The sequence below is a fragment of the Acomys russatus genome, chromosome 12 (assembly GCF_903995435.1).
Source record: "Acomys russatus chromosome 12, mAcoRus1.1, whole genome shotgun sequence".
Classification (NCBI taxonomy): domain Eukaryota; kingdom Metazoa; phylum Chordata; class Mammalia; order Rodentia; family Muridae; genus Acomys; species Acomys russatus.
The window spans coordinates 27,001,263-27,072,390 of NC_067148.1; the positions used below are offsets into that span (position 1 = coordinate 27,001,263).

At 45.4% G+C, this 71,128-nt stretch overlaps 2 protein-coding genes and 1 pseudogene across 2 annotated transcripts; 1 reads left to right on the forward strand and 2 right to left on the reverse strand.

The window, feature by feature from the left end:
• Positions 1 to 11,089: 11,089 nt before the first annotated feature.
• Positions 11,090 to 20,428, forward strand: Prkag3 (protein kinase AMP-activated non-catalytic subunit gamma 3). The gene is made up of 14 exons (XM_051154076.1): positions 11,090 to 11,162; positions 11,503 to 11,542; positions 12,261 to 12,413; positions 12,729 to 13,135; positions 14,484 to 14,565; positions 14,664 to 14,722; positions 14,811 to 14,856; positions 15,016 to 15,070; positions 15,751 to 15,877; positions 16,041 to 16,206; positions 18,802 to 18,839; positions 18,995 to 19,141; positions 19,475 to 19,721; positions 20,254 to 20,428. Exons 1-13 carry the CDS (start codon positions 11,130 to 11,132, stop codon positions 19,589 to 19,591), a joined length of 1,470 nt encoding a protein of 489 aa, XP_051010033.1. The 5' UTR covers positions 11,090 to 11,129; the 3' UTR covers positions 19,592 to 19,721; positions 20,254 to 20,428.
• A 2,251-nt stretch (positions 20,429 to 22,679) lies between these two features.
• LOC127196410 (sterol 26-hydroxylase, mitochondrial) lies at positions 22,680 to 54,419 on the reverse strand. The gene is made up of 9 exons (XM_051154077.1): positions 54,072 to 54,419; positions 28,770 to 28,960; positions 25,279 to 25,478; positions 24,932 to 25,129; positions 24,654 to 24,826; positions 23,726 to 23,892; positions 23,466 to 23,547; positions 23,172 to 23,384; positions 22,680 to 23,021 (listed from the first exon to the last, which is right to left on the reverse strand). The coding sequence occupies exons 1-9, from the start codon at positions 54,336 to 54,338 to the stop codon at positions 22,902 to 22,904; spliced, it is 1,611 nt and encodes a 536-aa protein (XP_051010034.1). The 5' UTR covers positions 54,339 to 54,419; the 3' UTR covers positions 22,680 to 22,901.
• On the reverse strand, positions 47,662 to 49,019 carry LOC127196648 (40S ribosomal protein S6-like; annotated as a pseudogene).
• Positions 54,420 to 71,128: the final 16,709 nt, after the last annotated feature.

Sequence of the window (71,128 nt, forward strand, 5' to 3'; positions counted from 1 at the left end):
CAAGGACAGTCATAGTCAGAGACCTGCAGAATTTTTCCAAGTGTCTCTCCCTTAGCACAGGCCTGGCCCAGAGCATGCGTTTCATCAATGTCTGCGAAGCCACAAGGTGAACATAACCCAGGCTCTGATGCACCTGCCGCCTTTTCCCTTGCCGTTCTTCTCTGCTCTGCAGCCCGAGGCCTTCAGTTATTCATTCTGACTGTACAAGGGCCCCACCAGGCAGGAAGACTGTCACAGAACCCCACAGACCAACCTTCTGCTCCCCTCTGTCAGTGCCTCCGGTCCAATTGGACCTCGAATGACCAGAGAGCGGTCCCCAGTGTGCTAGGTAAGTCTTACCTTTTGGATTCATATCCAGAGTCACTGAGCACAAAATGACTCCTTGGCTCTTGCATCTTAGGCGTGTAAAATGGGTCCATAACAGGACAGGTTCTCTAGAGTAAACGTTAAGTACAAGCGGTTTGCTTAGAGCAACACCTGTAAAAAATGGGAAGGAATAGTGTTTGGGCATACAAAGCCTCAGCCAGTCCCCAACCCAGGAATACCAGAGTACCAGAGGGAGTTCGTACTGCAGGGTGTCCCTTGCCAAGTTGAAACAGCCATGCCTTTGCCGTCTTTGTCATTGGCTATGTGAGTAGCCCCAGCAAGGGTAAAAGAGATGTTTTCTGTCACTGAGGCTTTGAGCCCTGGGGTGAGAGGTCCTTTGTCTGCTGGCTGCACTCCTGGTAGCCAGAAGCCCCTTCCTTGAAAAGGAGGCTGGTTCTACATGGCTTTCTGTTTACCTGGTGTTTGCCAGAAGAGGAAAGTAGAGCCTCGATCATCGTCAAGAATGAGACGACTCTTTGAGTTCCCTCCCTGCCCAGGCTGTCTTTTCCCTCACCAGGTAGACAAGCCACCCAATCCAAACCAGGTTTCCATGGAGACACCATTACGGATAGCCTTCCCGTGACCAAAGTGAACCGCAAGATACCCAGCAGGCTCAGGATGCAGAATGAATGTCCCTCCTCCTGACTGTTCATCTCTAGGATTTCTGGCCTTCCTCCCAGAGCTCCCTGTATGTCCGCATCCCACACTTGCCCCTGCCTTTGTCACAAAAAGACCCAACTGCTGTCTCCACACAGCCACTGTCTGCTTCTCTGGCGTGCCAAGCATTTCTATTGCTACCCCGACTATTACAGCTTACCTACCACATTTCCGAAGGCGAGCAAGAGCTTAGCAGTTGAATTTGCAGATAGCCAGAGTATGATCAAATTCAGGAAAAAAGTGCTTATGGGCTATGGAAATCTCAGCAGAGAGCTAGCTGGTCTGCGCCTCTCGTGAGGATTTTAAAGTTCAAAGCCAACTTCCCAGAGCTGTGTAAGGATTAGAGAGCATCTCAAAGACTTGGAGAAAGGCCAATAACAAGAGATACCAAGTTCAGGCATGGTGGCGCATGCCTTTAATCCCAGCATTCAGGAATCAGATGTAGGTGGATCTTTGTGAGTTCAAGGCCAACTTGCTCTATATAGTGAGTTCCAGGACAGCCAGAGCTATAGAAAGAGAGACCCTATCTCAACAACAACAAAAATACTATGTGTCCACCCCAAAATCATATGTTTATTTTATTTTATTTTTGAGGAAGGTCTCATATAACCAAGTCTTGCCTCAAAGTTTCTATGTAGCTGAGGCTAGCTTTAAACTGCTTGTTTGTTTGTTTGTTTGTTTGTTTGTTTGAGACAGGATTTCTCTGTGTAGCCTTGGCTGTCCTGGACTTGTTTTGTAGACAGGCTGGCCTTGACCTCAGTAATTGGCCTGCCTCTGCCTCCTCAGTGCTGGCATTAAAGGTGTGCGGCACCACACCCAGCTAGCCTTAAACTCTTGATCCTCCTTCCTCCACCTCCCAATGCAGGGCCAGGATTACAGGTTGCTAGAATCCAAGCCTGGGGCCTCTGGAAAAGCAGCAAGCACTCCTAACTGCTCAGACATCTCTCTAGACCCATGTTTTTTCAAGTGAAGAATTTAGGATGAGAATCAAATATTCCTGCCCCAGATGAGGGTGCTTCCTAAGGAACCATTTAAGTTCATTTAGGCTCAATGGTCCTAAAGAGCTGTTCCTATGCCTCCATTGCCTTGGAACTTTAAGGTAAAATGAGACAATTTAAGGCATAAATGCTTTACATTGAACTCAGACATGGCAAAATAGAGGAAGAGCCAAATGCTGATGGTATCTGGGGTGGGGGAGGGGCGGAATGTAACCTCTTCCAGGATATTAAACTCATCCATGAAAAGGGAGGCAGGCGCTCCAGGGGAGTCAACAGGACTCAGGGTTTCTGAGCACCCCAAAGGATAACCCAAGATGGACTCTCACACTGTATGACAGTCTCCTGTGTGACTGGCGTTCCTGAGAGGCTGGAGGACCCATCTGGCTATTTGTATGTCTTTGGCATTTTTTTCCAACAGTGGTGTGCTCCAAGAAGCCAAAGTTCTGGTCTTGGGAGCTGAGAGCTAATTTCATCTGGCCCTTTCCCTACATGACAGCGAGTGGTAGACCTGAGTCCTAACTAAGGATAGATCCCACAATCACCAGCAGAGGGCACGATATCACAAAGAACAGATTTGAAGCATCCTAAGGCGATCCACACAGAGGCCTGGAGGCAGGAAAGCTGTTTGTTTGCATTCTGTGAGATCTTTGACCACAGCTGCTGAGGTCAAAGCCCTGAGAAAGGACAGGGTGAACCAGTGGAGTCCAGGGCTGTTCTTGGAAAAGTTGTTTCTCTCTCTAAATTAATAACTAGAGCCTACCCTCAGCCTTGAAGAATAGCATTCCATTCTAGCAGCGCCTTCCCTGGGGGACCACCCTTTCTCCACCTTACAACCTACAAAGCATTTTTCAAAAAATGCTCTTTGGGGAAAAGAAACACATCATTAGAACCTGCTGAGTTCTACGGAAGAATCAAAGGCATCTTTTTTTCCCCCCCTCCAAGTTTGAAGTGAATTTGTGATTTCAAGATGATATGAGACAATTAGTTGACAAATAGCATTTGTGATGGCTTTTTTTTTAAAGCAAAAAAAAAAAAAAAAGCAAAATGCTCTTAAGTAGGAAGATTTTTCTTCTTCTTCTTCTTCTTCTTCTTCTTCTTCTTCTTCTTCTTCTTCTTCTTCCAGCAACTGTTACAAACGTGGGCACTATGTGAACCAACAAAGCCAAGACAGTCTGTGAGGAAGATAAACAGCAACATGTCCAGGAGCAATCCCAGGAAGTGATGCATTTCTGGAAGCATGCCTTGAGAACAAGGGGATGCTCCTCTTCTTCCATTTCCTCCCTCAACCCCTTCTTTCTTTCTTTCTTTCTTTCTTTCTTTCTTTCTTTCTTTCTTTCTTTCTTTCTTTCCCCCCTGCAGACCAGGCTGGCCGTGAACTCAGAGGTCCACCCCTGCTTCCCAAGTGTCGGGATTAAAGGCTTGTACACTACCAGGCCCAGCTGGAGTACTCTTTTCAAAAACTTTGTTTGGTTTAAGATAGGCGGCCCCCTGGACATTACATAGCTAGTGATGACTTTGGGCTTCTGACTCTCCTGCCTCCATCTGTGTGTGTGTGTGTGTGTGTGTGTGTGTGTGTGTGTGTGTGTGCGCGCGCGCGCGCACACGCTGGGCATCAAACCCCTGGCCTTCCGGGCTTTTTCTCATGCTAGGTAAACACTCTACATCCCCGGCCTCTCTCTTCCATTTTTATGGCTGTCTACGTTCTTTGGAGTTTTCCAGTGCTGTGCATGTTTTACTTTTGAAACATAAACTCTGCAAGAAAGATATTACTAATTCCCATGTTAGGAACGTGGGGATCAAGGCTCAGGAGGAAACGTCTGCTGTGATCTGCTGAGAGTCACAGTGCAGGCATGTCCAAGGCCAGGCAAAGCACGGACTCTGTTGAGACCCTAAAGCTAGGCTACACTCTGCTTAGCCTTTTTTTTTCCCCCTTCCGTTTTTGGTACTAGGAACTGAACCTAGAGCCTGGTACATGGTAAACCAGTGACTGAGCTGTAACTTTAGCCTTACCCAAGAGCTTATTGGTTCTAGATGAACTATACAACTCTTAGGACAGCTGAGAAGCAGCTCTCTGGGCAGAAACTTGAACTTGACTAGAGGTGGCTTTTGGGGTTTTTTTTGTTTTGTTTTGTTTTGTTTTTTTAAGATTTATTTATTTGGTGCTGGAGAGATGGCTCAGAGGTTAAGAGCACTGTCTGTCCTTCCAAAGGTCCTGAGTTCAATTTCTAGCAACCATATGTTGGCTCACAACCATCTACAATGAGACCTGGTACCCTCTTCTGGCCTGCAGACACATTTGGGCAGAATATTGTGTAAATAGTAACTAAGTCTTTTTATTTTTTTAAAGATTTATTTATTTATTATGTATACAGTGCTCTGCCTGCATGTATGCTGCAGGCCAGAAGAGGGCACCAGATCCCGCTACAGCCGGCTGTGAGCCACCATGTGGTTGCTAGGAATTGAATTCAGGACCTCTGAAAGAGCAGCCAGTGCTCTTAACCTCTGAGCCATCTCTCCAGCCCAGCATTTGTTTATTTTTTATAACTTTATTTTATCTCTCCTTTTGCAGAACTGAGAGTTGAGCCTTGGGCCTCACATATTAGGTGACCATTGTCCCAATGAACTACCCACCCTAAACCTTAAAATTGACACCTAAGCCTGTGTAGCTATTGGACAAGGATTCCTGAAGGAGGTCACGGAGAAGAGATCGGAAAGAAAAAGACAGAGAAGAAACAACAGTGAGAATGATGGGCCCTTAGGCAAAGTCACTCCACATGAAAGAAACGTGGGGCCCGGCATGGTGGCACATGCCTTTAATCCTAGCATTCAGGAGGCAGAGGCAGGGAGATCGCTGTGAGTTCATGACCAGCCTGGTCTACAAAGTGAGTCCAGGGCAGCCAAGACAATACAGAGAAACCATGTCTTGGTGGGGGGAGGGGGAGAAAGTAACATGGTAAAGGAGAGGCTATACTGAACAAAAAAGCTGAGCTAGTTGCTCTAAAAAAAAAAAAAAAAGTCACAAGACCTGAGCTTAGGGGTGAGGATGGTTTCTTCAATAGTTAAAATTGCTAGGTGAACGTTTAAAGAGCAAGGGGCAGGAGAAGGTTCAGTCAGTAAATCACTTGCTGTGCAAACACAAAGACCTGAGTTCAGTGGCTCACGCCTTTAATCCCAGCACTCTGGAGGCAGAGGCAGATGGATAGCTGTGAGTTCGAGGCCAGCCTGGTCTACAAAGTGAGTCCAGGACAGCCAAGGCTACACAGAGAAACCCTGTCTTGAAAAACAAAACAAAAACAAAAGCTGGTGTTCAGACCACCAACACCCAGGTATATTTGCCTGTGACATAGCACTGGGGTAGGGTTAGGGAACAGGTAGATTCCTGACACTCATGTGCCAGCCAGTTTAGCCAAATGGGTGAGCTCCATGTTTGGCGAGATGTCCTGTCCCCAAAAGTAAGATGGATTGCTAGAGAAATAGTTCAGTGTTCATCCAGCACTTGGTGCTCTTCCAGAGGCCCAGAGTTCAACTGGGCAGCGCACATACCTGTGCAACGCCAGCTTTGGGGCATCTGATGCCATCTTCTGACCTCCACAGGCACCTGCACTTACTCTCATATACCCACACACAGTAACACAGATACATATATTAAAACAAACAAAAATAAACATTTTTAAAATTTAGGAGATAGAAATTTTTTTATGGTCTAATCTTTTTTTTTTTTAATTTTTATTTATTATTATATATGCAGTGCTCTGGCTAGAAGAGAGCATCAGATCACATTACAGATGGTTGTGAGCCACCATGTGGATGCTGGGCATTGAACTCAGGACCTCAGGAGGAACAGTCAGTGCCCTTAACCTCTGAGCCACCTCCCCATCCCCGAGATAGAAGTTTTTTAAAAAGATGGAGAACAATTGAGAAAGAAATTGACATCAACCTCTGCCTCTGCCTCTGCACACACACATACACACACATACACACACACACACACACACACACACACACACACTATGTAGAGAAAGAATATTCTCTAAAGCACTAGAGGTAGACCTGAAAGTTTCCAAAAAAGAGATTCTGGGTACCAGCAGCACCTGCCCAACACCGTCCCCAATATCCCTCCAGAGAACAGTCCAGAGGGGGCCCATGAGGCCATCTGGATTGTATTAACAAGGTACTGGTTCTGTCCAGGTCCCTGGGACTCTAGCATCCATGCTGTTCTCCAGCTGTAGACAGAGCTTCCAAGGGCTGTATCTGGTAATACAGCAGAGGCCACTTTCTCAGTGTCTGGACCACTCGGGCCCAGGCTACCCCACTTGCAACTTTTCAGTGGTAGGTTTCATCTTCAAGGTGTTTTTATCCCTTTGATATAAAAACAACAACAACACACACACACACACACACACACTTCAACAGGATCTATCTCCAGTCTCATGCACCAGACAAAACTGCTCTGCAGTGACAGCAGCCAAATCCACCCGAGGGTCAAGGTGCACAGCCCTGATTATGTATCTAGTGTTCAAGAGAGCCAAGAAGTAGGGTTACAGGAAACATAACTCCATGGCCAGAGGTGAAAACCAAGCACCAAAGAAGTCTACATTACCCAGCTGAAGCCAGTGCCTTCTGCTGATTTGCCTTGCCCAAGGGGATAAGTGGGGGGTGGGGCTGGCAGCAAGAGCAGGTGTGGGAACAGTGGTCAGGAAGCAGGTGCAGGGGCGGAGGGCAGGGTTAGGGCAGGACTGAGCAGGGTAGGGGCAGGGCAAGGGCAGGGTAGAGGCAGGGCAAGGGCAGGGCAGCACAGGTCAGAGTAGAACACTCTTGTAAACGGGTAGGGGCAGGGCAGGACAGGACAGAGTTGAATACTCTTGTAATCGGAAAACCACGTGGTTTCAGTGTTGTACAGCTCTGCCCCTGCTGGAGTCCACCTCACTTTTGATGGCTGTGAGGAGAAAATCAGAGCTATCCCACATAGTCTACCTTCGTAGTCTTGAGACTGGAAGTCTGGGGAGGTGAGTGACAATAGTAACAACTTACTGAGCACCTAGTACCTGCCAAGCCTGAGCTTTTCATGAGTCGTCTCACATGTCAGTTGTGGCTGATGGACTCCAGAAACGGGCAGTCTGTCTTGTCTTCATCACTTGATATTTTTTTATCAAGTTACTTAATCTATTTTTTGCCTCTGTTTCCTCCTCATCTGCAAAACAGAAATAATAAAGCTGCTTGTCTCACAGGGCTGCAAGGGGCCACATGCTCTGCGCTGCCTTAGGATGCATTCTGCACGGTGTCTGGGAGACGCTGAACACTGCACAAGCATTACATTGACACATGGGAACTGCTAAGCCTGACCCACTCCCACAGGGTACATGTGCTATCTGGAGAAAAGCTTGGCTCTTTTAACAAAGGTTCAACTTCTCAGTGGCTTAAACACAGCGATTTGTTTCTACCATAACTATCCATAGGTAAGAAGGCGAGATGAGGGATGGGGGTGAAGATATGGGGGACTGTGTCCCCCAAAGTTCATATGTTGGAAAGTTCTCACCTATAGGGAAATACTGAGATGGGGACTTTTGAGGGTGATGAGGTCACAGTCTTTCCTTGGGAATGGACGAGGGCTGTGATCATGACAGTAGACACATAATCTTGAGAGTGGGCTTTCTATTTGAGTGAGTTCATCTTTATCTTGCACTCGAGCATGCCTTTTGTCTTCTGTCTTCTGCCATAAAGTCCCCGATAGCTAAAGGTTCTTGATCTCAGATTTCTTCACTCTTCAGATCCCTGAGAAATAAATTTCATTGCAAAGTAGCCAGTCTGAGATACCCTGCTAGGGCAACACACAATAGATATAGACAGGCAGATCTAGATGAGGGGAGAGGAGGTTCTGCCATCTTCAGCCTACATCTCCCACCATGGTGATCTAAAGGTTGTTCCAGTGCTGGCTAACATAATCCCTATTAGGAGCCTAGGGGATGCTTCCCCCTGTCATGGGCACCCCTATGTTGTTGCTTGAGATATTGCTGCTGAAATCTCATTGGCTAGATTTAGTCACATGGCCACACTATCTGCAAAAGAAGCTGTGAGGTTTTACTGATAGAAGAGGGAACTGAATCCATGGGCCTGCCTGTCCCCAACAGGAAGAAACATTCATATCCTCTGAAGAGTTCAAGGAGGCAGTTCCACCTGGGCATCAGTTCTCTGTGGTATCGGTTTCCCATTTCCAGGCGGCTCTGTTCTGATGCACTGTAGCCTAACTGGCAGAGAACCCTTCCATACTAACCATTAATGACATTGGGAGAGAAACAGGATAAATGCAATGAAAACATACCGAAATAGGAAAAGATGGCCAACACGCAGGGACCACTGGATATTAACAGTCCCTACGTCCAGGCAGCACACTTGACTATTACTGGGACTGTTTTCTAGGATCTTGGCTTCCCGTGTGGGCAGCTTTGCCCATGAGAACTTGTTCCTAACCTGGTACTTACTACAGCTGTGTGTGGGGGGGAGGGGGTGTCACCACAACGTGAGGAACTGTATTAAAGGGTCACAGAATTAGGAAGGTTGAGGACCACTAGACTGAAAGGAACTCTCCTTTCCTTTTGCACATCTGTTTGTGGGTTTTGGTCTGTTTGTCGTGTGTGCGTGTGTGTGTGTGTGTGTGTGTGTGTGTGTGTGTGTGTGTGTGTGTGTGTTTGACAGGGTCTCATATATCCCAGGCTGTCTTGAACCCCCTATGTAGCTGAGGATGACCTTCAACTTCTGACCCTCCTGCGTCCATCCCTGAGTACTGAGGGTCACTGTACACACTACCATGCTGACTTTATGAGGCGCTGGGGATCAAACTCAGGCCTCATGCAACCCAGGCAAGCACTCCACCCACTGGGGTACCTCCCCAGCCCAGTCTTCTTTTTCCTTCATTTCCCATTTCTGCTCCTGTTCCCATTCATTTTCTTTCTTTTTAGTGCCGTGTCCTTTGCGTCCACCTCAGTGCAGAGCTGCCCCTCCGTGTGCAAATATCTTTCAGCTCATTTGATTGCTGGCCCCTGGGTGGCCAAATTATGTTGGCTAGTTGTGATGAAAAGTCCCTTTGGGGACCGTGCAGACCCAATTAAAGTCTACTGTGGTTGTTTGCTTGCCAGATGACCTTGGAAAGCATTGCCTGGTTTCTCTGAGTTCCTTTCCATGCCTGGATGGTGCAGTGAAAACATTATGTAACGGAGACAGCCAAACGGACCTGCTGTCTAGTTGTCTTTTCTTTCAGTGGTAGCATTGAATGAATTTCAACCAGAATGGCTGCCCACAGAAACTTCTGAGATTTCCCCCCAACTCCCTGCCCCTTGAAGCCTTTTGCGGCTAAGTTTGGCCAATTCGACCTGAGTGGAAGTTAAGGTTTAGGTCTTAGAAGGTGTGTGAATTCTTTTCTTTGTCCCTTTCCCTTCTTCTGACGGGAAAGTTAGTGAAAGAGTAGATGTGAGGAGGAAGATGCTTTGAACGGTTTCACAACCACTCTGCCAGCTCTAGCCTCTCTATAGACTATAATTGTTTGAAGTGTCTTTCACCCCATGTGCGTGTGTGCGTGTGCGTGTGTGTGTGTGTATGTGTGTGTCTATGAGAGAGAGAGAGGGGAGGTGGAAAGAGGGAAGTTGCATGTACATGTATTCCCAGAAGCCAGAGGAAGTTGTTGGGTGTCCCAGGGTATCAGTCCCCACCTTAATACTTCTTGAGGCAGAGTCTCTCGCTAAACCTGAAACTAGTCTGGAGACCCAGTGAGCCTCCTGTTTCCACACTTCCACAGAAAGTGACCACATCCAACATTTTATGTGGGTGCTGGGAACTTCAGCTAAGCTCCTCAGCAAGTGCTCTTACCTACACTGAGCCAACACTCAAGCTCCCAAGGTGCTCTTAAATTGGGTCTTTGTTACGGCAACCAAATATCTATCTTAACTAATTTTGTTTGGAAATGACGCTACTTAGAAACCTAAAACAAATACTGGTTTGGAGACTGACTAGCAGCTAGCAAGGAAAATAGCACACACTGTGGACCATGGGCACATTTCAGCAAAACACAAAGTACGACTGTCCTCTGTAATACCTAGGCAGTAGAGCACGGGCTGATCGCCTCCTTTTCTCTGAGGTGGCCCATTTTCTGTGCCTCAGAAGTTTCTGTGCCTCTGGCAGCAGATCCAGGCCCCAGGGACACACATGAAAAGTGAAAGCTTCTCCTGGCACAGTTCTCTGCCACTCTCCTTGGAGGCCATTGCAGGTGCTTTGAGGGAGGAAAGGAAATGCGTTCACCAAATCCAACAGGAAATTCAACATTCCGTTCCTGGTGTCCAGGACCAGGGGGTCGCAGTGAAAGAGACGGGAATGACAAGGGGAAGGGAGGGACAGGGAGAGACAGGGAGAGGGAAGCCAGAACAGCTGGGTCAGCGTCCCACATTTGGACTCTGACTCAGGCCCTAGGAATGCCAAGGAAGGGGGTGAGCCGCACCAGAGACAGGCTGGGCTCCCCTCTGGCACAGAGAGATGCAGAGTCAGTACCTCATGATGAGTTAGGGGCTGGGCCCCCTGCACATCCACTCATCTCACAACTACAGGTTGGCTCGTGTGCTGCACGCAGGTATGAGCCCAAGCTCTCAATCCCATCTCTCACCTTCGTGATGACCAGCAGAGTGGTGGTCACCTGCCTGACCCACCTTCTCCGTCTTTTCATCTTTCACTTAAGAACGGGAGAGGTTGGCAGAACCCAAAATGGAATGTCTAGGACATATCCTGACTGCTCTCTCAGGACCACCCACAACCCCCTCCCCTACCTCCAGCCTCAGGCATATCCTTCCTAACTCATCCCACCCTCGCTCGGGAAGTTTGTGTGGAGGATGAAAGAAAAGGCGGCCAATTTTCCTCCTTTGAACTCTCAATTCGAAAATGAGAATTCTGCCTCCGCAGCGCCCCCAAGCTGCAGTGCTGGAACAGCTGCAGTTTGAGCGCTCCCTCCCAAGACCTGACAATCAAAGTGAACCCGATCCCCCGAGGGCCCACTGCCAGGGACTGGCCCAGAATAGTGCTACCCGTCGCCTCCTGTCGCGCACTTGCTAGCAGACTTGAGCTGGCCGCATGGAGCCCGAGCTGGAGCACACACTGCCTGGGGTACCGGGGTCCCAGGGGGCCGGCGCTGGGATGGAGAAGGACAGCAAGCTTGTGGCCGTGTGTGTGTGTGTGTGTGTGTGTGTGTGTGTGTGTGTGTGTGTGTGGCCCGCATGCTTGTTGTACATTACTCTGTGGGTGTGAGCAGGCCGGTGCTGTATAGTATGTATTTTGTATGTACGTGCCTGTATGAAGTTTCGTGTGTGCCAGGGGGTGCGCAACTGTGTATGTTGTGTGTCTATATACACGTGGTGTTTGTGTGGGTGTGCTTTTTAAAGGGGACAACCCAGGGACTTTAAAACAGAAAGCATTTTCACAACATTTCAGACATTCTCTCCTATAGACCCTGACCTGGAGCCACCGTGGGGGTCCAGAGAGTCAAGGTGGGTGGAATGTTGCTCCCTGAGGGTCTAGCCTTTTCTCTTTAGCCCCCTTGTTGCCCACCTTTCTGAACCTCGATCCTTAACCCTTAGCTTGGCTTGTGTTGGGAGAGGCTTTTCCTCTTCTCTTCCATCTTCTCCCCCCTCCTTTCCCCCGTGTGTGTCCCCCACCTTTCCTTTCCTCTTTGCTGAAGATCTGAACCCCAATGCTGATCTTACTGCTTTCCAGTTCCGCGATTTGTGACAAATTTTTTGTTTTGTTCTGTTTTGGTTTTTGTTTTTCGAGACAAGGTTTCTCTGTGTAGCCTTGGCTATCCTGGACTAACTTTGTAGACCAGGCTAGCCTTGAACTTACAATGATCCGCCTGCCTCTGCCTCCCGAGTGCTGGGATTAAAGGCGTGCGCCACCACCGCCCGGCTTGTGACAAATTTCTTAACCTCTCTGAGTTTCTGGTCCCTTGCTGCTAAAAAGGGATGCTTCTCCTATTTATAATATGTGCCTTGGAAGATTCCTATGAATGAAAAATGAAAAGTATGTCTGAGAGTGTGTGCGTGCATGTGTGTGTGTGTGTGTGTGTGTGTGTGTGTGTGTGTTTGTGTGTGTGTGTGTGTGTGCACGCGCATGCATTTTGATAACTTCCAATATTCTCACTAATGACATTGTACTTGGCTTTATTGTATCACTCCCTATTAATCAAACAGGTTCCTTTCCTCCTACTAGAGATGAACTTTCTAGAACAAGGAGAAAGCTCATGGCCACCATCTGCTGTGGCCACCAGCTCAGAAAGAGCTCATGTCATACGGGATGTCAAGGTTTCCAGATGGACGAGGCAGGAGGCTGTAGAGGAAGCAGAGCCACCAGGTTTGGAACAAGGTGAGGCCAAGGTCAGTTATGGTGACAGGGGACAGCAGACAACACGAATTCTAGAGTGGGGCTTGACCTCAGATCTCCTCACCATGTGGAGTTAGGTCCAGTCTCATCTTGCGGCCCCAGTCTCACTACTGGGCAGCAACTGTGCTACCAACCCAGGCCCAGCACAGCCACCTTGGAAAGATGGAAGAGTGTCTTTCTGCTAGGACTCTGAGGCTACACTATCCCGGTGCCCCCAATGTTGCCAAACAGTGAAAGCACAGAGAACGTGCTTTGGAAGATGAAGTTACTGTCCTCCATGCCTTCTTCCCCCAACAGGTGCCCAGTCCGGACCAGCTGCTGAGTCTGACAGGCAGGAGGCCACATTCCCAAAGGCCACACCCTTGGCTCAAGCTGTTCCCTTGGCTGGAGTAGAGATCTCCCCCACTGGGTGGAACCTCCTCTTACCCGACTGTGCAGCCTCAGCAGTGGGCTCCAGCACAGGTGGCCTGGAGGTGGACATCGAGTTTCCAGCCTCAGAGGCCTGGGACTGTGAACTTGAAGGTCTGGGGGAGGACAGGCCTCGGCCTTGCCCATCCCCACAGGCCCCACTTCTGAGCCTGAGCTGGGATGATGAGTTGCAGAAGCCTGGAGCCCAGGTCTATATGCACTTCATGCAGGAACACAGCTGCTACGATGCCATGGCCACCAGCTCCAAACTGGTCATCTTTGACACCACTCTGGAGGTAAGATCCTGGCTTGGCCCACACTTGAGCTCAAAGTGCAACTGCTCACCTCTGTAGCTACCCCTGATACTCTCCCAGATGCTCTGTCAAGTCATAGTGCCTGAAAGCCTCTTCTTTGGGACTCCTTCTTAGCATCGCACAGTAGGGAGAGGGCATGCTTTGTGGGGACGCCCTAATTGCTATCACAACTCTGTCACCTTGAATCTGCCAAACATGGAGTTGGTCACTGTAGCTCCATCATCTATAAAATGGGGACCAGAAGCTTTCTCCACCCCCCACCCCCCGCCCTCCATTTCAAAGGAGTCTTAGGACAACTCAGGACAAAGTAAGAAGAACTTGTAAACTTGAAAGACATTACAGACGACAGACAATAGAACAATGCTAAGTGCTCTGGAACCTGCTCTTCCATTAGGCTAAACGGACCCCACTCTTAGCCCTGTTACTGCAGAGCAGATGGTGCACATGTGTTCAAGGCATGGTATGTGTGCTGTCCACAGAACACAATCTGGCTCTGGTGTTTTGCAAAGAAATACATTATTTTAATGGCTTTGCTTAACTTTGGTGTATGTTAAAGAGTTGGGTACAGTAGCCCATGCCTGTAATCCCAGTACTGAGGGAGCTGAGGTAGGAGAGTCTCAAGTTCCAGGCCAGCCTGGAAACCAAACAACAACATATAAAACGAAAAACAAAAACAAACAAACAACAACAACAAAAACCCAGCCAGGTGGTAGTGGCGCACACCTTTAATCCCAGCACTTGGGAAGCAGAGGTAGGCAGATCGCTGTGAGTTCGAGGCCCAGCCTGGTTACAAAGTGAGTCCAGGACGGCCAAGGCTACATTGAGAAACTCTGTCCCAAAAAAAAACAAAACAAAACAAAACCACAAACACAAACATAGAAAGGGAGGACAGGAGAGAAGAGGGAAGAGTTGAGGAAAGGGAAGAAGAGATGGGAAGGAAGGAAGGAAAGAAAAGATGAAAACCAAGTACCAGCCAACACATACAGGTAGTTTTGCTTAGCATAAGGATCAAAGTAAGTTAGTTTCGATTTTAGTGAGGAAACTGACGTAGCTATGCAAGTGTTTTGTGGATAATTATTACCTCTAGTACTTAGATGAGCAAAACTACACCATTGTCTGTATGCCCGTGACCTCCATGTCAAAACCCTGCCGTGTCTAATGGCTGTCTCTGTGAACACAAACAGCCTTATCTATGTGGCAGACGAGATCTTGTTTTGGGAGAGAGGCAGGCTCTTGTGGAGAAGAACCAGGGAGAAGATTCCATGGGAGGACCCTGGTGGGGACAGCACGAGGGGAGGATGAGCAGCTGTCGTTCCTTCCTGCCCTTCAGATCAAGAAGGCTTTCTTTGCTATGGTGGAAAACGGTGTGAGGGCAGCCCCTCTGTGGGACAGCAAGAAGCAGTGTTTTGTCGGTAAGGAGAGGCGGTTGGACCTGATATGGTGCAAGAAGGCTGGCGGGACGGGGTCCTCGATGAGCCTTGCACTTAGGCCTAACCCATCAACCCTGCAGGGATGCTCACCATCACAGACTTCATCCTGGTGTTGCACCGTTACTACAGATCCCCCCTGGTGAGTTCTGAGGTGTCAGGTGGGCTGAGATAGGGGCCTGATGTGCCAGGGCCCATGTCTGACCCCCAAATCTCACCAATGCCTTTAGGTTCAGATCTATGAGATTGAAGAACATAAGATTGAGACCTGGAGGGGTAAGTTGGAGAGGCTTCCAGGTTAAGTTTGGGGCCTAGGACAGAAGGTGGGATTTCCTGGAGAGCACAAGGCTGTGAGGAAGCCTCAAGTGCCTGCAGGAAGGGAAGCAGTCAAGAGACTGCGTGAGGCCACTGGGGACTCCTGTGGTTTTTCTGCAGAGATCTACCTACAAGGCTGCTTTAAGCCTCTAGTCTCCATCTCTCCCAATGACAGGTAAACATTCTCTGTGTTCACCTGAGCACCTCTCTGTGTGCCTGTCTCCTCTGTCTGTCTGTCTGTCTGTCTGTCAGTCTGTCTGTCTGTAAGGTTGTGTGTGTGTGTGTGTGTGTGTGTGTGTGTGTGCACATGAATAGGGCAGAACACATTTTGCAGGAGTTGGTTCTTTTCTTTCACCATCAGGGGTGCAGGGATTGAGCTCAGGTCATCAGGCTTGGCAACAAGGGCTTTTTTGTGTGTTTGGCTGGTTTAAGGTGTGTGTGTGTGTGTGTGTGTGTGTGTGTGTGTGTGTGTGTGTGTGTGTGTGTGTTTTATTATTGTTTGTTGTTTGAGACCAGGCTTCTCTATGTAACAGCACTGGCTGTTCTGAACTCGTTTTGTAGACCAGGCTGGCCTTGAACTCACAGAGATCCGCCTGCTTCTGCCTCCCAAGTACTGGGGTTAAAGGCATGTGCCACCACACCCAGCTCAGCAACAAGGGCTTTTACATGCTGAGCCATCTTGCCATCTTGCTTAAGATTCTTGAATCATGCCCTGTGCTATCCCACTCAATCCTGCATTCATTCACTCCTTCTGGGATGCTGAGGGGAGAGGGGGCTTTGGTGCCCTGTTTGGGGGTCCCAGATGGAGGGTCTCTACCACGTTGCTCCTAGTCTCAGTGCTTCCACTCTCTAAAGTCTGTTTGAAGCTGTCTACGCCCTCATCAAGAACCGAATCCACCGCCTGCCGGTCCTGGACCCAGTCTCCGGAACCGTGCTGTACATACTCACGCACAAGCGGCTACTTAAGTTCCTGCACATATTTGTAAGCCTGGCATGGTGGGAGCAAGGCGGGGGTGGTGGTGGTGGGGAGAGCCACGGGAGACACTATAGATCAAGTGTGGCAGCCCAGGCAAAGGGAGGGAGGAGCTGGAGGCCCCAGGAGCTACTTGATCTAATGAGATCACCACTGTGTCCCATCCCAACAGGGTGCCCTGTTGCCCCGGCCTTCCTTCCTCTGCCGCACTATCCAAGATTTGGGCATCGGCACATTCCGAGATTTGGCTGTAGTTCTGGAAACAGCTCCTATCCTGACCGCGCTGGACATCTTTGTGGATCGACGTGTGTCGGCACTGCCTGTGGTCAATGAATCTGGTAGTATCTCTGGGACGAAAGGGTGGGCAAAGACCTGACTGAGAGAATGTAGGCGGGGCGTGGGGCCAACGTCTTCCGGCCCAAAATGAGTGGAATTAGAAGTCACTGCTTGCTTTGAACTTTGGACCAGTTATTTAGCCTTTCCGAGACTCAGCTTCCCCAACTGTGAAAAGGATTTTTTTTCCCCCCTGGCCAGGGGTGTTGCTTGGAGACAAGGTCTCACTATGTAGCCCACATTGGCCTCAAACCCACGGCAGTTCTGCCTCCCTCCTAATGATGGATTGTGGGAAGGTACCACCACGCCCCATTTGTGGAGGAGACTCTTTCTGACTTTGAGGGAGGATTGGTAAGACTGTCTGCAATAAGATGAGTAAGATAGCAGAAAACAGCAAATCCTTCTGTGTTCGCCTTAAAATGGACCGTGGGTACTGCACCTCAAGCAATACCTCACTGTCCTGTTCTAGAAAGGGTCAAACAGACAGCAAGAGTATTTCTTAATTAGACTAGACCACCAGGTATTTCAAAGTCGGGGCCAGGAAAAATGTTTCGGTGCATAAAGTGATTCGTATTTAGAGTTTGGGTTCTTCAGCACTTATAAAGGTGGGAGTATCGTGGAAGCTTGCCTGTAATCCCAGGGCTCTGGAGGTGGCAGCAGAGGACCCCTGGGACAATAAGTTGATTTGCTAGACTAGCTGAACCTTACAGTACCAGGTTCCATGAGAGATCTTGCCTGAATAAACCAAGTGGAAAGTAATAGACACCAGGCACCAACCTATGCCCTCCACACATGCAGGAGCCTCCACACACACAAGCCCACACATATGAGAACACACACACATCCACACACATGCAGGAGAACATGCATATGCCCACACACGTGAGAATACACACAAACACACACACATACACACGATCACACACACAAATGCCTACACATACACAGACACTATATATACTGTATTTTTTAAAAAGAGGTAATTCAAAGTTATATTCACCAGAATGAAGCTGGATATTATGAAGGACTTTTAACTTATACTTAAATATGAAATGCTTCAAAGGACCAGCTCACCATTTTTCTGAGGTAACCAGGTAAATTAAAGACATTGGCTCAGCCAGGCGTGGTGGCGCACGCCTTTAATCTCAGCATTCGGGAGGCGGAGGCAGGCAAATCACTGTGAGTTCCAGGCTAGCCTGGTCTACAAAGGGAGTCTAGGACAGCGAAGGCTACATAAAGAAACCCTGTCTTGAAACAAAACAAAACAAAAAAAGACATTGGCTCACATCACCCCTATACAATTCAGTCTATACCTCTTTTTTTTTTTTCCCAGTCTATACCTCTTACAATAAGCACATTTTATACTACCCAACCCAACTGTGAATAACTGGGCAGGTGAGATACTTAGCCAGTAAAGGCACTTACCAATCAAGCTTGTTGACCTGCGTTCAATCCCCAGAACACACACAAAGATGGAAAGAGAGAACCAGCTCCTGAAATTTGTTCTCCTCCGACCTCTACAGGCACACCGTGGCACATGCACACACAATAGTAATAAATAGAGTGTAAAGTTTTATTTATTTACTTATTTATTTATTTGGGTGTCTATGTGCCCCCATGCATATGAGGAAATCAGGGAACAGCATTTAGGACTTGTTTCTTTCCTTCTACTGTGTGAGTTCCAGGGATCAAATTCAGGCTGTCAGGACTGGAAGCAAGGGCCTTTACAAACTTAGCCATCTCACTGGCCCTTAAAGTAATTTTTAAAAGAGAGAAGTTATTTTTAAAACTGTGAATAATTTATTGTGACCTACTTTCCCATCCTTATTCTCATTTTCCCATTTCTCACTTGTCCCTGAAGTCTGTTTAAATCCAAGACTGTTCTCTTTCCTCTCATTTTCATAGCACAAGACAGTTGGAACATCTGAATTAGTTTTTCTATGTTCTACCTTCAAGGATATGGAGATGGCTCAGCAGGTAGAGACACTTGCAGCCTTCAATCACTGGGACCCACACAGAATAGAAGGAGAGAATTGACCTGAAGATTGTCCTCTGACTTTCACATATGTATGCTATGGCACTCAATGCACATGTACACGTGTACATGCATGCATGCACGCACGCACACACACAATGTAATTTAAAAGGTTAAAAAAATTACTGAGCTAGAGATATGGTTCAGCAGTTAAGAGCTGGCTGCTCTTCCAGAAGACCTGGGTTCAATTCCCAGCACCCACATGGCAATTCACAACTGTCTGTAACTCTAGTTCCAGGGTGTCCAATCCCCTGCCTTCACACAGACGTACATGCAGGCAAAACATCAAAGCACATAAATAATAATGATCAGCATTTTTAAAAAATCCTATCTCCAGATTTGTCCATTTGCTTCCTGGAGATGACCGTGCCTTGTTCCTCTGGTTCCTGTTTCATGTGAACGAGAAACTGAAGCTTAAAGGCATAATGTCTGTGCACGGTGAGGCTGCATTATCTCACAGGCAATGCCATGTTCTCAGTGCAGCTCACAGAAGGACTCAAGTCAGGTGCCTCAGTGGTCCTCAACCTATCTTCTTCCCTGTCTTTCTTCTCCATCCCCACTGCAGGTCAGGTCGTGGGCCTCTACTCCCGCTTTGATGTCATTGTAAGTGTCTGTGGAGACCAGGGCTGCTGCAGGGAGGTTGCAGTATAAGGCTCAATGGGACGGATCTGTGCTGCCCTTTGCATGTGTGTCAGAGTGCAGTCTCCAGGCTGCAGCCTGGGTGATGAGGCAATTCATGACTCTTCTCTCTGCCCCAGCACCTGGCTGCCCAGCAAACCTACAACCATCTGGACATGAGTGTGGGAGAAGCTTTGAGGCAGAGGACACTGTGTCTGGAGGGAGTTCTCTCCTGCCAGCCCCATGAGAGCCTGGGTGAAGTCATTGACAGGATTGCGCGGGAACAGGTACCTTGCACCCCCCGCCAGGCACGCCCTCGGCACAGATGGCCTAATTATTCTTTGCATAGCTCTTGCCATGCCTGTATCCTGGGCACTTGGCCTACCTTCCCTTTCATGACCAACTTTTGGCATCTGCATTGGTAGGTGTCTAGTCCTGTTCATGGGGGCCCTTGTGCCAAGATCCACAGCCAGCTGAGTGGTCAAAGCCATGGCCAGCTGTTCCCAGGACATGTCCTTTGCTCCTTGAGCTGTGTTAAGCTCCCCTGTTCCTTGGGACCGGCTCTATTTGCTGCCACAGCCAAAAGCTCTACCCCCTCCCTGAACACTGTGGACCCACAGGTGCACAGGCTGGTATTGGTGGATGAGACCCAGCATCTTCTGGGCGTGGTCTCCCTCTCTGATATACTCCAAGCGCTGGTACTCAGCCCAGCTGGCATCGATGCCCTCAGTGCCTGAGAGTTCCTGAGTCCTCACTTCCAAGCCTTCTTCCTCCACCGGGAATCCACTGAAAGGATGTTGGAACTTGAAGGGGGAACTTGGCCCTCATCTTCGCCCACTTCCTTTTGTTGGTTCTGTTTTGGTACAGGTAAGCCTTGCCATGGGCTGGAGAGCTAGTCCTTCAAGCTTCCCAAGCTCCTAGATCTCAAGTAAGGGTACCCCAAGGATGTCCACTCATATCTGAGCAGCTCTGTAGTAGCTGGCAACATAAGGCTTTACAGACCACTTTTTTTTTGTCCCATTTCCAGCTGATGTCGTGGATGTCCCGCTGGAAGGGATGGATGGTGGTGGGGCATTCCTAGCTCTAAGGTGTATTTGCCTTCTCTCCATTCGATTCCCACTTGCTGGGAACTTCTTGAGAATAAAGCAAGCTAACAAACTTTCCTTGAATGCATCTCCATCACCAACACAAACTAACACAGGAGGGAGGGGCCACCTACCGCTCATTTCAGTGAATTTGTCAGACTGCAGACTATCCCGGTACCATGCTTGGTTGCGGGGGAGGGCATTGCCAAAGGATAGGGCAGAAATCCCACCCAGTTGGCGGTAGATGGTGAGATTCCTTCTGGCATGGCACCTCCACAAATCCTTCACTGTTTCCTCTTTTTTTTTTTCCACAGGCTCTCTGGCCTTCTGTAATTGTCCTCGCTATATTTATACTCCCAGAAGCCTTTGGGCATGCCCAGTGCACCAGGATGATGAGATTAAGAATGATGGAGTCAAGCCTGAAAGTCCCTGAACCAGAGACACCACAATCAGTCTTGGATCATCTGTGTGCCCAGTGTCTCCTTATGCCTTTCCCTCACCTGGGTCAGGGCCAGGCTCACTGTGGCAATGAGCATGTGGCCTATGGATTTAGCTGGGGGCCTGGAATGCTTGGTTTCTGGACCATGTACACTCATATCTCTAGTTCCTAGGAGCCCTGGCTGTTCTTTCCCTGTGGGAGCCACCATTGCACCACAACCAGTCACCATCCTACTCTCCTGGCACTATCTGAGCTGCTGGAAGCTAACACTGAGCAGCTGTCTGCTAGCCTGAGTGCTCCTGACACTGTTGCACAGGGACCTCCTTAACTCTCACCAGTGAGCAGTGTTCTGTCCCCTCAGCGTCCCCTCCCCCTAGACAAATGATCTTGTACTCAGATCCTTGAGAATGAGCAATCGAGAAAAAGAAACAAGGGGGCTGGAGAGATGGCTCAGTGGTTAAGAGCACTGCTTGCTCTTCCAAAGGACCCAGGTTCGATTCCCAGCACCCACGTGGCAGCTCACAACTGTCTGTAACTCAAGGTCTGACACCCTCACACCAACACACATAAATTAGAATTAAATAAAATATTTAAAGGAAAAAGAAAAAGAAACAAAAGAGCAAGCCATGACCTTGGATGCTACCGGCTTACTCAAATGCTACAATCACTGAAATGAACTTCTGGTGAACTCCTTGTGTCTCCCGAATTCAAAGACTTGAAGGAAAACCTGCAATTGACACAAGCTGCAAGTGGCCTTTATTTTGTGCATAGAATGTTATTCTGCCAACAGTTTTTTTTTTAACCTTTGATTTGTAACAAAATGATAAGGAAACTTAATTAATTACTCACATAGTCGGTGAAACCCAGTCCACACACAAATGGGAGTCTCCAGGAAACATAACTGATCCTGTAACACTGGATGTAATTTCTACCATGACGTCGGCTCACCAGGTACAAAGAAATTAGATATTAATCTCGTTCAGTTCTGGGTCTCTTTATCTGCTGTTACCCTCCCCTGCGATGACATGGGCTCTTGGATTCAGTGGTCCAATGCAGAAAGAGTGGATTCGTGTTTCTATGGTCTTTTAAAAATCCTTTTCATTTACTTATTTTATTGTGTACGCATGCAGGCATAAGCGTGCCACGATGGAGTGTGGAGTGTGATTGTGTGTGTGCATGTAGGTGTGAGGGGCCCACAGTGCAGATCAGTGGACAACCTCAGGCACAGGTCCTCCCCTTCTACATTTTTTTTTTTTTTTTTTTTTTTTTTTTGGTATTTCAAGACAGGATTTCTCTGTGTAGCCTTGGCTGTCCTGGACTCCCTTTGTAGACCAGACTGGCCTGGAACTCACAGTGATCCACCAGCCTCTGCCTCCTGAGTGCTGGACTAAAGGCGTGCCCCACCACACCCGGCATCCCTTCCACCTTTTGAGACAGGGTCTCTTTGTTGTGTTGCAGGTGCTAAGTAACCTCTTGGGGGTTCTATGTCTGCCTCTTATCTCAGGACTACAGATTCCACTATTCCTGCCTTGTTGAACTTAAGTTCTGGGAACTTGAACTCAGGTCTTCACGTTTGTGTGCCATACGTTTTAGCCACTGAGCCACTGAGCCATCTCACCAGCTTGCTTTTCTTCCTCCCCCGTCCCCCATTTCCTTCCCTTTCCTCCTCCTTCTCTTTCTCCTCCTCCTCTTTCTTCATCTTTTAAACTTTTTCTTGGGACAGGGTTTCACTACATATCCCCAGCTGGCCTAGAACTCACTATGTAGGCCATGCTGGCATCTAACTCACAGAGACTCACATGCCTCTGCCTCCCAAGTGGTGTGGGGTTTAAAGCCATGTGCCACCATGCCCAGTTGGGTAGTCCCATTTTTAAATTTTTTGGGCAAGGGGAAATCTTCATACTGTTGACCATATGGCTGTGACTTTTCTCCCTGAGCTACAGACTGTGAACACTGACTTTCAAACCCCAAACTCCCAGTCTCATCACACAGACACCCGACTCAGGCTCCTTGCTTCAGCCTCCAGGGTAGCTGGGGCTATAGACATTCACTGTGGTGCCTACTAGGTAGCTTTTCCTATCTACAGCTGAAGGGGGACTGTCACGGTGACCTTTTTGGGTGTCCATAACTGCTCTACTATTGAAATCTAAGAAGGCATGTGGTGCTTTCAGGCTCCAAGAAGTGGGCCCATCAGGGCCACCCACCATGATTCTAAGGTGCAAAACAGCAAAGGAGGAGTCAGGTGCTAGGTGACCAAAAAGGAGAACAGATACCCTCCCCTCAATTTTGAATTTTAAATTTTATTTTAAATTGTACCCAAGGACTGCCATGTGATCCAAGGTGCTCTATTGTCTTAAGTGAGTGCTGCTCAGTAGAGGTTGTGCTGGACATTCAGGGCCCTTCTATAGGAAAGTCATAGAGCTCCCCTGTTGAATCTGTCTTCCTGACTTGTGACACGATACTGGTCAGGGATCACTGTGCCAAGGTTTCTGGACATGCCCCCAATGGAGGCAGGAGCCCAGCTCATGGTTGTCTCTGCAGAAAGCGCAGGCTCACCTTCTTGTTAGGAACCAGGACGATGCGGGCCACAGACTTCACTTCTCCCATCCCAGGAGCCAGGACCACTTCATACTGTTGTATCAGCTGGCCGAGAGAAAGGGCAGGACCACTGGAATCTTGACCTCCAATTCCTGATCCCTCTGTTGGCTTCTACCCTGGACCTCCCTGCCTCCCCTCTCCCTGAATTCCTCCATTTTATCTGACCCACACAACCCTCCCCACATCCCTGCTCACCCTTGACAGCAGCAGTTTCATCTCCAGCTCAGCAATCCTGCGGCCCAGGCAAGACCGAACCCCATAGCCGAAGGGCACAGAGCCGAATGGGTGTTGGACCCCGGAGTTATCAGTCTCTTTCTGCCTCAGCCATCGGTGAGGCTGGAAGCTCTCAGGCTCAGGAAAGACACTGGGATCCCTGGACACCACATAGTGGCATAACACAAATTGGGTCTACAGAGGGAGAGTGGCAGTGTGACCATTAGCAAAGGCTGCAGGCCCTCCTGGGCACCTGGGTACCCGAGCTCCACTCACGTTCTTGGGGAAGAGGAAGCCACCAACTTCAGTTTCCTTTTCCGTGATGATCCGGGAGTTTGTGGGGACCACGGGGTAGAGGCTGCAGAGAAAACAAAGTCTACACTCTGCTTCCAGATTGGGCAGAGGGGAGTCCCACTCATTCTTGACTTCTGGTGATTAGATTTTCTTCCCATAGCTCTCTTGTCCCTAACCTCCCTACCCAAGGGTAGTCTCCTCTTTCTGATTATAACCCCTATGCATGTAGAATTATAGCCTACCGCAGAGTCTCCTTAATCACAGCTTTGAGCAGGGGCATGTGGGCAAAGTCCTTATTCTGGGGCACCTTCCCAAAGGGCACCACACCAGTCACTTCCTTGTGCAAGGCCTCCTGGATCTCCTTGTTCTTTGAAAGGTGATACAGGGCCCAGGTCATTGTGTTGGATGTCTAGGAGATAGGATGGGAGATGAAGATGAAGTAAGGGCAGGGGGTGGGGTGGGGTGGAATTTCTAAAAGGCTAGCTAAGTGGTGAGAGGGTCTGTGAGTGGGTGTGGTTCCAATGTACAGGAAAGCTGGCTTGCCACCAGGATGACAGAAAAAAGAGATGAGGGTTCCTGGAGACCTCTATGTAAACATGAACCTGCCTGTGATCCTAGCACTCGGGGAGGCAGAGGCGGGTGGATCTCTGTGAGTTCAAGGCCAGACTGGTCTAAAAAGTGAGTCCAGGACAGCCAAGGCTACACAGAAAAACCCTGTCTCAAAAAAAATTAAAAATTAAAAAAAGGAAAGAAAGAAAGAAAAATAGAGAAAGGTTGCATTTCAATCATATAGGGGACTATAAAAAAAGAGCATGCCACAGAAATCTTGGAAATTGGTCCCCTGGGTACAGAAGGAGCCACATGCTTTTAATCCCAGCACTCTGGAGGCAGAGGCTGGTGGATCTCTGTGAGTTCAAGGCTACGCCTGGTTTACAAAGTGAGTCAGGACAGTCAGGGCTATTACACAGAAAACCCTGTCCCAAAAAAAATCAAAAGAAAACAAAACAAACAACCTGTTCAGCTCAATTGGGCAATCAACCACAGTGATACAGAAGAAGCTAGTTTGAGAGACAAAGGTCAGGATAGGGGAATAGGGCTTGGGGGGTCATGGGAACAATCCCGGATAAAATCAGGTAGTCCTTGGTCTCCCTGCTAGCCTGTCTGATGTACCGTGTCCACCCCAGCCAAGAGCAGCTCAGGAAAGGTGCCAATGGCCTCCTCAGGACTGAGCAATTCATTGGCCAGCAAGAAGTGCAGGTAGCCGGATATCTGGACCCCATCTGGCCCAGCTGCCTGTAGCTGGGATTCAATCTCCTTGACTTTTTGATCAATCAGCTTCTTCCCTTTGGGAGAAAACAGAGGACGGTGAATTTAAACCATGCTAAAAGCAGAGGGGAGTTATGGGAGTGGCCAGCTTCCTTCCTTGGCCCCTGATTGGGGCATCTCACCAAAGGAGAAAATGTTATCCCAGCCATTCAGGTATCGGTTCCAAAAGGGCAGCAGAGGACGAGTCCACTTGGGAAGGAAAGTAACATAGAGCAAGTTCTGGAACATAAGCCCAACAGATCTGATGAAGGTGGAAGTGTCCTCAGGGATGGAGGGCTCCAGGCAGCCAATCCTTTTCTCAAAGAGGATATAGCAGATGGCTACAAAGTACAGAGGCCGTCACAGTGTCACAGAAGGCAGAGCCAGAGGACTCATTCCTGCCCTTCCTCCCAAGCCCCCTCTGGCCCCTCCCGCCTCCCTCCACCCAGCCCCACCCCCACCCCATGCCAGCCTCTCCCAGCAAGGGTACCTTCCAAGGCAAGGTAATAGAAATGTTGAGCCACATCTGGCACCAGGTCCCCTGACGCACTCTCAGCAAGCACCTGGTCCAGCCGAGTCATAAAGTCACTGATCACCTCATTGAGGGCATCTGTGTAGAGTGCTGCCTCAGCGGGCTTCAGCAGCCTCTGGTTCAAAGCCTTACGCAGCTGGAACCACTGCTGTCCTTGTCTGGAGAATGTCAAGAATAGCACAAAGATGGGATTCAAATAAATGGTATTTCCCATTTGCCCCCAAGGTCTCCCAGAGAGTCAAGGTAATTTCAGACTCCTGGAATTTAGAACCAGGCAATCCTCAAATATAATTGATATGCTCTAAGAAGCACAAAACTGCCAAGTGTGGCTGCATACGCCTGTGATCCCAGCATTTGGAGGGCTGCCTAGACGTCATGAGACCCTGACTGTGGTGAGTGGATTTTAAAAAAAAGGGGGGGGTGGTGGATTAAGACCAGGTAGTGGCGGCATATGCCTCTAATCCTAGCACTCCAGAGGCAGAGGCAGACAGATCTCTGAGTTTCAGGCCAGCCTGGTCTACAGAGTGAGTTCCAGGACTGTCAAGGCGACACAAAGAAACCCTGTCTCAGGGGGAAAAAAATAAAAGAAAGAATGATCTACAAAACCTCAGAGTCCCACCACAGCACTGTGTGAACGGGTAAGGCAGTCTTCTAGAATCAGCAGAGCAGCAAATACAAGGTGGTCTTGTGCTAGAAGGAAGAGAGGAAACCCCCACCACTGTGTATGTTTGCACACTTCTGTGTAAAGTGAGAACGAAGTCTCAACTAACAGTACCGATGGCTTAGGAGAACAAAATGGGACTGAGGTGGATACTTAGCAGGTCACTGATAAAAAAAAAATTGGGAATTTCATTGTATAATGATTACTATTAACCAGATGTAGTGGTACATACTTGTGGAGGCTGAGGCAAGAGAATCAAGATGTCTGAGGTCAGTCTGGGCTAAATAATGAATTTAAAACTAGTCTGGACTATATGAGGTCCTGTCTCAAAACAAATAAGCAAACAAACAAACAAATAAACAAAACCCAACATTACTATCAAAAATTTGAAAAAAAAAAAAAAAAACAGCTGGGTGTGTGATCTTGCACTCCTGTAATCCCAGCTCTCGGGGAGGTAGAGGCAGGCAGATTGCTATGAGTTCAAGGCCAACATGGTCTACAAAGTGAGTCCAGGACAGCCAAGGCTACACAGAAAAATCCTGCCTCAAAAAAAACCAAAAATAAATAAATAAATAAAACAATTAAGTTTTAAAAAAGAAAAAATAATAATAATGGGCTGAAGAGATGGCTCAGAGGTTAAGATGGCTGCTCCTCCAGAGGTTCAATTCCCAGCACCCACATGGTGGCTCACATCTGTAACTGCCATTTCCAGGAGATCCATTAGCCAATGCAAGCACCGAAAGAACATGATAAGCAGGTGTACAAATACCCATACACATAAAAAATATTTTTTTTAATCTTTAAAAACAAAACTTAAAACTTTGAAATCAACCTCAACCATTCCTCTCAAGAGCTTTGTGTTTGAGGAAGGAAATGACAAGCAGAACAGCTGCAATAGGTGGTTAAGCTTTCTCAAGGAGCTAACCATGCAGACCTTTAATGACAGCCCAGGCAGAAGCTACTCCTCGGGGGACAGCTACTGTGTAAAATAAAACTCCAAGGCAGATGTGTTAAAACACAGCCACACAAGAACAAGCAGCATAGTTTTACAAAAGTAGCCTTTACTTATTGGTTAGTTGGGGTTTGTTTGTCTGTCTGTTTGTTTGTTTGAGACAGGGTCTCCTGTAGCCCAGGCTGCCCTTGAATTCATGATCCTCCCGCTTCCACCTCCGGAGTCCTGGGATTGGAGGCATGTGCCACCACACCTAGCACAAAGTGGCACTTTAGGCTTTAGACCTAATTAGACCCCCAAAGGGGGGGCTCAAGTCAGATCCAGGTGGCCTCCCTGTAGCCCACAGGATCAGTGAGATTGAAGAGGTCTAAACTGTATTCTCTAGTCTCATAATTTGGAACAAAGGTCCTAAGGATTATTATCTTACTTATGACACTGTCCACCTGTGAAGGAGACAGGAACAAGAAAGGAAACCTGAGAGACTGCATCTATGATGCAAATCTGCCATGAGCCTGTGGCCGGATGTTTGAGTTCCAGAATCAGGAAGATTTACATCATCACTGGCTAGGTAGGTGTGTCACCTCTGGCATGCCCATGGTTCCTACAGGTGTGTCTTCAGCTGTAACATGGCGATAATGATACCATCCACTCAAGGGCTTATTGTAAGGGTAAGAGGAAGTCACAGCATACAGAGGTGAGCCTGGTATGTGGCATCATCGAAATACAGCTATGATCAATGTGGCATATACACTAAAGCATGATGGGAACGCCACTTCCTGTTTTGGGGGTTCTATTGACTCAGCTAAGAGATGTCTGAACGCAGCCAGTAACAACCAGTGGCACTGGGAATTGCTTATCTCCAATAATTCCACTGCCTACTTCAGTGGTCTGATAAGTAAATAACAGTCCATCCTTCAGACATCGCTGCCAGAATAATAATCCCTTTCTAGGCACAACCGACATCTCTATCTATCTACATGTGTGTGGAGGGCATCCGTGAAGCTGATAGCCCATGATTTGTGTGCCATACAACACGCTCTGAGATATAACTTGATGAAATTAAATGGAGCCCTCTCAACTAAATGGTAATGGTGCTTTGTCCACTATGAATTGACCTATTTTCAACCACAATTCAGAAAAACAAGTCAGAAGCCAGGCCTAATGGTTCAGGCCTGGAGTCTCAAGATATCCGTAGTGATAGAGACCCTTCAGAACCTATAAATCACACAGGGGCTGGGAATGTAGCTCAGTGGTTGAGTAAGTTCTTAGTGTGCATGGGGGCCTCAGGCTCACGACCGCCTACCACACACAAATCTGAAAAGGCCTTGCAGACATTTCAGTCTGAACACCCTAGAGTATAGATCTGAAACACAAAGACAAGGAAAAGGAAATTATTTGCTTGTCCAAAATGACATAATGTGCCAGGCAGTGGTGGCACACGCCTTGAATCCCAGAACTTGGGAGGCAGAGGCAGGTGGATCTCTGTGAGTTTGAGGCCAGTCTGGATCACAGAGCTAGTTCCAGGACAGCCAGAGCTGTTACACAGAGAAACCCTGTCTCGAAAAACAAAATGAAACAAAACAAAAAACAAACAAACAAAAAACCCCAACAACAAAAACAAACAAACAAAAAGTGACATAATGTATTGGTAGAAAAGACAGTGGCTGGTCCCTGGGTCTCAGTCTACCTCAATGACTGCTCTCTAGACAAGCGGCAGGCTCAGGGACAGTGGGAGGTCCCACTCTGCCGTGCGTTTGAGTGCCTGCCTGTGCCTACTACTCTCTTTCCACCTGGTCCTCTATGGCCATGCTCCCGTCCCTTTGAGACCCAGCTCACGTGGTGAAGATCCCATAGGTGAAGCCCTTGTAGTCTCGGTGATCTCTCCACTGCTCCATGCGGTCTCTCGTGGGGTGCTTGTCCTCCTGTCGCATCAACTGCTCCAAGAGTGAGGCACTGGCCAGATTCACTAGGCTGTGAGTCCCGAGAGAGGATGTCCATATTGGACCATACCTGACCTTGTTCAGCGCCTGTGGGTGTTAACCAAAGCAGAATAACTGGGGTCCGGTTGAGACTGACATTTCTAGAAGGAAAGATGGTGTGGGAGAGGGTTTGATGGCCACACCAGGACCAGCGGGCAGTACAAAAGTGCCTTGTGTAAGAGGAAGGCATGTGGTGGTCAGGGGTTCTACAGACAGAGACAGAAAAAGCAACCTTACAAAGAGCAAGACTACTGAGACCAGTATGACCGGTACCGGGGTGGGAGGATCTAAGGCCTGCGGAGGAACATGGGTATATGGGAGCCTGGGGTTGAGGTCTATCGCAGATTAAGTGCACATGTTTGTTTTAAGGAATCTGAGCTCTTTACTAAGTCTAAAGTTCCTTCTTAACACTTAAATCTACTGTAGCAAAAAGGCACAATGATATATTATTATGAAAATGCCATAGTAAAACTCATCACTTTGCATGCCAGCTTAGACTAAATAAATAAATAAATAAATAAATAAATAAATAAATAAATAAATAAATTAGGACCAGTGAGATGGCTCAATGGGCAAGGTGCTTACAATCAAGCCATGACCTAAGTATGATGCCCAGGACCTACATGGTAGAAAGAACCAACTCCTACAAGTTGTCCTCTGACCTACACACACACACACACACACACACACACACACACACACACACACACACGTATACACATGAGCACCACACATAAACATACACACTATGCACACATATACATGCACATACACACACAAATAAATAAATGTAGTAAAAATTTTAGATATTAGAAAATGTTAAAGATAAATAAATCTTGTTGCAGGATATTTGATCATGCTGTGAACCCCAAGATTGTGTACTGGAAAAACCTGTTTCTAGATGTGGTGTGGCTCAGCCCTAGCACACACCTTTAATCCAAGAACTTTCTGTAAACAGGATTAAATAGTCAACCAAAGGTTAAGAGGCAGAGCAAGCAGCCAGTTGGCAGGGAGTGAACATTAAACAAACAAACAAACAAACAAAAAACCCATAGAAACTGAGAGACATCCAGAAGGTGGATAGAGAGACTCACAAGAAGTAAAAAGAAGGGACATTCAGTTTGAGGGTTTTTTTAAGACAGCATGGAGAAGAAGAGACTTTTCCTTCTGGGATGTCGGCTGAGGAGGAAGGTCAGCTGGGTGCTTTCTCTGCTTCTCTGAGCTTGTAGGCTTTCACCCCACCATCAGGATCCTGAGCCTTTATTGATAAAATGGAATCTTTGGGATTTTGTTTTAAATAACAAAATCTACTGTAGCTTGTAGCTCATGAGTTAAACAAAACATCTTATATAATTACCAAGAGAAAGAAAACACAATTAAGAATTTAAGGAAAAGCATAAACTGAGATAGGAAATGTAAGGTCAAATACAAAGTAGGTTGTGTTCTGTTTGTTTGTTTTTAAAGCAACAACAACCAAGTAATGAATGTGCTATGTAATTCCTAAATGTGGGCCAAAAGCCGAGAATGTGCCTAGAAAGCTCGAGACCCTGCTTGGGCCTGCACAGGCACATCTGAGACTTTCTTTTCTTTCTTTCTTTTTTTTTTTTATTTTTTATTTTTTTATTTTTTTATACAGATTTTGCCCCCATGTGTGCCTGCCACAGGAGGACAGCAGATCTCCAGATCTCATTATAGATGGTTGTGAGCAATCATGTGGTTGCTGGGAACTGAACTCAGGACCTTTGGAAGAACAGACAGTGCTCTTAACCTCTGAGTCATCTCCCCAGACCCTTTGTTTTGTTTTTTAAATGTTGTTGTTGTTGTTGTTTTTCAAGACAGGTTTTCTCTGTATAACAGAGTCCTAGCTGTCCTGGAACTCACACTGTAGACCAGGCTGGCCTTGAACTCACAGAGATCCACCTGCCTCTGCCTCCAGAGTACTGGGATCAAAGGCCGGCGCCACCACACCTGGCTATATCTTAGACTTTCTAAGGCACTTGCTAACTGACACTCTTAGCCAGCATCTGGGAAATTGGCATTGTCATGGGCTAGAAGCATCATTCTGTGGTAAAAAGCTTGCTTACCTTGAGCAAGGCCCTGGCTGTTACAGTGTATTAACAGTTGCTGTAAATGAGAGAGGAAAAGAGGATGGAGGGGAGGCCTAAAAGGAACCTATGACCATGAACCAGAATTTACTGTCTAAGTTACACCCACGTAGTGAAAGAAAATAAAACCCCATGGCTTTCCAGTCACTCCTTCTTTCCCAATTGTTCCAGAAGAGACTCAGAGTCAGCTCCAGTAGAGAAATTAGGCTGGAGGGCTTCTTGCGAAACAAACAGTAGAGTTACAGAGAAAAGACTCATCTCTGAGGTCACAGAGGAAACTCCTGATCTATAGATAGTCCATAAAAAGTGTCAATCTTACTGGTTCTCACCAATCTCATTGGTCTCTCAGCACCACTATAGCATAATTGCTCCCAATCCGTTGCCCTGTTGTCCAGAATCCACCCTGAGCTAACAACGGCCAGTGCTGTCCACTGCCTAGAAGCCAGTCTTGGCATGCTCCCAAATCCATTTGTTGCCCACTTCCACCTCCCAAGGACATGGCCATTGTGGGCGTGGTAGGACCCTGAAGAGTTAGTTCAACCACAGGAAGGACTTCTACTTCCCCCGCAGGAAAGTCAGACTGTGCAAGCCTGATGAGTAAGACCTCAAATGGCTCACCCCTACTTGGAGGACAATTGTTGATATTCATTTTTAAAAAATCACTACACAATTGTAAAGGAAGTGCATGATATCCACAGAACAAAATACAATATCAACTAAAAAAAAAAAATCACAAAGCGGCACCATCTGTACTAGCACGGAAAGATACCCAAAGTAGATGCCTCCTGCCTAAGAAAGCAGGAGCTGGAGCTGGAGAAATGGCTCAGTGGTGAACGCCCTTGAAAGAGGACCAGAGTTTGGATCCCCACAAACCACATAAATGCCAGGGGGACGTGGCAGCCTACCTGTAGTGGACAAGGGGTTCCCTGGAGCTAGCTGGCTAGTGAAACTACCTATATTGGTGAGCTCTGTGTTTGACTGAGGTCCTGCCTCAAAGAATAAGGTGGAAGAATGAATAAGAAAGATTCCTGACATCTGGGGGCTGGAGAGATGGCTCAGTGGTTAAAAGCACCGGTTGCCCTTTCAGAGGTTCTGAGTTCAATTCCTGGCAACCACACGGTGGCTCAAAACCATCTATATGGGTATCTGATGCCCTCTTCTGGCATGCAGGTGTACATGCATATAGAGCACTTACACATAAAATAAACAAATCTTTTTAAAGAATTCTTGACATCAAGTTTGGGCCTACTCATGTATCTGTGTGCACATGTACATGCACCTACACACACATAGGAGCACATGTACACATGCATGCACACCACACACATACACATGAAAGAAAGAAGTGGGGAGGGAAGCTAAATAAAAATTCACTTTCTTGGAGAAATATTGAACAGATACTTCAGGCATAAGAGTGATTATCCAGGGCAGGGGGGAAAGGGAGTAAACGCATTACTTACTTTGCTGTTGCTGTGACACAAACCAAGGCAACTTATACAAGCAAGAGTTTATTTAGGCTTACGGCTATAGAGGGTTAAGAGTTTATCATGAAGCCTGGCGTGCTGGCACATGCCTTTAATACCGGAGTTCAAGGCCAGCCTGGTTTAGTCCAAAAACAGCCAAGGCTACACCGTGAAACCTTGTCTCGAACCACCCCCCCCCACGGCAAAAAGTTCATCATGAGTTGGGGTGGGGTGCAGTGTCAGGAACAGGGAACTGAGAATGCGCATTGTGGACCACAAGCTGAAGCAGAGAGAGCGAGCTGTGGTAGGGTAAGGCCTTGAGCTCCTAAAGCCCACCCCCAGGGATGTGCTTCCCCCCACAGTAAGGCTCTACCACCTAAAACTTCCCAACATCACTGCAAACTGGGGACCAGCTGTTCAGATGTCCAAGACAATCGTGTGTGTGTGTGTGTGTGTGTGTGTGTGTGTGTGTGTGTGTGTGTGTGTGTGCATTTCTCACTTAAACCATCCCAGGAAGTAAGGTTGCCTAACACACAGCGTGACATGTTGTTTTCGGTTTTGAACTACGATTTTTTTTTTAATTAAGAGAAAAAAGGATACAATATTTTTTGAAACACACTAATCATTGATCAGATAATTCTAGAAGACAGAGAAATCTGCTGGAGCCTGGCATTCATGCCAGTGCTCCTGAAATTTATAAATGAGCCCTGGTTGTATTCATATGCTTGTGAATGAGGGTTTTTTGTGCGTTTGGTTGGTTGGGGTTTTTTTTTGTTTGTTTGTTTTGTTTTTAACTTTTCTTAAAGTTTCCAGTAAAACAAAAAAATTGAAGGTCTGGAGATGTCGTGAGTGGGAGAGCTCTTGCCTAGCACCCTTGAGGCCCAGTGTTTGGTCCTTCAGTGGCAGGACAGAGGACAAGGCCCACTAAAATTGGAGTTAGTGGTGGTGGCACATGCCTGGATTCCTAGCACCTGGGAGGCAGAGGCAAGAAGATTACAGGTTCAAGATCAGCCTGGGCCACATAGCAAAAAAGAAAAAAAAATGTTCTTGTAATATTTGTATTAATATGAATGGTGGTGACCTTCTGCAGTAAGAAAAGTCTCTTTAATTCTCTTTTTTTACTTTACTTTTTTTTTTTACTTTCTTCTTTATACTATGACTTATTTATACTATGATTTGTACTTTATACTGTCATTTATTTTCCAAAATTTCTACAACAATCAGAGAAAAAATTATTTTTATTTTATTTTTTTTTTCCTGAGACAGGGTCTCTCTGTGTTAGTCTTGGCTGTCCTGGACTCACTTTGTAGACAAGGCTTTTTCTTTTTTTTTTTTTTTTTTTGGTTTTTGTTTGTTTGTTTGGAAAAATAAATTTTAAAACACTTGTTAAGGGGGTTGAAGAGATGGCTCAGTAGTAAGAGCCATTTCTTCAGAGGACCCAGGTTTGATTCTTAGCACCTACGTGATGGCTCACAATTGTCTGTAAGTCCACTTACAGGGAAGCTGGCAGCCTCTTTCAGCCTCCACAGGCACCAGGCATGCACATGCTGCACAGCTCGCATGTAGGTAAGACATTAATACACACACAAAAAAATACATATTTTGAAGGAAAAATAAAACTAGATAAAAAGCCACTGAGTTGGGTACAAGTGCCTCCCCTGTAATCCAGGGCTTCCAAGGGCAAGCCAGGGTTTCCCGGCTGTCAGTGCAGAGGTTTCTGGAACATTTCCTCCCTTCTCCTTTAGACTTCTCTCGGTCAGTTCATTGGGTAGCACTTAACAAGGACCTCCTTACGTAAGGACTTATTTTAGAAAGACATCGGGATACTTGCTGAGAGATGTGCCCAACATTAGGAGGTAACCTGAGCCAGCCAGGCAGTTCCTGGGTTCTCACAGGGTACGGCCCCAGAGCCACTTTGCTGAGCTAACATGTCATTGAGATGAATGAGAAGGCCAGTCCTCACCTGGTGGACCACCGGCGAAGGAGAGAGGGGACTCATCAGCATTCACCTGTGGGGCTCACATCCCATCCTGCGCCCAGGCACACATCAGTAAACAGTGCAGAGAAGACCTGATCCCAATGTACCAGGCAGACAGCCCAGAAGTGGATTATATATGCACCCAAATTACTTCCTAATTATTTTGTAGATGCAATTTTTTGTTGTTATTTTGCTTTAAAAAAAAAAAAAAAAAAAAAGGTTTGTCCTTTGAGTTTTACATGTGCACCAGCCACCCACACACAGACACCCAAATCGAAGTTACCCACTAGGATAGCTTGAAAACCTTCAACAAACAAACAAACAACAACAGAAAACAGGAAATAAGCATCCACTGGGCATGGTGGCTCGTGTCTTAATTCCCAGCACTTGGGAGGTTGAGGTAGGCAGATCTCTGTGAGTTCCAGGCCAGCCTGTCTACAAATGGAGTCCAGGACAGCTAGGGCTACACAGAGAAACCTTGTTTCAAAACAAAAACAAAACAACCTAAACAACCGAGAAAAGGAAATAAGCATTGATGGAGAAACTGGAACCCTCATATACTGCTAGTGGAATATACAAATAAGGTATTTGCTGTGGAAAAGTTTGACATAGAATGGTGATCTAGCAAATTCCAGTCCTGTGTACACAAGAAACAAAACCATGTCTACATATTGCTTACAGAAACTTAACAGCAAATGGTGAGCCAGCCCAGACCCCGACCAATAGATGAACAGATACAATGGGGTGTTCAGTCATGAAGCAAGCAGACTCAAAGCCATAACTTGGAAAAGACTTAAAAACATGATACATAAAAGAAGATAGACACAAAAAAGGGTCACATTTTGTATGATTCATCCTCTCCCCGTCCCTTTCAGAATTGCTTTATCCAGACTTAGAGTCCACACAAAAATGGTGGTTAGGGACGTTTGCAATCCCAGCATTCCAGAGGGTAAGGTGGAAGGACTGAAAACTTGAGACCAGCATAAAGCCTGTCTCAAAAAAAAAAAAAATGTCTTTTTATTAACTTGCAAATTTACTGTGTTACTCTGTCTCACCATTAAAAGCAAAGGATCTTCTGTACATGTGTGTGTGTTTACATGTGTTACTTTCATGTACATATTAAATGTTGTATTTACATTACATAATAAAAATCTTTAGTGGAGCAGGAGAGATATCTCAGTGGTTGAGAGCACTGACTGCTTTCCCAGAGGACCTGGGTTCAATTCCCAGCTACCACATAGCAGCTCAAAACTATCTGTAACTCCAAGGTCTGACACCCTCACACAGACATACACGCAAGCAAAACACCAAATGTACATGAAAAAAAAACTTTAATGAATTCTTTTCTTTTCAGATATAGTTTATAGATGAGCAAGCATTATAAACTAAAACCTGAATTAAGCCAAATGCCTTGTGTTTACATAAAAAATAACTTTCTTTCTTTTTTTTTTTTTTTAATAATTTACTTTTTTATTGTAAGAGCCACAGCTCTGAGCCTAAGTCAGCTAAGACAGCGGAAGATTCGTTGTTCTCTTTTCCTGTTTGTGACTGGAGGTCAGAAGAGCTGGCATACCTTTGTAGGAGAATTCACTGAGTCCCTAAATTTGAACCCAAGGCCTTAGGCTTGCCAGGCAAGAGATGTACCCCTTAGCCAGATGTACCCCGATTCCTTCAGTGAGGGACTCTAGGCAGATGCTTTACCACTAAGCATGGCCCTATCCTCTCACTAAGAATTCCAGGCAGATGTCCTACCTTTGTTTCACTAGGGGATTCTAGGCAGGGACTTTCCCTTAGCCTGGCCCCGTGGCTCTTCACTTGGGGATTCTAAGCAGGCAGTGCACTGTTTACCTGTGGCCTTAATGCAGGCTAGTGAAGAGTGGGAACTCAGCAAAAGGCAGCAACTTCTGCAGTGAGACACTACAGGACGGCATAGGACAGGAAAGGTACATGACACATAAGTCAGTTCTACCCATTCGTCCCCCACTGGACACTACAGCGGATCATTTCCTGTTCCTTGAAGTATTTCAGGATTGATGTTTATTAAGTACTGTTCTCATATCTGTGGCAAAATGTCTGGCATGGGCAATTTAGGAAGCAAGGGTTCACTTTAGTTTCAACATCCTATTCTGAACAACTGAAATTCACTCTACATTCTAAAGTGTTTAATTTTTAATGACAGCTTATTTATTTTGGGGTGGTGTTGCCCCACTTGTAATCCCTTAACCTCTGAGCCATCTCTCCAACCCGAAAAATAAACTTTCAATAAAGAAGTTGGTCTAAATAGTTGGTAAGCTAAAAGTGAAAATGTCTTCAGAGCTGTTAGCATACTTCCATGCCCTGATGTCCCAGCTGGGAGGTTATGTTTATCTCTGCTGGATGTTTTATAGTGTGGGGGCTTGGCCCAAAGTCATAAAGCTGTAACTGCAGGCTAGAACAAAACTATCTCTGCTGGTGCCGGGCGGTGGTGGCACACGCCTTTAATCCCAGCACTCGAGAGACAGAGGCAAGTGGATCGCTGTGAGTTCAAGGCCAGCCTGGTCTACAAAGTGAGTCTCGGACAGCCAAGGCTACACAGAGAAACCCTTTCTCGGAAAACAAAAAAACAAAACAAAACAAAACAAAAAAGAATGTAGACATCACAGTTTAAACCAACTATATAAATGCTTACAAGTTGGCTCCTCACATACATTAAGTTCCTAAAGCTACATTAAAGTTGATTAACAGGTATAAAACATCAGAGTCATTTCTAAGTTAAAAAATTGAAAAAGGTCGGGGGCTAGAGAAATAGCTCAGAGGTTAAGAGCGCTGGTTGCTCTTCCAAAGTTCCTGAGTTCAATTCCCAGCAACTACATGGTGGCTCACAACTATCTATAATGAGATCTGGTGCCTTCTTCTGGTGTGCATGCAGGCAGAACACTATATATATATATATATATATATATATATATATATAATCTTTTTTAAAACACTGAAAAAATTCATTGAAATTCAAGTATTTTTGGCTTGAGTTTTATAGGAAAAACAAAACAAAACATGTGTTTGGATCCATGTTTTTCCGGGAATTGGTAATATATAGAAAAATCCAGTGCTAGAATCTTCCTGAGTTCTCTCTAAAAAGTAAGGGACTAAGACTTCACCATTCTAGTTACCAAATGTAATCTTATATGCAAAGAATAAAGGAATTGAAGGAAAGAGTAATTCTGTATAAATTTTGAGATGGTAAGGGTTTAGTGGTTGAGCCAGAGCATCATGTATGCTGGCTGGATAAGTGCACAGTCACTGGACTGGTTACATTCACAACCCTGACACTTTTTTTCTTGTTTCTACTTATGATGCTCTTTAGGCTGAATGTGGTGGCAGATGCATCTCTGTGAGTTTGAAGCCAGCCTAGTATATACAGCAAGTTCCAAGTTGGCCAGGGCTACACAGTGAGACCTTGTCTCAAGAAAGAAAAGAAAGACACTCTCTTAGTCAGGAGAGAGAGAGAGAGACAGACAGACAGACAGACAGACAGACAGACAGAGAGACAGAGAGAGAGAGAAGAGTGAGGAAAGGGCTGTGAAAGGATACAGAGAGACAGGCAGGGAGGGGTGGAGAGGGAAGGATGGGGAGGGAGTGAGAAGGGATGAAGAGGGGAGGGAAGAGAGGGGAGGGGAGGGCAGGAAAGAGAAGAAAACATGCTTGCTTGTTCTAGAAGGCTGCTGTACAGCCTAGGCTGTACCGGGCTTGGTATGATAGGTATAAGCTCCATTCTTGCTTCTTTTTTTGTGAGACAGTATTTCACTAGATAGCCCTGGCTGGCCTGGAATATGCTACATAGACTTTACCAGCCAAGTTCTGGGATGACAGGTGTGTGCCATCGTGCTGTTTCCATGCAATGGTAGGAACTCAACCCACTTCAGTAGGGCTTCATGAGTGGCAGGCAAACATTCCACCAACATTCTAGCCTCCAGAGGGTTAAAAAAATATTTTTATTAATTAACTAATTTAATTATCTGCAGGTACCAGATAGATACCGACATGATGCAGCTACTCCCAAACAAACATGCAGGCAAAGCACTCATACACATAAAAATAAAAATAAATAAATCTTTGAAAAAAAGAATTGTATACAATGTATTTTAATCATACAGATCAACCCCTTCTCCTTCACTACCAACTTCGTGTGTGTGAGTGTGTGAGCGTGTGTGTGTGTGTGTGTGTGTGTGTGTGTGTGTGTGTGTTTAATAATCCTTTGAAAGGGCTGGGGAGATAGCTCAGCAATTAAGAGCACTGGCTGCTCTCTACACAGATGTAGCCAATTGGCAGCTCAGGCTTCATGTGGGTCCTCTAATAAGGGGAGCAGGGGCTGTGTCTGATATGGACTCTGCTATCTGCTTTTTTTAATCACTTCTCCCTGGCAGGACTGCTTTGCCAGGGCACAAGAGATAAAGACATTCACAGTTCTAATGTGACTTGATCAGCTGGGGTAGACAGGAAGAGGAGGTTTCTCTTTTCTGAGTTATAGGGGAGGGAGAGGGTAGAGAAGGAGGGAGGGTGGGATTGAGAGGAGAGGAGGGATGGAGCTCTGACCAGGACGTAAAGTAAATAAAAAAATACACTTTTAATAAAGAATTTTTTACTCAAAATTTTGAGCGTTTTAAATCAGGTTTTTAGATTTTTTTGCTATTGAATTCTACTTGTGGCTTCAAATATAACTTGAATAAGAACTCCTTACTATATATGTAATTTGCAAGTATTTGTTCCCATTGTATGGCCTGTCTTTTAAGTCTGTGTTTTATTTTATTTTTTTGCTGTGTAAAAATCCTTTTAGTTTTATGTAATCCCAAAGCTGTGATATTGACAACAAAATTAAGTAATACTGAAATAAACTCTCATTTTAAAATAAAAAAAAAAGAGCACTGGCTGCTCCTCTAGAGGACTCAGGTTCAATTGTCTGTAACTCAAGTTCTAATAGTTCTGACACTCTTCTGACCTCTGAGGGCACTGCATGTACACACACGTATGTAAAATATCCATACACATAAAATAATAATACATTTAAAAAATAACCCAATTCCAATTTGTGTTGCCCATGTACTTCTGGTGTGGAGCTGTCCATTGGTGTATATAGTATAGACCTTTCAGGGGTCACACCCATAAAGAAAACTGACTCTCTCCCTTATCAACTGTCAACAGCCCCTCCGTTAAAAACTCCTTCCCACTCTATGCTAGAATATTGACTCCATGCCAGTGTTTTCTTTGTCTGTTCATTTGTTTGCAGACAAGGTCCTATTAAGTAACCCAAGCTAGCCAGGCATAGTGGTGCAAGTCTTTAACCCCAGCACTTGAGAGGAAGAGGCAGGTGGATCTCTGAGTTCAAGGCCAGCCTTTTCAACAGAATCCCAGGACAGACAGAATCCCTAAAACAAACAAACAGCCAGGAGAAGGGAAGAGCACGTCTTGATTAGAGAACTAATAGAGGCACTGTGCTGAGAGGAGACTATCCAGGAACCACAGATGGCATCTGTGTCAGGGACTTTCCATTCCTTAGACAGGAGTCACTGTCAAAAGATGTAGTCAATCTGGCGTGATAGCACACACCTTTTAATCCCAGCACTTGAGAGGCAGAGGCAGGAGGATGCCAGCCTGGTCTACAAAGAGTTTCAGGACAGCCAGGGCAATTACACAGAGAAACTTTGTCTGGGGGGGGGGGGTGGGAGACATAGTCAACAGTTTTAGACTCTTTAGTTGTGGACCTGAGATTTGCTTGACATCATCACCCAGAATGTCCCATATGAGGAACAACTGCCCGCCAAATAGTGTGGCTCACATCGGGAGGCTGAGGCAGGAAGACCAGGAGTTGGAGGCCAGCCTGGGCTACGCAGCAATCCAGAGAAAGAAGACAGGCTGGGGCCAAAGTACAGCGTGATAGCCAGGTGGTAGTGCACTCAGGAGGCAGAGGCAGGAATATCTCTGTGAGGTCAAGGCTAGCCTGGTTTACAGAGTGAGTTCCAGGACAGCCAGGGCTACACAGAGAAATCCTGCCTCGAACCACCCCGTCCCCCCACCCTCCATCCCCCCACCCCCGGGGGGATAAAAAAAAAAAAAGTACTCTGTGTTGAGTGGGCAAATCTACGGCAACAGCCCTAGGGAAAATCTACAATGCACCTTATTGAATCTTCTCTGATCAGCGTAGGCAGGTGTGGAGCGGCAGGATGACGTGATAGATACAATGCACCTTATTGAATCTTCTCTGATCAGCGTAGGCAGGTGTGGAGCGGCAGGATGACGTGATGGACAAAACTCATCTAAGATGAACTCTGTAACAGCATCATAGTTACACAAGGCCCGTGCTTGGGGTTAACACAGTGGGATGAATAAGTCAGTCAGACTGTAACCTCCTGGATACGACATTGCCTTGAGCACAGGAACCCACCTTCCGTTCCATCCCAGGCTGTAAGTGCACAACAAGGCCAAGGAGGCACAGGGACAATCTGTCTGTAGGAGACACTCAACTCTTTTTCATGCCACACCAATACTTCGGGAACCTAAACTGTGAGAACTTGTAAGTAGCTAGCTCTGCCTGCGGATCACGAGCAAGGATGGAAGATGAAGATGATGATGATGATGATGATGATACCAAGATGGTCCTCCGTGGTTCATATGTCAGGGGGTGGGAGGTGTTTTAAGATGGTAGAAGGTAAATAGAGAAGAAGCCATTGAGCTGCTTTGAAAGAAACATGGGACACGTGTAGACATGTGAAGAGATAGAGAACAAGGAGGTGTATCTACTGTGGAGACCAAACACTGAACGGTGGAAGGAGAGCAACAGTCCTGTTTTAGAGGATGCTGGCAGTCAGCTGAGGTAGGTCAGGAGTCAGGAAGAGACTAGGATCTCTTTTTCAGTTCCTATCCATGCTGCTGCTGCTGCTGCTTCTTCTTCTTCTTCTTTTTCTTCTACTTCTTCTTCTTTTTAAGATTTTTTTTCTTTATTTATTATGTATACAATGTTTTGCCTGCAAGTATACTTGTGTGCCAGAAGAGGCCACCAGATCTCATTATAGATGGCTGTGAGCCACATGTAGTTGCTGGGAATTGAACTCAGGACCTTTTGAAAAGCAGCCAGTGTTGTCTCCAGGCCTGATGTGTTGCCTTTTTTTTTTTTTTTTTTTTTTTTTAAGTTTTTTGAGACAGCGTCTCTCTGTGGTCAGTTTAAGTTTTCCTCATTAACAGTAGTGTAACCAGTCCCAAGTCACTAGAAGGAATACTGGGTTCCCCCCGCTTTCTTTTTCCTAACTGCTTGGTCACAGTTGTTTTTTGTTTGTTTGTTTGTTTTGTTTTGTTTTTGAGTCAAGGCTTCTCTGTGTAGCCTTGGCTGAACTGGACTCACTTTGTAGACCAGGCTGGCCTCGAACTCACAGCAATCCACCTGTCTCTGCCTCCTGAGTGCTGGGATTAAAAATGTGACTACCACGCCCGGCCCACACCGCTTCTAATTTGGGTCTCTACCTCCAACTTTCAGCTTGACAAATGGTCAGTGAAGAATCTGAATTCTCAAACTCAGAGAAACTTGCCAACAGCCAGACTTCAGAAAGGCTCAGCCTCCATGAAAAGATAATACAAGAAGGATTTCCTGGTTTGGTCTCTTTGATCTCACCCTGCTGTTGACTTCTTTGGTATTTTTGTCATAGCTTGTTTGTTGTATGAGACATGGTCTCTCTACGTAGGTCTGGTTGTCCTGGAACTTGCTATGTAAACCAGGCCGGCGGCAAACATGCAGAAATCTGCCTGCTTCTAACCCCGGAGTGCTGGGATTAAAGGAGGGCCTCAGCATGCTTGGCCTTGTCACACACATCTTGTTTGAAGGTTGGCAGCCTCCTAAAGGGCAGTTAACTGAGTACATGTGATTGGCAACAGCTCTAGTTAGTCTCCCCCCCCCACCTAAAAAAAAGTGCGAGGGCCAAATCTGTCCTGTAGGCAAGCCTGACCAACCTTTACACCATCATGGTTGTGTACATAGTAGTCAGAGATTGCCTAAGGCAAACAGACAAGCCCTTATTAGTAAATTTATTTAAGTTACCTGAGGGGAGTGATCTCTTTCTGAAATTTGTTGGTTTTCTTTTTTCAGACAGGGTCTCTCTGTGTAGCCCTGGCTTCGCTTTGTAGACCAGGCTGACCTTGAACTCACAGTAACCCTCCTGCCTGCCCCTGCCTCCTGAGTGCTGGAATTAAAGGCGTGTGCCACCATGCCCAGCTGTTTCTGAAATTTTTTAAGCCATTCTGGTTAAAAGGTCATGGGGAGACATTGGAGAATGACCCTCAACCTGTCAGCTTGGCAAATACCTACGCCTATAATATCTGGAGCCTCAGAGCGAATTTTTAAGGAACTCTGTGCCCCTCCTGGACAGAATCAGAAGCCCGCCTGGGGTACCATGATGTAGCTTATGACTGGTGTTATCTCATTGGCTGAGGTGGCCTGACACTCTCTGCCCTCTTCGTTTTTAGAAAGCAGGTGCAAAGCCAGGCACGGTGGCTCATGCTGTAATCCAAGTGCTTGGGAGACAGAGGTAGGCAGATCTCTGAGTTCAAGGCCAGCCTAGTCTATAGAGCGAGTTCCAAGACAGTTAGGATTACACAGGGAAACTTTGTCTCAAAACACAAGACAAAAAGAGAAAGGAAGAGGCAGAAAGAAAAAAGCAGGCACAGACTAGAAAATCCAGGAAAGCGTGGTGGCGCACACCTTTCATCCCAGCACTGGAAAGCAGAGGCTAGCGGATCTCTGTGAGTTCAAGGCCAGCCTGATCTACAGAGAGAGAGTTCCAGGACAGCCAGAGCTACACAGAGAAACCCTGTCTTGAAAAACAAAACAAACAAATTTTGGAAAGGGCTTTTCAGATTAGAGGTTATCCTGCGACTCACACTGAGCTCATGGTTGCCTGGTGTTTGGGTGTTGAGTGTGTGGGTCAAGAATCTTGGGGAATAGGCATCTTGGGCCGATTCTTTTTTATACTAAGTAACAAACTACCAACCTAAAAGTATCTCTAAAAGTGCTTTACTTGTTTTTACTATTTATTTATTTTACTGTTTTATTCTGTTTTACACTAAGTAACAGACTATCTAAACCTAGAAGTATCTCTTTGGGTTTTTACTGGCTGAATCTGTCAGGCTTTGGTTGACTTATTTATGTCAATGCCATATTGACATACGGTTAGAGAGGATTGTTCCAGGAACTGATCCCAGAGATGCACAGCAGCTGGCCTATATATTCAGAGTGCAAAGTCAAAGGCAGGTTGGAGATTGTTAACTAAATTGTAAGTATGGTGCCTAGAAGGCATTAATCTCATAATCTCATTCCCAATGAAGAAATGAGGGATGCCTGCTAGATGGAATCCTGTTTCTCTTGAGGGTAATAGCTAATGAGCCTAGAAGAAGAAGAAGAAGAAGAAGAAGAAGAAGAAGAAGAAGAAGAAGAAGAAGAAGAAGAAGAAGAAGAAGAAGAAGAAGAAGAAGAAGAAGAGTTAAAAGACTGAATGGCAACGTATAATGATTGTCCCAGTGAAGTCGTTACTGGGCTGAGGGTCCAGCACAGTGGTGGAGTGTACTTAGCATGTTCAAGGCCTTGAGCCTTGATCCCCAGCACTACACAAAGGAAGGAGGGAGGGGAAAAGATCACTAAACTCTAAAAGAGCAAAATGTATAGCAGCATTTTTGACCTCTCTTAGGGGCCTGCTTGGTTTAGTGATGGGGCCTGCTTGGTTTAGTGATGGGCCCCTTAAGAAGCTCAGCAAAGCTTAATAATGCTCAAACCATCCAATAGCCCTGACAACCAAAACAGACTCAAGGTCCAAGTGCTGTTTTGCCAAGCCAGCTAGGCAGGCGTTGAAAGGTGACTGTCATCAGTTGGGTAAACAAGAGTGATCAGGCACAGGTTGCTCTTTTGCCTAATCTAATCGGCAAATATCAGAGAGGCGGCTCACTCTGGGACACAGGCAAGGGGACTGCAGATGGGGCAGCCTGTCTCAGTGCCCTCAGAGTGCCACCACCGGGAGTTAGCCCAACCCCTCACCTTCACACAAGCAGATTTTTACACCTCCAAGTAACCAGAGGTGCTAAATAATTAACAGCCTTCCAATTTCCCCTTGCTCTGAAGCAGGGCTTGGATGAGCTCCTGCTACACCAAACCAAGCCAGTGGCTCTATGATAAGTTGTTATAAAAACAGAAAAGCCAGGCTGGTGAGATGGCTCAGAGGTTAAGAGCACTGACTGTTCCTCCAGAGGTCCTGAGTTCAATTCCCATGGTGGCTCACGACCATCTATAATGTGATCTGGCCTGAAGATAGAGAACTGTATACATATTAATAATAAATAAATCTTAAAAAAAAAAGAAAAGAAAAGAAAAGCCCACGCATTTGATTTTCCCAATAAACTCCAGAGTCAGATGCTGGAGTGAAAACTGGCTAGCTCAGAGAGGCAGAGAAAGCACCCAGCTGAACTTCTTACTCAGCCAACATCCCAAACGGAAAAAGTCTTTCCTACTTACCTCAGGTCCCAGAAGGAAAAAGTCCTTCTCCATGCTGTCTTAAATACCCTTCAACTCAATGTCTCTCCTTCTTACTTCCTGTGCTTCTCTATCCGTTTTCAGGACTTCCTCTCACTATTTTTTTTTTCATGTTCACTTCCTGTCAATCTGGCTGCTTGCTCCACCTCTTGACCTAGGGTTAACTTTATTTAATCCTGTTTACAGAAAGTTCTTGGATTAAAGGTGTGTGCTAGGGCTGAGCCACACCGTAAGTACTAGTTTACAGTAAACAGAAAGTTCTGAGCCATACCATAATTAAAAACAGGGTTGTTGTTTTTTTACAGGTCACAATCTCGGGGTTCACAATGGGATCAGACATCCTGCAACAATAAGGGGCATTGTGCGCAGTTCATTTATTAAGGTGTTCCTGTCGGCGCCTGACATTAGCGGCGCTCGCCTTTAATCCCAGCACTCGGGAGGCAGAGGCAGGCAGATCTCTGAGAGTTCGAGGCCAGCCTGGTCTACAAAGCGAGTCCAGGACAACCAAGGCTATCATAGAGAAAGCACGTCTCAAAAAAACCAACAGACAGACAAACAAAACAAAAGCCAAGATGTTCCTGTCGGAAACCGAACCAAAGATCGTACAGCCGAGCAGCACTATACTTCCGGTGCTCAGAGGCAGGGGCAGGAATCCCTCCAACTGAGGAATTCAGAATCAGCCCGAGCAGCAGGAGATCCAGTCTCAAAAGAGAGACAGCTGAGGGTGGCCATGGTGGTAATCTCAGCACTTCAGCCAAAAGTAAGGCAGGGGTGTTTTGAGTTCAAATCCAGTCTTGGCTACATAGTGAGTTTGAGGCCAGGGTGATCGGGTTACAAATACCTTCTGTAGAAAGCAAAACAAAACAGAAAACAACAACAAAAAGGGTTATCTATTCACTACAACTGTTATATAGAATTCCACTGTATGGATGCGTATGGTTTATTGTCTAGTGAGTGCTGCTTCCTTATTTCTATCACACTTTCTTCTTTACCATCACTAGTTTTCAGGGCTGGAGGAGGCATTCATGGCTTGGGGATGCTTAGAAGGTGTCCTATCATAGAGATGTGCCTCAAGCCCTACAAAAAGACATTTTTGTGCAAGTGTGCAGTGATTACTTCAATATCTGAAAAAAAATGTCCATTTTTATGCCAGAAGACAGAACTTTCATAGACTTCAAATATTCATGCCAGGGGGACCTGGAGAGATGGCTCAGAGGTTAAAAGCACTGGCTGCTCTTCCAAAGGTCCTGAGTTCAATTCCCAGCAACCACATGGTGGCTCACAGCCATCTACAATGAGATCTGGTGCCCTCTTCGGGTGTGCAGGTGTACATGCAGGCAGAGCACTGTATACATAATAAATAAATAAATCTTTCAAAAAATATATTCATACCAGAGATCCTGACAGGAAGAACTTCCCACAGATTCCGCAACCCAGAGAAACAGTGGGATACAATGAGATGAAGATGGAGGAGGATCTGAGAGTGACTCCAGAGCCTCTGCCTGTAACATGCTCAGGAAACTGTGAGCGCTGCTCCCTCAGCAGTCCAGCCCAGAAGGCTGACAGAAAGCTTAGTAGGGCAGCATGCGCAGCTTTGTCAACAAGCATCTGGATCCTAGAGCAAAAGTGAGGACAAGGGGGTGGATGACAGCATCAGATTCAAACTGGGAGGCAAGTAAACCCCAGTGCCAGGAATTTGGGGGACAGAGGTGGACGGATGGACGCACACCGAGCCTTTCATGTCACAGCCCAGTCTTTCAGCCATATTAACAGACAATGATGAGAAACTCAATCCACAAAATGACAAGCATGCCGGGGCTACTGGGGGCCACAGGAGGCACCTCAAACCAGGGAGTTTGGAACAAGTGATATTAACTAGATGACAGCTTATCATGCTCAGGATCAATGTTTTTGAAAGGTGAAAGTTTAATTGAGGGGCTGGAATGATAGTTTAGCCAGCACACTGGCTGCTCTTCCAGAGAAACTGGTTCAATTCTCAGCACCCCAACAATCTGTAATTCCTGTACTCAGGGAATCCAATCCCAGCTTCTGGCTCCCTTGGACACTGTAGACACATGATACACAGACAAACATTTAGGCAAACACTCAAACGCGAAAAATAAAAGTAAAACCTCAAAATATTTTTAATTTAATAGAAACTTACATGTAAATTTGGGGCTGGCTGGAGGTATATTTCAGTGGTTAAAAGCACTTACTACACTTGAAGAAGATTGGGGTTCAGGTTCCAGTACCCACATAGTAGTGTACATAAAATCACAGAGGCACACATACATACACATAAAATAAATAAATAAATATTTTTAAGGGCCAGGCTGGGTGGCACATACCTATAACCCCAGCACTCAGGGAGGCAGAGGCAGGTGGGTCTCTGTGAGTTTGAGGCCAGACTGGTTTACAAAGTAAGTCCAGGACAGCCAAGGTTACACAGAGAAACCCTGTCTCAAAAACTAAAAAAAAAAAAAAAAAAGTTTTAAAGGAAATTTATAATGTATTTAACATATGCTCACATTGCATTCTTTTTTTTTTTTTTTTTTAAGGTATGATCATTTATTTGTTACTCTTTTTTATTTTGGGTTTTTGTTTGCTTGTTTTGTTTTCAAGACAGGGTTTCTCTGTGTAGTCTTGGCTGTCCTGGACTCACTTTGTAGACCAGGCTGGCCTCGAACTCACAAAGATCCACCTGCCTCTGCCTCCTAAGTGCTGGAATTAAAGGCGTGTGCCACCACTACCTGGGTTATTTGTTACTCTTAAAGACTTATTTTTGACTGGATTCAAACTTGGAAGTAAAAGCTCTCAGCGAGGACAGCCTACGTCTCTTGGCAATCTGTTCCTGGTGCTTTTCTTTGGCTTCCTTCATTCTCTCAGACAAAAGTTTAGTGTATTCTGCAGCCTCCTCCTTGTTTTTCTTAGTATGCTGTTCCTTCAGAGCTACGCTTCAGCCTTTGTGTTGCAAAGGACACGTGACATGACAAGAGCTGAATCTTGGGTGCTTTGGTCCTGGGCTTCTTACCTTCTTTGTTTAAGGGCTTTCTGACAGCGTATTGGCAGACAGCATCTTCTTTAGAGAGATTCAAGAGCTTTTAGATTCTGCTAGCTAGCTCTTTTAGGTCCCAGCCGGCAAGGCACAGTAGTGTCTGTCAGTCCAGAAACATCTTTCTCTCCATTTTTTTTTTTTTAACAATAACCAAGTTGAGAACAATCAGATTGGCATCCACAATGCATCCACGAACAGACTTGTAGGTCCTCTCTCCAGTTCTCCTTGGTCTACAACAAGAATGCCCCTTACTCAACAGCAGGTGCACTCTGGCATGGGTCAAAATGCCTTGCTTCATGGGAAAACCTTGTTTGTCATTCTCACTGCTGATCTGGACCACTTAACCCTTCCACTCTTTGCCCAGAGCATCATCAGCTACTTCTGTGGCTGTGCGCTTCCCATAGAACATAAGACACTCGCGTTCATCATCCACATGCATGAGCTTCTGACAGCTGATGGCAGAGAAGGAGATACGCAGCTTCCTCTTGGCATAGCCGACCGCCTAGGAGGCACCACGAAAAAGAGCCACATAGCATTCTTTTTCCAGAACGCTTGGTATTATTTTTATTAAAAAGTAAAAATCAGTGGTTAAGAGCACCGCCTGCTCTTCCAGAGGTCCTGAGTTCAGTTCCCAGCAACCACATGGTGACTCACAAACATCTACAATGAGATCTGGTGCCCTCTTCTGTAGATAAAGCACTCATATGTAATAAATAAAATCAATAAATCTTAAAAAAAAAAAGAAAGTAAAATGAAGGTCTAGGGCTACAGCTCAGTGCCACAAAAGACTAAGATGCCCTCACCCCCTACTGCCCAGGGCTTGATTCATAAGTAAAATTTGGCTTGTTTTCTCACTCCATCACAGCCGTCTCAGACTCATCATTCTGGGAAAAGAAGGGCTCCTGAGGGACGTACTGGGACTTCCCACCATATGCCGGTGTGCGGAATTACCCTCCATTGCTCCATCATGGCAAGACAGGTGCTGACTGCTGAGGAAGCACCCGCAGAGCCTGCATCTCACAGGATCTACCTTTGGACATTTGCCCACTTCCCCTGCCTGCCTGGCACAGCAGATGGACCAGAGAGCTGTAACACTGTCAACACCGCAGACCTTTGTAATTAATCATTTGTAAGTTTCCATTGTCTTCTGATACCAACAATTTTAAGGCCTTTTAGCTGGTTTCTGGCATTTCTTTGCTTTCTATGCCATGCCCTCGGTAACACTTAGATCTTGTGGGGTTCCTGAGTCTCTACTGCGTATTGAGACGTGCAGTCTCATTCTAAAAAGGGCTGTTAACCCCCAGTATGGGAACTCATTTTTCCACCTCCCCCGGGAGGCTGGGAACCTGACTTTGTGCCCAAGCCACAAGCCTCACCCCTAAAACGCTCTAGCTGCCCCTAAGCAAGAAACATTCTCATCTGGAGGCCAAGTCGTGCCAGACTAGCCCACAGAACGCGGAGCTCAGGTCCCCACCGCTGCCAGACAAAGAACTACAGACAGGAACTTCTACTGAGGCAAGGGAATGTTTTGTGGTGGTACCCTAGGTTCTAGGGCCTAGAATGTGAAAGTGCTTTTGGGCCTAGGCAAGGAGCACAGGTTGAATGGGTTTGGAGGATCAGACTAGGGAAGGTCTGCACGGCTGTAAACAAAATATTCTAGGCAACTGTGGTGAAACCTTGGGAGAAAAAGAGACTCGGAAGGAGCCATGTCTTCTTAGAGACTGGCTAAGGAGTAATGACCAGACTCTGTTTAAGAATGTGCACAGATGCTGGGCGGTGGTGGCACATGCCTTTACTCCTAGCATTAGGGAAACAGGCAGATCTCTGTGAGTTCGAGGCCAGCCTGGTCTACAGAGCAAGTTCCAGGACAGCCAGGACTACACACAGAGAAAAATCCTGTCTCAAATAAATAATAAATAAATAAATAAAAACAGGAAAAAAAGAATGTGCACAGTAAAGGCTTTGCTGACAAGGCCACAGGTGCAAAGGAGGAGACTAAGTGCAACTTGTTATAAAGCAGCAAAGAATTTAGCTGAATTTCATTCATGACCCAGGGTTTGTGGAAGGCGGAATTTAAGGGTGATAACTTAAGCCATTTGAAAGAAACTTCTAAGCAAATATAGAGAAGAGCTATTTGGGTGCATTTAAAACCACATGCAGTAAGATTTGGGAGCAAGACAATGACCTAAAGGTAGAATTGATCATTAAGAGAGATGAGCTGTTAAGTATAACACTATACACAATCCTAGCATACAAGAGGCAGTAGCAAGAAACCTGGTCAGTCTAGTGAGAGTCTGTCTACACACCCCCTTATACACCAAAGAAGAGAAGAGGAGGAGTGTAAAAGGATTAGGGTGTCGCTCAGTGGTACAGTCCTTGCCTGGCCTGGAGAAAGTCCAGGTTTCATTCCCCAGCACTTCTTAAAGGATGTGTGTACTTGGGGGGTGGGCAGTAAAAATGTGGAAACGGAAGTTAACATGTAAGGAGTGAAAGGAACTATGGCAAGGGGCATATGAAGCACCACCTGCTGAAATCAGCACTCAAAAACAGAGGCACAAGCTGAACGTAATGGTGCACACTTTTTTTTTAATATTTTATTTAAGTTTAATATATGTGCATTGGTGTAGGGGTGTCAGATCTTGGAGTTACAGACAGCTGTGAGCTGCCATGTGAGTGCTGGGAATTGAACCCAGGTCCTTTGGAAGAGCAAGCAGTGCTCTTAACCACTGAAGCCAGCACTTTGGAGGCAGAGGCAGGAGGATTGCTGAGTTCCAGGCCAGCCTGGTCTGCCAAGTGAGTCCAGGACAGTCAAGGCTATACAGAAAAACCCTGTCTCAAAAAACAAAACAAAACAAAGAAAAAACAAAAAACAAACAAACAAACAAAAAAACAACTCACAGAGGCACTATGCTGGGCCACAGTAGCGAACACCTTTAATTCCAACACTTGGGAAGAGGAGGCAGGGGGTCTCTGTAAGTTCGAGGCCAGCCTGGTCTACAACCAAAGCTACACAATAAAACCTCATCTCAAAAAAACAAAACAAACCCACAGAAGAAAAGAGGCACGATGTGTCAAGGCACTGTGAGAGAGGTCTGAGGCATCACACAAACTATCCACACTGAATAATTTTCCAGAGGACCTGGGTTCAATTCCCATACCCACATGGCAGCTTACAACTGTCTGTAACTGAAATACCAGTGACTTCAACTTCCTCACACAGATGTATATGTTGGCCAAACACCAAATGTACATAAAACTAATTTTTTTTAAAAGTTAGAAAAAAATGGGCCCAGGGGTCCCGCTCAAACTAAGGCACCAGCCAAGGACAATACAGGTGGTAAACTTTAAACCCCTACCCAGATCTAGCCAATGGTCATAACAGTCTCCACACTTGAGTGGAGAGTGGGATATGACTTTCTCATGTACTCTGGAGCCTCACATTTGACCATGTCCCCTGGAGGGGGAGACCTGGTGGCACTCAGAGGAAGGACAATAGGTTACCGAGAAGAGACTTGATACCCTATGAGCATATACAGGGGGAGGTAATCCCCCTCAGGAACAGTCATAGGGGAGGGGAATAAGGGGAAAAAGGGAGGGAGGGAAGAGCGGGAGGACACAAGGGATGGGATAACCATTGAGATGTAACAAGAATAAATTAAAAATAAAAAATTAAATTTAAAAAAAGGAAAAAAAAAGTTAGAAAAAAAATAGATTCCTCACGGCACAGCTCAGAGTCATATAATCAAGATGTTTAGTGTTCTCCTAAAACTGCAGCTGTCTGCACTTTTAAAAAAAAAGATGTATTTATTATGTGTATAATATTTTGTCTGCTGCACGCCAGAAGGGCACCAGATCTCATTATAGATGATTGTGAGCCACCATGTGGTTGCTAGGAATTGAACTCAGGACCTTTGGAAGAACAGATAGTGCTCGTAACCTCTGAGCCATCTCTCCAGGCCCTGTCTGCACTCTTTTAAAAGACCATTCACGGCACTGGATGGATGGAGCAGCAGTTAAGTTCCCTTTCACAGGACCTGAGTCTGGTTCCCAGTACCCATGAACTACCTGTAACTCCAGTTCCAGAATATCCTCTTTTGGCCTCTGCAGACATGCAGGCAAGCAGGCAGGCAGACAGATAGACACAAACATTCAAACAAATACACAGAAATAAAAATAAATCTTTTTCAAAAAGATGTATTGATTTACTTATTGTATATACAGTGTTCTGCCTGCATGTACACCTGCACACCAGAAGAGGGCACCAGATCTAGTTATAGATGGTTGTCAGCCACCATGTGGTTGCTAGGAATTGAACTCAGGACCTTTAGAAGAGCAAGCCGGGGCTCTTAACGTCTGAGCCATCTCTCCAGCCCCCATGAAAATAAATCTTAACAAAAAAAATTTATCTCTGGGGCACAATGGTAAATGTATATAATCCCAGCACTCAGGAGGCTGAGGCAGGAGGAAAGAGTTAAAGTTGGCCTAGGCTCTACCAGGTAACCCTGCCTTCACAAAACATAACCCCATATATTCACAGTTTTGCTTCCTGGATCTGACCTTGTAACGCCATCTAGAATTACATCTTGAGCAAATCCCCCTGAGAAAGCATCAGTCCCCAGCCCCTAGGCATTCCTCAGGCCTCTCGCTTTCCAGAGGCTGAAATCAATAAAGAGAACTTCTTAGCCCCTTTGTTCCATGCTCTACCTCTTCCCTCCCCAGCCCCCACCCCCCTCTCTCCAGGCTCTCACTATGTAGCACTGGGTGGACTGGAATCTATAGCGATTCTATTCGAATGTCTCTCCCTCCTGAGCTCTGAGATTGAAAGTGTGTATTGTGCCCAGCTTCCTTCTTTCCTTCTTTGTGTGTGTGTGTGTGTGTGTGTGTGAGAGAGAGAGAGAGAGAGAGAGAGAGAGAGAGAGAGAGAGAGAGAGAGAAAAGAAGGAGGAGGAGGAAGAGGAAGAGGAGGAGGAGCGGAGGGAGGGAGGGAGGGAGAGAGAGAGAGAGAGAGAAAAGAAGAAGGAGGAGGAGGAAGAGGAGGAGGAGCGGAGGGAGGGAGGGAGAGAGAGAGAGAGAGAGAGGGAAGAGGAAGAGGAGGAAGAGCGGAGGGAGAGAGAGAGAGAGAGCGTGCAGGTGCCCTGGTAGGCCTGAGACATCAGATTCCCCTGGATGACTGTGTTTGTTTGTTTGTTTTTTTGGGGGGACATCTCTGATAGTCCTGGCTGGCCTCGAACTCACAGAGATCTGCCTGCCTCTGCCTCCCAAGTGCTGGGATTGCAGGCATGCGCCACCTCCCCCAGCCTCCCCTGGATGGTTGTAAAGGGACACAGGAGTTGGAAAAGGGATATATACCCTTAACCGCTGAGCCATCTCTCCAGTCCTAAGGAGTAATTTTTATTTTTATTTTGTAACCTTCTCTCTGTACCTCCTGAGTCTGACAGGGATAGCTCGCCTAGCTGCTGGTTGTGTCCATCGAAGCCTTTAGTCATTCTCTCTGCCCTCATCCTCACTCTCCTCTCAGCCAACCAGGGTAGAGGATTAATCCATCCCTCCTTAAGATTTTTCTTTCACTCCCTGAGAAGCAATCTTTTTTTTTTTTTTTTCTTCTGTGGAGAAATGTGTCCTGCGGGTAGCAAAGACACTCCCAAAGTTAACTAACTCCTTTGAAAGAAGTGGGAGGAGACAGCATTTCTGCAGTTACAGGCAGCTCCCCAACATCGGACACTTTATATAAGCACGAGCCGTTCTCTCCTAAGTCAGCCCCTTTCTCTCCCAACTTGTGTCCGCTGCACTACTGGTGTTCTCCTGACCTGTAACACACACACACACACACACACACACCGCCTGCTTTATCTCAAAGGGTTCTGTCTGCACTTTGCACGCCTTTCCAGTTTAAGGCTGAAGCCTCAGACAGTGGCAAGCTAAGTTCCGGGTATCGTTTATTATTTATCCCCTTTCTCTCCCATATCCAACTTGACTATCGCAATGCCTAGCCCAGGTGGCGACACCGCTGAGGCTTACCTGGAGTTCGTGCAAGTGCAGCACATAGCCTCGTAGGAATAGCTGGAATAAAGAGCGCAGAGATCCGATGTGCGGAAGCTCCGCCAGACTCCGCAGCCGCCGTGGGTCCTGACCTGTTGTTGTTCCAGGACCCTCCGTACTCTCGTCCGCCGGGAGGGCGGCTGGGATCGCGGCCTTGGCTCTGGTTCCTTGTGGCCAGAGGCCACGGCCCACCAAGCGCGTGCCCAGGAGAGCCCACCTCAGCCTCGTGAAGCTCAACGCAGCCATGGATCGTGCCTGCGAAGCCAAGAGTTTGGATCCAGAGACTGGGCACTCCAAACAGCCAAGGAGGCCGAACTGGAGCTGTGGGACGGGCGGGTTTAAAAGCAGAGATGACCTAGGGGCGGGCCGATTGAAGGCCAGCCCTTCCAGTCAGGCTCTATCGAACGAATAAAAGCCACTTTCTCCAGCTGCAAGCCCCCTCCAAAAGTGCCAGGTAGAGGCGGACAGGGTGGCCTGTAGAGAAGCCCGGAGCTCTGGCGTTAGCAGCCTCTTCCTCCAGGGATTCTCAAAAACCTCACTGGCTCTCAGTTGTGAGCTCAAACATAGTGATCAACTCCCAAGATCCCAAGGCCCCACCTAGCTAGACTAGCCTTTTCTTGGCCTGCAGAACGCCACCTCTGGTGACTGTCACTGCCTGGGACCTGCTGCTGATTCCCGGAGGCTGAGGCTGACTGTGGAGCTGGGAGAGCCAAAGCAGTGTAGGCGCCAAGGTCATGTGAGCCCCGGAGAGGAGGAAAACAGAACAAATTGTGATGTCGCTGATGTTAAAAAAAAAAAAAAAGTGCCACCACTACCACCACACACCTCCCCATCCCAACTCTGCTAAAGCAGGATTTTCTAACCTTCAAGTTAAGAAGAGATTTAGGGATTTGATTTTGTTCTCATTTTCTGGGTTTGTTAAAGACATGTGCCACCAGGCAAAGCAACAACAAAATTTTAAAGGAGGAGGGGGGGGCTAGATGGCTGCTCTTCCAGAGAGTAGCTCTCGGACTTCTGCCAGTAGTAGGCATGCAAGTGGTGCACAGACAGTATGCAGGAAACACACCCATACACAGTAAATAAATTCTTGCATTTTTATTTAAAAAAAAAAAAAAAAAAGGCACTGCCCACCACATGGCCTGGCTTCAAAATAATTTCAATAGAGCAAAAAGAATAAAATAGAACAAAAATCTTGCGGCAAGAAAAAAATATTAATTCATGATGCTTTGTTTTATGTATATTAGGAGTTTAGTTTCTTTTGCTGTTGTTGGATTTTTGTTTGTTTCTTTGTTGTTTCAGGACTGAGTTTCTCTGTGTAGTCCCAGCTGTCTTGAAACTTTCCCTGTAGACCAGGTTGGCCTTGAACTCAAGAGATGTGCTTGGCTCTGTCTCTGAGTTCTGGGGTTAAAAGTATGTACCACCATACCTGGCTACACGTGTAGTTTTTAAAAAGTTAAAAACATGGGTTTAGAGATGTGGCTCAGCAGTTAAGAGCACTTGTTGCTCTTGTAGAGGAGTTGGCTCGATTCCCAGCACCCATTTGGTAGTTCACAGCCATCCATAACTCCAGTTCCGGGACTCAGCTGCCCTCTTCCAACTTCCATGGGAACCAAACACGCACATAGTTCACATACATTCATGCAGAGAAAAAATTACATAAAATAAGATGAATAAATCTAACTTTTTTTAAGTGAAAAAAAAAAAGACTCATGCAAATGCAAAATAAACATGGGGATTGAAGATACAGTTCAGTGGAAGAGCACTTCCTTGGCATGAGAAAGTCCTACACTTAATTCCTGGAATCTTCAGCTACGTAGCTAGTTCCGAGGCCATTAGGCACTACGTGAGACCCTTTCCCAAAGAAAATAAAAAATAAACACGGGGTCAAAGATGATTTAATCGGTGAGTATAGGAGGCAGCAGGATGGTAAAGCAGGTTATTAATAGCATGTGAAAGTTTGGTTCTTCCTTTTTTTTTTTTTTTTTTTTTATTATAACCACCTAGGAGAAGGAAACAAACATACTGATTCCAAATAATTGGTCTGAAAGCTAATGTGGCTAGGTATGGAGTTCTTATTCTAGGGCTTATCTTTTTAACCCACTGCAGAGGGTTGGCCTATTACAAAATGCCCAGGTCATAAGCACAACCAGACATAAAAGAGGCTCTCTACCTGCAGCATTCTCCCCAAGGAAAGAGAGGCCTTATTAGGGTAAATTATACTTCAGGGGCGGTGTTGAGACAGGGTTTCTCTGTGTAGACCAGGCTGGCCTCGAACTCACAGAGATCCGCCTGCTTATGCCTCCCGAGTGCTGGGATTAAAGGCGAGCACCACCACACCCGGCTAAAGCTATGCATTTTTACATAGGAAAGGCTCATTACATGTACAAGTGTGCGCATCCTTGAGCATGTCCATTTCATTCCCCTCACTCTCTCTTACCTGCTCTTTCCTGCCTGTCTCCCTTTCCCCAAACAATCCCTTCTTCTTTTACATATTTTACACACACACACACACACACACACACACACTTTGTGTGTATGTTCATGTGTGTACATGCCCATTCATGAATGGGTATGTAGAGGTCAAGGGACAATTGCATTAGTTTCTTTTCTATTGCTGTGATGAGACATCATAACCAAGACAACTTATGAAAGAGTTTGACTGGGTTTATAGCTCTAGGGCGTTAGAGTCCATGATAGAGAAGACACACTGACAGACAGCTGGAGCAGTAGTTGAGAGATTGCATCCTGATCCACAAGCAAGAGGCAGAGAACACCATGAGAATGAAGTGATTCTTTTTGTTTTGTTTTAGAGACAGGGTCTCTCTGTGTAGCCCTGGCTGTCCTGGACTCACTTTGTAGACCAGGCTGGCCTGGAACTCACAGAGATCTGCCTGCCTCTGCTTCCTTAATCAGAGTATAAGTGATATTCTAAATGCATTCAAATGTTTCTGATGGCCTTAAAGTTAATATTTTAATATTTTGAGTTCTAATATGCTATATTCATCTATAGCATGTCTGTGACCAATCATTTTTTCCAAGTTATACAGTGTTTCAAAGAGTATCTGAATTTCAAAAGGGTTCTCTAACTGATCAGTTCCATGAGTCTGTCTTTCATTTGATTACCAAGTGTTGTCCCAGTGATCACAGTGTGGAATTACTAACTAATGCCAGGCATTTTAACTGACTACAAAACACATTTGAAACTGTACTCCGAGAATCTCACTGAAGACGAGGAGAACAACTCTCACCCATACAGCATTGAGATGAGCTTGAAATAACTCTGTAGCTGCTCAGAGAGTGTAGAAGTGGGGTGTGTCATTGAAAGGTGTCCTACAGGCTCTATCATTTATTGTAATTATAAACGTGACATGACCATGCCCCGTGGCATGAGTCTTTTGCCACTTCAATGCCCACCCATCTTCTCCAAGGCCACACTTACCAATCCTTCTCAAACAGTACCACCAGCTGGGACCAGGCACTCAAACATATGAGCCTGTGGGAAACAATCTCATTCAAACCACCATAGCAACTTTGTGTGCCTTTCCTCCTCAGCTGCCATCCACCTTGACTTTTGGGGGTGAGGGAGGTGGCAGGTGGTGTGGATTTGAGACAGGATTTCTCTGTGCATCCCTGGCTGTCCTGGAACCCACTTTGCAGACCAGGCTAGACATGTGCCACCAGTACCCAGCTTCCATCTTGAGTTTTGAGACAGGACATCTTGCTGGGCGCTGGGGCTCACCAAATAGGCTAAGCTTGCTAGCCAGCAAGGACAGGGGATCTTCTTGTCTCTACCTCTTCAGGGCTGAGATTATTAACACACTCTATCATGACCAGCTTTCTACATAAGTGCAGGGGATTAAACTCAAGGATCCCATGGTTGCACATTGTTAAAGTTATTTTTATAAAATTGTGTTTGTTTCTCCATTTCTCTCTTAACCCACCTATCACCCAAATGATTGAGACTCTATTATTTGTTTATCAAGTTTTATAGTTCAACACTGAGCAGTTATTACTCTATTCTTAACCTTCTAAACTAGTCCAACTGCCTCCTGGTGTAAATCTCAGACATACTTGCACTTTATGGCTTTCTCTGATCAGTTAAATCTTCCTTATCTCTCCTGATGTCTCCTGGACCTCTGCCCATGGCTGAATCCACTACTTCCTCCTCTCTAACTCTTCCTCCCCTGGAGGGCAGGAAGTCCAGCCCTATTCCCTTCCCTGCTCAGTGATTGGCTGTAAACTGCTTTATTGGCATATCAGGGGACAAGTGGGGAGCAGTGTTTACACAACATTGAGACAGGAGATTCTCAGAACAAGGATTGCAACCAGATATGGGGAACACAGAAATCAGCATTTGAACTACACAATAACCTTATGGCCACACCTTCCTCCTTTAGTCTAATAAAAGGCTCTCTCTTACAACAACAAACTATATGTAATAATAACAATTATGAAAATTATAACCTAAGATTTACACTTGTATATTTGGCACCCTTAAATAAAGTACTCTACTGTCTACCAATTTCCATCATCCTAAACAATTTAACTATGAGACTACAACTATCTAGTCTTCAACCCCATCAGAGACTTAGGAAGGAATAAATATTACATAAATATGTAGGAAGTGCAGGCAAGCAGCCTCCAAAAGTATAGAAATGACAGAGATATTTGGCTGCCTGGACAGTCCCCCCAAATTTTTCCAAACCTTGGAGCATCATCTTCAGCCTCTGACTCAGATTTTTTGACAGACTTTTCTGCAAAGCAGTAACTATAAAGGACTTGCCTACCTTGTGCTTACAAAGCTTGGCAGGATAGTTTCCTGCATGTAGTTTTTCCAGTTTGCAGATTATTCTGTCTGTAACTTCTCACCCAGTAGCTAGCCACATATAAATGCTGTTTGAAGCAGACCAGGGGTGCTACCTGAAGCAGACCTGTCCCATTGAATGCAATCTTTAAATACCATATTCTGTAGATCTCTGAGATTTTTGAAGACCATCTATGTATCTTATCTGATTTGTTGCTAGCTATTTTTATCTGTCAATCAAGGAAACTTATTTTTGTAATTAACAAAACCAGTGCCTAACATGACCATGAGTTTGACTGTCTGACTGCCAATATGCATTTCTTAATTATCCTAAATAGTTAATAAGAACAGCTTTCAAAAGGACTAGAATTTAACATTGTATTTTTAATAATTACATAGGTACAATTCCTTAGCATGTTGTAACAAAATACAATCTTAAATCTGTATCAATATACAAATACTCATACAAATGTAAGATTTTTGACCTTTTAATGCTCTTTGGTCTAAAAGCAGATTCAATAATCTACCCTTTTACTTACCATTCCTGTAAGCAATATCTTTAAAATGATACCAAACATCTGTCACCCATAGAATGATCAAAAACCATCCACCACCTCATGGAAATGGGGCATAGTTTTCTTAAATTGCTTCCTGCTGATTTGGGACATGGCTTTCTTTGGGAGGGCCCAAGAAAACTAAGATATTATCCAGTGTTTTGTTTTGTTTTGTTTGCTTGTTTGTTTTTTTGAGACAGGGTTTCCTCTGTGTAGCCTTGGCTATCCTGGACTCACTTTGTAGACCAGGCTGGCCTGGAACTCACAGCGATCTGCCTGCCTCTGCCTCCCAAGTGCTGGGATTAAAGGCATGTGTTACCACACCCAGCAATATATTGTCCAGTCTTAAGAAACCTATCTATATCCAGGTGTGGTGGCTCACACCTGTAATCCCAGCACTAAGGGAGGCAGAGGCAGAAGGATCACTGTGAGTTTGAGGCCAGCCTGGTCTACAAATTGAGTCCAAGGCAGCCAAGGCTACACAGAGAAATCCTGTGTCTTGAAAAACAAAAACAGAGCTGGAGAGATGGCTTAGAGGTTAAGAGCATCGTCTGATCTTCTGAAGGTCCCGAGTTCAATTCCCAGCAACCACATGGTGGCTTACAACCACCTGTAATGTGATCTGGTGCCTTCTTGTGGTGGGCAGGCACACATGTGGGCATAATACTGTGTAATAATAAATAAATCTTTAAAAAAAGAAAAAAGAGAGAAAAAAAGAAAAACAAAAACAAAAAAGAAAGAAATCTAGTTGGATGATCTAGATAGCCCTTTTAAAATTCTTCTGGATACATGTTTGAGGAAACAGTTATTAAGACCATCTGTGACATTGAATCACCTGAGCTACTTGTTTTGTCCTTTTTAGTATCTGGTCTTCTTGCTCTGCAAAACATATAAACTTTCAAAGGTATTATACATTTTTGTATTAATATATGTATAGGCTGTGTACTGAGCAAAATTCAGTTAAAGATGATTCTCTCTGCTCTCTGTTCGAGCAGGTTAAGGCATTTGTCTTTCTATATGTTAGTTTGGATTATATATCCAAACTGTAAAATACTTTTTTATTTATGTCATTTAAAAGAATGGCATGGCCTGGCTTTGTGGCGCAATGGATAGTGCATTGGACTTCTATCACAGTCATAGGGGAGGGGAGTAAGGGGAAAATGGGAGGGAGGGAGGAATGGGAGGATAGAAGGGATGGGATAACCATTGAGATGTAACAAGAATAAATTAATAAAATAAAAAAATAAAATTTAAGGTAAAATAAAATAAAATAAAATAATGGCACGATAAGCCGGGCATGGTGGCGCACGCCTTTAATCCCAGCACTTGGGAGGCAGAGGCAGGCGGATCGCTGTGAGTTCGAGCCCAGCCTGGTCTACATAGTGAGTCTATGACAGCCAAGGCTACACAGAGAAACCTTGTCTTGAAAAACAAAACACAACAACAAAAGAACAGCATGATAATTCCTGAGGATTTTGTAGCCAAAGATTTATTGACCATGCATAGCTGAAGTCCTGGCTGGAGACACTCTCATGTCTCAGTCAGTTAGTCTCAGAGCTGACTGAGTCATGACAGGCATCAGCAGGTTATGGCCTTCTTGATTTCTAAGATCCTCAGGTTTCCCCTTGTCAAATCTGGTATTTATCAGTCTAGGCAGAACCCATAGTTTTTCTTCTCCTGTAGTAACAAATATGTAACCTCTTCCCCAGCAGAACACATTTCCTGCCCTCCATTCTGAGATATGACACCCTTAATATAAATAGGCTGTTTAGTAGCAGGTTTTCCCCCTCCATAATCCAATGTCTCTCAGCTGCTGTGTTCTTTGTTCACCAGCATTCAAAATTTTTTATGTTAATAAAGCACTATGTAGTCTATCTCTGGGTGTCTTTGTTACCTCGTTCTGTTTGCTAAGCATTTCCTTTAAAGTATGATTGGATCTCTCCACAACTGTCCTGTAGGATAATGTGGTACACCTGTGATATGCTTTATATTAGAACATGTGAAAAATTGCTTCACTTTACTAGAGACAGATACTGGAGCATTTTCAGTTAATTTTTATAGGTATTCCTGTAACTGCCGTAACTTCTAATAAACCTGTAATTATCAAATCAGCTCTTTCAAAACTTAAAGCAGTTGCCCAGTGAAATCCTGAACATGAACCTCTGGCGTGGTACATATATTTCAGTTCTCCAAACTCTGCAAAATGGGGCACACAGGCTACTGCATGACCTTGTTCCGAGGCAGCAGCATTTCTACTTTAGCAGATAGACCTCCATCCAGTAACCGAATGTTGACAATACACACATGATATCCAGCCTGACCATGTTGGCCTATAGCAGCCTTTCTAGCCAGCATCGCAATCGCTGCCATTCTGCAGTTTCTCCAAGCCTTTGTGGATATTTCTGATCTGGAAGTACCCCTTTTTGTGTGATTGCAAGTTCCAGATCGGATTTCTCTGAAGCTTCTCTATTTGAGTAAAAGATTCCTCCAACCTCTTTTCTATGATTTAGCATCTAATTTCTCAGTCTCCTCTTTCTCCAAGTCTGTCTCATTCTGATCTCTCACAGAAAGGATATACAAAACTGTCATTGTCATTGAAAAAATTATTTGTATGCTAAGAGAAACAAACTCAAATGGAATCCAGATGTACGGTTGTCACTGCGTCTTCCTCCATTTTATTTTGTTTGGCTGTTAAGTATCAGCATGTTTCCATCCATTGCTTGGTGGGGCCTCAGAGGACAGCTATATTAGGCTATGTCTGCAAGCATAGCAGAAAGTCGTTAATAGTATCAGGGCTTGGATCTCTCCCTTGGTATGGATCTCAGGTTGGCCTAGGCATTGGTTGGATCTTCCCCCAATCCCTGCTCTCTTTATCCCTGCACATCCTATAGGCAGGGTAAATTTTGGGTCAAAAAAATTTTTTTCCTTTTTTGAGACACGGCTTCTTTGTGTAGCCTAGGCTGCCCTGGACTCACTTTGTAGACCAGGCCATCCTTGAACTCATAGAGATTCATCTCCTCTTGCCTCCCTGAGTACTGGGCTTACAGGTGGGCTGATGTTCCCCTCTGTCTACTAGGCCTGTCTATTTAGAGGGTGGCCTCTTCAGTCTCCACGACCCCTGCTACTAGGGGTCTCAGCTAGATAGGAGTCACCCCCATATCCTCCCAGGAACCTACCCTGTCGTAGGTCTCCAGCTTGTCTCAGAGATGATCCCAGCCAGTTTCACTTCTCTCTGAAAGCCCTCTGTCCTCTCCCCACAGGACTTTACTTTCTTTTTTATTGTTGTTCTTGTTTTTTGGAGACAGAATTTCTGTGCATCTCTGTCCTGGAACTACCTCTGTAAACCAGGCTGGTCTCAAACTCAGAGATCCTCTTGCCTCTTCCTCCTGACTGCTTGGATTAAAGATGTGTGTCACCACACCCTGCAGGACTTTGTTATATTCAAACCAAACATTTTTCTTTTCTTTTCTTTTTTTTAAATGTCCAGTGTCTCTTTTCTATTATTGTTCTCTAAACTGAGTACCTTACCAGTTCAGATGCTTGGGGCATCTCAGTATGTCTCTGGCTCCTTCTTCCAGGGAGCGGCTTATCTGTCTCCCTCAAGGGATCCTAACACACACACACACACCCACTCTGTGAAGTTACAGGGTCCACAGGTGTTTGCTCCTCTGGCCTATGAGAGTCAGGGCAACAAGAGCCTCTTCTCAAAGGGATTTAGCCTCCTGCCTTACCTAGGAAAGTCTAGCTTTATGAGCTTGCTTGTGTTAAAGGGTCAGGGGTTTTTGTTTTTCTCCAGCAGGAGGTCTTGCTGTACCTCAGGGGGTCTAATCAAGGCGCCTTGACTTCCTGCCTGAGAAACTGCTGTTAAGTTTTTTTTTTAAGGAATAGAACTAAAAAACTACCCTGTAGTTTTACTTTCTATGTTTAAGTTTGGGCCCCACTTGGTGTGCCAAATGTTTGATTTTTGTTTTGTTTTTACAGACAGGGTTTTTCTGTGTAGTCTTGGCTGTCCTGGACTCGCATTGTAGACCAGGCTGTCCTTGAACTCATGGAGATCCTACTGCCTCTGCCTCCCAAGTGCTGGGACTAAAGGTGTGCGCCATCACCGCCTAGCTTTTTGGTTTTTTTTTTTTGATAGTTATTTTTATAAAATTGTGTTTCTCCATATCTCTGTTTTGTTTTCTGAGACAGGGTTTCTCTGTGTAGCCCTGGCTGTCCTGGACTCTCTTTGTAGACCAGGCTGGCCTCAAACTCACAGCGATCCACTTGCCTCTTCCTCCCGAGTGCTAGGATTAAGGGTGTGCGCTACCACCGCCTGTAAACGTTTTACATTTTCTTTATACATCTAGAGTGGTTCCGTGATTTGGCTATGCTGAATTGTGCTACAATTAACACGCTGGCTATTTTCTATGTCAACTTGACACAAGCTAGAGTCATCTGAGAAGGGGAACCTCAACTGAGAGAAGCCTCCGTAAGAGTGTGTGTGGCAAGCCTGGAGGGCATTTTCTTAGTGACTGATGCAGAAGGGTCCAGACCATTGTGGGTGGTGCCATTCAAGCTCAAGCTAGTGGTCCAGGATTCTATACGAAAGCTGGCTGAACAAGCCAGCAAACTGCATTCCTTCTGATCTCTGCATCAGTTCCGGCCCTGACTTCCTCCATGACGGACTACTACCTAGAAGTGTAAGCAAATAAATACTTTGCTCTGCAATTTACATTTGGTCATGGTGTTTCTTCAAAGCAGTAAAAACACTAAGTCAGATGTGCATTTGTCTCTGTTCTGTGCTACATTTTTTTCAATAATGTTCCTATGGATGGTATAGCCAGATCATACAATAGTTTTCATTTTACTTTCTGAGGAGCCTCCACACTGATTCCCATAGTTCTAATTTACAACTGTGTCAGGGATTCGCTCCTATCACTGCTCTATATCCATGCTAGCATTTATTGTCCAGATGATGCCCATCATGTTTAGGGTCAGATGGAATCTCAATATAGTTTTTTTTTTCCCCCTTCCACACTGTAACCCAGGCTGGCCTGGAATTTTTGATATTCTTGCATCAACTTCCTGAGAGTTGGGACTGTAGATAAGAGGATCACATCAAATCTTTCAATGCAGTTTTAATTTGGATATTCTTGCTGGGGGAAAAAGTCAATTTTAAAATACATTTATTGGTCATTTGTACTTCTTTTAAGAACTGTTCAGTTGAGCTCAGTGTCGTGGCGTGCACGCCTTTAATCCCAGCACTTGAGAGGAAGAGGCAGGTGGATCAGAGTTCGAGGCCAGCCTGGTCTACAAAATGAGTCTAGGACAGCCATGATAACATAGAGAAACCCCGTCTCAAAAAAGCAAAACCAAACCCTGCTCAGTTTATCTTCTCACTGACTGGCTTGTTTTACTGTTTAGTTTGTCAAATTTCCATATTCTAGATATCAACTCCCTATCAGATGAACAGTTTTCCATTTTGCAGGCTGTCTTTTCATTCTTTTTCCTTTGGTGTACAAAAGCTTTTTAGTTTTATGACGCTACTTGTCAATTTGTAGACCAGGCTGGCCTCGAACTCACAGAGATCCGCCTGCCTCTGCCTCCCAAGTGCTGGGATTAAAGGAGTGCGCCACTACCGCCCGGCTTTGTTCTGCTCTTAAAGCAGGGTCTCACTGAATAACCCTAGTTGACCTAAAACTCCCTACGTAGACCAGGCTGTCCTCCCACTTGTGATCTTCCTGCCTCTACCTCTGCTGGGATTGTAGGCATGTGCCACAGTGCCAAGCTAGGCTACCTATCTGGAAACAAATGAGTTCATTATTGACTAGCGTCTCCACCGGACTCACCAAGTCCCATGGTCATGGTCCACACTGCCCCAAGGTGACTTCCTTCTCTCTGGCTTCCTCTCCTTTCTTCTCTTTACTACTACTGGCCTTGTGGTCCCTCTGAGACCCCAAGTTCTGTTCTGCCCAGTCACAGGCTTCAGCAACTTTATTAACTTTTAATTAAGCAGAACAAAGTTTACACAGCAAAGACAGGGAGAATGTGCTTGGTTGCCCTTCTGGGCAGCAACCAGATCTTGGGGGCCAGTAATTAGCATTAGAATACAGGGCACCAGAACAACCCCAACATGAGACTGTTCCCCTGCAAAACTTCCTATTGAAACTAATTTTCCACCTGTACTGTGTATAATAAATAAGAGTTTCATGGTAATGTCTGTGTATTCCTATCAGAGCCAGCACAGCCCATATGACCCAAGCCTTTCTGTGTCACTGTGTGTCTGTCCTTCATTCCCTCATTTGCCAAAATCAGGTCAAAGTGCCAAGGCTTGATGCAGAAGCACTGGAAAAGGCATGGCTTTCATTAAAATATTAACAATGTTTCATTAAGAGACAAAAACAAGCCAACAACTCTAACATAACTGGAAGGATACATATAAAATTGGTAATGGTGATAAATCATATAAATTTTACTTTCTTTATACTTTGTGGTATGTTTAAATAAATTTTTTACAATAAAAAATTTTCTAGCCTTAAAGTACATGGAGCATGGAGTCTCTGCCAAGTTCCACTGTGATGAGACTAATGTTTGAAATATATAAAGAACTTTGAGTTCTAGGCCAGTCCAGGACAGCCAAGGCTACACCGAAAAGCCCTGCCTCAAAAAAACCAAAAGAAAAAGGAACTTTTAAGTTGTTTTTTATCCCCTTTAATCAAATACCAACATCCCCAAAGAGCCAGTCAATAAATGGGCAAATAAGCTGAACAGTTACAAACAGTTGCATTACTACTTAATTAGGGGAACACAAATCAAAAGTATGATGAGATTGCATTTCACCCAGGCAGACTGGCTATCTGTAAGAAAACAAAACAAATGCTATTGAAAATATAGGAAAGCTGGGTATGATGGCACATACCTTTAATCCCAGCACTCCAAAGGCAGGTGGACAGCTACAAGTTTGAGGCCAGCCTTGAAAAAAAACAAAAACAAAAACAAAAGTAGGGGAAAGGAACACTCACACACTGCTAGTGGAATGTAATTAGTGCCACCAATATAGAAATAAGTATTGAGTTTCCTCAGAGAGCTAACATTAGAACTACCATATGACCTTAGTATATTCTTCTTAGAAATACACCTGGAGGAATCTAAACACACAGCAGAGGGCCCTGCATCTATGTGAATGACAGCATAGACAGGCACCACAACCAGATTCTGGACTAGCCTACTGGTCCACCAGCTGATGGATAATGCAGCACATATACACAATGACATTTATTCATCTATAAAGAACCCAACTGTGTCATCTGCAGGAAAATGGATGAAACAAGAGATTATGGAGCCAGGCCTGGTGGCGCATGCCTTTAATCCCAGCACTTGGGAGGCAGAGGCAGGCGGATCGCTGTGAGTCCGAGGCCAGCCTGGTCTACAAAGTGAGTCCAGGATGGCCAAGGCTACACAGAGAACCCCTATCTCGAAAAACCAAAAAAAAAAAAAAAAAAGAGAGAGAGAGAGAGAGAGAGAGAGAGAGAGAGAGAGAGAGAGAGAGATTATGATGCTAAGCCAAGCTCAGAAAGATAAATACCAAAGCTGGTTATGGTGGCACACACCTGTAATTCCAACACTCAGAAGGCTAATGCAGGACTGCTCCAAGGTCAAGGCCAACCTGGGCTATAAAGCAAAACGAACTCAACCCAACTCAAAACCTTCAAAGGTTGGAGAGATGGCTCAGTGACTAACAGCATGTACTGCTGTTGCAGAGAACCTACACCAGGTGACTCAGACCTGCCTATAACTCCAGCTCCAAAGGGCTCTGCTCTCTGAGAACACCTGCACATACAAATTAGAAATAAATGTACATGTATATATAAAAACCTTGCCAAAAAATTGCTTTCTCACACTAGTGTAGCCTTTATTCAAAGCACACACATACACAATGACTACCAAGGAAGAAGAAAGGGACCATGGGAGAAAAATATATACGATGAAAATTTCATGACAAAACCTATCATTTTCTACAATGAACATATACTAGTAACAAAAAGGAATGAAGTGTTGACTTGTCTTATAAAGTGAACATTGAAATCATGCTAAGTCAGATAAGCCAGATATAAAAGATTGCAGTTCTATTTAGGTATAACATCCAGAATAGGTGAACCTACAGGAACAGAAGAACTGGTGATTACTATGGGCAGGGGACTGGGGAGGAAGGAGGAACAACTGCTCAGGGGGCAGAGTTTGCTTTCAAGTTTAGAAAAATGCTCTAGAACAAGGGGGAAGCGAAAGGGGTCCAATATTATGAATCTAACAAATACCATTGAAATGTACACTTAAAAGGCTAATTTATCACATCAATTTCTATTATAAAATGCTACAGATGCACAGATCTTAACATACCATTCAGTGTTCCAACAACCCACAAAACCAACACCCAAGGTATAGCGTTGCTATCATCATCCCACAAGGTTCCTCCCTGGCAACCACTGCTGACTTCAGCACCCACAGCTGAGTTTCCCTCCAGACTTCAGTAACTATACAATATATTCTCTTATGTCTGCCTTTTTTCAATGTTTTTGGTTACACGTAGATATGCTGTCCTTATAAATAACTGCAAGGTTTCAACTATGATCAAGTGTGAACTTATGGTCATACAAGTCACATGTGCAAGTTGCAATGGCTTTGCCTACTCCAATTGGTCACAGCTACCTTTCAATCTATTTATAGTCCTGTTACCTCATTGTGATGATGATTTTAATTTCTACATCTCACAAAATGGTATTGGGTGTGTGCGTTGTTTCTTAATAAGCTTTGGGCCAGGGAGAAGGACTTTAAAAAAAAAAAAAGGAAAGTCAGATTTATTTACTTAAATACTATACTCATTTCATCCATGTAATTTTTTTTCAACCGTGTTAATTTTGAGGTCTGCCAACTACATACAGTTGTTACCACAACCACAATTAAAGCAAATAATAGTTTCAACGTGCTTCTTTACAGTCAATCCCCCAGTCCCCTCCATCTATAGTCCCTGGGCAATCCCTGCCTTCTATGATGATTGTTCCCATTTCTAGAATGGAATCAGAAAGCATATTTATTTGTTTCTGGCTTCTTTCGCTTAGCACAATACTCAAGGGTTCATCCCAGTTGTAGCATCAGTTTTTCCTTTCTGGTGTTTAAACAGTATATACCAAACAAATGTGCTAATTTGTGTGTGTGTTTGTTTTTTTCATTAACAGCTGGCCATATGGGCTGTTCTTTATCAATGGACCTGTGGACTTCTGCCAACAATATAGGCATTTCTACCAATGCTGTGCATTAGGCCTCTTAGTATTTAGTTTTACTTGTGTCTCTCTGGCAGTTAATAATGTTCTAAACTTTTAAGCTAATTATCTTTTTCAAACCATCAGCTCAAATTTCCCATGGACAGAATCATCACAGAGTTTTCCAGTCTCTGGGGGTTGGTTCTGGGTCCTCCCAGATACCAAAACACACAGATTTTTCAATCTCTTAGGTAAAAGGGGGTAACATTTGCTGCATTTAACCTGCACACATCCTCCTGTGGACTTCAAGCAGAGTCTATATTCACCACCATGCCCAATTAAATGTAAATGCTATGCAAATAGTTGCACTGTTTAGAAGCACTGACAAAACAAATGAGCCTGGTCCTGTAGGACACAGCTATCAGAGGACTGAACACATCTGCTAAGCGGTCATAACTCAGCCACAGAACCACTGTGCTAAGAGCACTGCTGCTGCTACTCCAAGGAAATAGTTTAGGGGATCATTTTGGTATTTCAGGATTTATTTGAAATCTCTACTGGGAGGAACTTTTTTAGTTGTCTTATACCCAATTTAATTCCCATAACTACATCTGAGAGATGGATATCCTTGGTTCAAAATAGATACAGACAGACATAGAAACATTTCAAATGTGGATGTCTGTGGTAATCCCTGGCATTCCAAATCTCAGCTCATTCTGATGGTTAAGGCACAGATAGGTCTTAGGATGTCATGCTACTACTGATCCTGCTGTGATCCTTCACTCACATAAGAAATCCACTAAGAGCAACCTAAGACTGCTTGCGACTTCCACTGCTCTGGAGCTGATGAAGGGAAGTGAAATGAGCCCACCCACACAGGTCCCCGGGCATTACAGAAGAATTACTGCAGAGGCTTGGATCAAAAGCCCAAGTGACAAGATACAGTTCTCTAAAAACCACTGTTTCCGGGCCCAAAGCAAACTAGACATTCACTGGAACCGTAATCAGAGGGATCCTTCAGTACTAACAAGACAACAGGGGATGCTCCCGCGCAGTCTTTGGCCATCACCTTCTCCCAGGTAACTAATTCAGCTGAAGGAAGTGGAAACTGCTGTGTGTGGAGTAGCACCCTGGCCCTCAGCCGTACTGAAATGCCACAGAAGCTACCAAGAATGTTCTTTGGCTGTGGTGATGGGAAGTTACTTTAGCAAAAGAGTTGCCGCCCTGACAGTAGACCTGAGGTGACAGCATTTCCTAGTACAGTTGCTTGGGTCCACACAGCAGTCCTTGGCTCCTGTTTGACTGAGCTGCTATTCTTTGCCAATTAAAGCTCTTGGGATAACCAAATTATCAATTCTCTCTCTCTCTCTCTCTCTCTCTCTCTCTCTCTCTCTCTCTCTCTCTCTCTCACACACACACACACACACACACACACACACACACACACACACACACACACACACAATGCTTAACATTCCCCTCCATGGGATGCATGCATGCTGTAGAGCTGAAACAACATGAAAGACTCCCACTGGAATGATAGCATTCAAAGGAATAATGAAAACCGTGCTTCAGTGAGCAGTCGGGGGAAGGGTGATGGTGAGGTATCCAGACACTGTGCTGGCCTCTTCTGTGGTGTCTCTGTAGCTGTTCCTTCCCCTTCCTTCGAGGAAAGGCTCTATTCCCCCCTACCCCTGCCTCCCCAGAGTACCAGGAGTAAGGGCATGAGCCACCATACCCAGTTTCAAGGAAAAATGTTTACATTTCTTACACAGAACAGTTTGGAAAATAAACCAACAGAGCAGGAACTCCAATCTTCAGTACTTTTGTTTGGTTTAGACTTTCACAACCCTGCAGGGTAGGTCTCATGTTCATATTATAAATAAAAACTAAGAAGACTCTACTTCACTCCTCATCTCAGAAACATTTGCTTCCCTTCTTCCAAATAGAGCTTAGGTAAAGTTACAGAATTGGGAAAACAACTGATCCACTGATAAATATGCATCCAACTACACTTCCAAATTAAAAAAAAAAATTTTTTTAACTATTACTTTAAAGTGAATGCTATCTATTGCTGACTAGCCAGTGCGAAAATGAAATGTGAAATAATTTATCGAGAGTTCACTCTCTTGAGAACAAAAAATAATGTGATACAAAAGCCTTTTTCTCCCACTAGCAAAACATCCCATCAGCCCTGAAATGTACTGAGGACTAAATACCACTGTGTTTAGCTGGCCTCAACCAAATGCACGTAGACCATCCTAGCATTTTTTGAGGCAAGTATGGCAAGTCCCAGGCAAGCCTGGGTCACAAAGGTCTGTCAGTGTACTGTCATGCCTCATCATGGAGTCCCCAAGTCCCTCCCTCTGGTGGACTCCAGTCTGTGAAATTAAGGTCCACTTTCAAGGAGTATATTGGCTAAAACAGGCCTCTGCCCTC

Coding starts and splice junctions, on each gene's coding strand:
- LOC127196410 (XM_051154077.1), bottom strand. CDS start 54,338: ATGGCTGCGTTGAGCTTCACGAGGCTGAGGTGGGCTCTCCTGGGCACG. Junction 25,479..28,769: donor ACCTATGGGATCTTCACCAC/GTGAGCTGGGTC, acceptor GACATTCTCCAG/ACAAGGACAGCAGTGGTTCC. Junction 24,827..24,931: donor GGATAACATTTTCTCCTTTG/GTGAGATGCCCC, acceptor TTTCTCCCAAAG/GGAAGAAGCTGATTGATCAA.
- Prkag3 (XM_051154076.1), top strand. CDS start 11,130: ATGGAGCCCGAGCTGGAGCACACACTGCCTGGG. Junction 11,163..11,502: donor TGGAGCACACACTGCCTGGG/GTACCGGGGTCC, acceptor TCTCTCCTATAG/ACCCTGACCTGGAGCCACCG. Junction 14,723..14,810: donor GTTACTACAGATCCCCCCTG/GTGAGTTCTGAG, acceptor CAATGCCTTTAG/GTTCAGATCTATGAGATTGA.